This window comes from Moschus berezovskii, chromosome 3 (assembly GCF_049115385.1).
Source record: "Moschus berezovskii isolate FMDL1 chromosome 3, NW_MosBer_1.0, whole genome shotgun sequence".
NCBI classification, from domain to species: Eukaryota; Metazoa; Chordata; class Mammalia; order Artiodactyla; family Moschidae; genus Moschus; species Moschus berezovskii.
Genome location: NC_142462.1, coordinates 87,068,646 through 87,127,805, shown reverse-complemented (window position 1 = coordinate 87,127,805; position 59,160 = coordinate 87,068,646). Strand labels below are relative to the sequence as shown.

At 41.0% G+C, this 59,160-nt stretch overlaps 1 protein-coding gene across 2 annotated transcripts; it reads left to right on the top strand.

Annotated features, from left to right (window-relative positions):
• Positions 1 to 18,982: 18,982 nt before the first annotated feature.
• STK17A (serine/threonine kinase 17a) lies at positions 18,983 to 56,656 on the top strand. 2 transcript variants are annotated; one of them, XM_055421130.2, is made up of 7 exons: positions 18,983 to 19,331; positions 29,729 to 29,941; positions 41,461 to 41,605; positions 51,515 to 51,641; positions 55,246 to 55,294; positions 55,380 to 55,559; positions 55,992 to 56,656. In XM_055421130.2, the coding sequence occupies exons 1-7, from the start codon at positions 19,126 to 19,128 to the stop codon at positions 56,314 to 56,316; spliced, it is 1,245 nt and encodes a 414-aa protein (XP_055277105.2). In that variant the 5' UTR covers positions 18,983 to 19,125; the 3' UTR covers positions 56,317 to 56,656. The 2 variants fall into 2 exon arrangements, with proteins under 2 accessions (XP_055277105.2, XP_088690753.1); XM_088834627.1 differs by lacking the exon at positions 29,729 to 29,941.
• The last annotated feature ends 2,504 nt before the right edge of the window (positions 56,657 to 59,160 follow it).

Sequence of the window (59,160 nt, the reverse complement as noted above, 5' to 3'; positions counted from 1 at the left end):
CACCTGCTATATGAGTTTGCTGGGGCTATAACAAGGATTACAATCCAGTGGCTTAAACACGGTTAGAAGTCCAAGAGCAAGGTGATGGTGGGGCGGTTCCTTCTGAGGCTGAGAGATTTTGTCCCATCCCTCTCTTCCAGATTCCAGTGGTTTGCTGGCAATCTTTGTGTTCCTTGGCTTGGAGATCTCTGCCTTCATCCTTGGGTGATGTTCTCCCCTTCTGTGTGTTTCTGTGTGACTACGTTTTAATTTCCCTTTTATATAAGGACACCAGCCATATTGGCTTACAACCCACCCTGTGACCTCATTTTTTAAACTTGATTACGTTTATAAAGACCCTAACTCCAAAAAGGTCACATTCTGAGGTACCAGAAGTTAGGACCCCAGTCAGCTCCTTTGAAGGACACAATTCAATCCATATCATCCTCCTTCCTGCCACATTAATCGCTGTCATCAGTCCCAACCATAATAGTAATAATAAATAAAGTCTAGCATATTTAGAACCATGTAATTCACCATCAATTTACTAAAGGCTTTTCAATTGCAATGATAATCATGGAAGAAACAAAATTGTTACCTATAAATTACTACTATTTAAAATAGTTTAATATAACCAACTACATTTCAATTTAAAATTTTTTAATAAAAGTGAATGATTAAATTCTATTGGTCCCTTTCAGCTAAATATTTATTATTTTTGCTTTTCACAGAAGTAAACATTAAAACATTTTTATGGTCATTTTTGCAGTATTTAAATAGAAGCACCTTATCTATACAGAGAAGGCAGTGGCATCACACTCCAGTACTCTTGCTTGGAAAATCCCATGTACGGAGGAGCCTGGTAGGCTGCAGTCCATGGGGTCACTAAGAGTCGGACACGACTGAGCGACTTCACTTTCACTTTTCACTTTCATGCTTTGGAGAAGGAAATGGCAACCCACTCCAGTGTTCTTGTCTGGAGAATCCCAGGGACGGGGGAGCCTGGTGGGCTGCCGTCTATGGGGTCACACAGAGTCGGACACAACTGAAGCAACTTAGCAGCAGCACCTTATCTATAATATATAATAAAATAGCTTAATATAGTAAATCAATGATTAATATTACAGAAAATTTCCTGGTGGTCCAGTGGTTAGGACTCTGAACTTTCATTGCTGAGGGCCTGGATTCAATCCCTGGTTGGGGAACTAAGATCCTACAAGCTGCAAGATGTGGCCAGTAATTAAATAAACATCAAATATCCACTTTTAAAAATGAAAATTAATATCATATGGGATTGCAAAGAGTCGGACACGACTGAGCGACTGAACTGAACTGAACTGAATATCATAGTATTTGTTTAATCAATGGATTATGAAGATGACTGAGATCACAATAAATTTTTCACTACTTAAAAAAAAACCTAACTGGTACTTTTCATGTATTATCCTAGCTATAGTATAGGATCCTACACTAGTTCTATCTTTTCATATTATTATCCTAGTAAATGTATAGCCAATATTTGAACAAGGAGCCTAACTTCCAAGTCTAAGTACTCAACCACCAGTACCCATTGCCTTCATTTGTTTAAGCATTTTTTGAATACTTATTACACCCTGGGCCCTGTTCTCAGGAGTCTTTGCCCTCAGGGAGTCTATGGTCCAGCCTCTGACACTGCATTCTTCCCCTTTGTTTGCAATTTGGCCCCTGTTTTTAATATGTACAGACCCTCTCCCACTCACCACCCCAGCTCTTGTGTAAGATGTGATGTCATTGTAAAATAATAATAATAAATAAGCAAAATGCTATGGGGAAAGTGAACAAGAGCCATTGGCTGTTTTCTGCTGGAGAGAAAAGACAGACAACGATGTGTTTATAATTGAGACAAGATTTGAGCATGTATAAAACTGGGGAAAGTGACTTAAATTTATCACCAAGAGGGAAACATGTTGTTATCACTGAAACAGTAAACAGAGAAGGACCTGGAAGTGAGTAAATCAGCCATAAAACCTTCTCATCTTGAAGACCTGGGAGAACATAGCTACAAAGAAATTTTTTTAAGTGTCTAGAACCTCTGAGTGTCAAAACTTGTTTCATTAGGCATCTCCCAGGATGCCTCCCTAAGAACTTGCATTTCTTTTCATTTTATTCCAAGGAGTGTACATTACAGTTTTCTTTTTGCCATTATAGTTCTGTCATTTCTATTTTCTTTTTTGTATTGAAGTATAGTTGATTTACAATATTGTGCTACCTATTACTTTTTAAATGGAATAAAAGTTGAGTCATGACTTTTACCCAAACTTTTATATTTGTCCGTGAAAAAAGCTTCTCTTCTTTCAAGCTTATTTAGTACAATAGGGAGTATCTCTTTTCCAAGATTATAGTAGATATCATAAAATGGCCTCAATTCCTCACTTATAGCCACACCCTTTACTACACCTATAACTCTGCTATCACCTCCTGCAGGGAGCCAAGCATTCTAAATTCTCACCCACCTGTTTTGGCCAGCTTACTGCAAACAGAGGCTTATAAAGCACTTGCAGAATTGAGCTTGACCTCTCTTTTTCTCTATTGCTGCTCTCCTGTCCTGAGGAGTGTATGCCTGGTATAAGAGGAGGATAAGAGACACAGGGAGCACAGCTGAGACCAGGCTAGACAACCAACAGCTAGTCAATCCCCAGGTATTTGGGCAAACTCAGCCAAGATCATGAAAGCCACCCAGCCAGACTCCAGCTGAGACATGATTAGATGCCAGTGGTATTTTATGATTGTTGTACATCATTATGATGGCAACAGATAACTAATTCAAAGATCATTTGGCATCCTTTCTTTACTGGGATAACTTGAAACCAAGTACTGAAAGTTTAGTTTAACCTTTCGAGTGAGTCCACTATGCCTGGTGGCCATTGTTGGATTCAAATTAATAATGATGCTGAAGTGAGAAGAGAAATCAGCATATTTATATGAGCTCATCAACAAAAAAATATAAAAAATGAGAGGAACTCCACAGCCAGATAGAATAAACAAGGAGAACTTGAAATGATACTGCAATCTAAAAGGTGTTAAGTAATTACTTCTAAATGTTCAGACAGACTGAGAAAGTATAGAATATATAAATCAAGGACAGAAAATCATAAACTTTGAGAAGCCAGGTAAGAAAAGAATAATACTGTGCCTTTTTCTGTTGTTTTTTTTTTAATTCTTTAAACATTTAACTTGTAGGAAAATTTGTATCACCTCACAATATTTGACAGATATTGCTTCTAAACTGAGTGAATCTATATTTTTCATGTTTATAAAATGTAGTTTTGTCATAATTGTATAAAAGCAAATTTGATAAAAAAATTTGTATAAAAGCATATTTGATAAAAGCAAATATTGCTCAGTTGATGTTTTAAAAATATTTATTTATTTGGTTGTGCTGGGTCTTAGTTGCAGCACGTGGGATCTAGTTCTCTGATCAGGGGTCGAACCTGGGCCTCCTGCATTGGGAGTGAGGAGTCTTAGCCACTGGACCACCAGGGAAATTCCAGTTGATTTTTATTTTGTAGATTAAACTATTAGGTTGAGATAAGAACTCTGAACTTCTACCCTGAGAATGCTGAGTGCCAAAAAGTTGATGTGTAAGTGCTTATTCAATGTCATTCAAATCTGTTTTTGTTATAAGAAGTAGAGTTTGTTTCCTTGGTATAGAAACACACACACACACATAAATGTGATTTGATTAGTTAATTATTGTCATTTGTTTTGGTCCATTTTAGAAATAATTTATAAATCAAAATTCTTTGAATTTGTAATTCAGTAAGCTTCATTTATTTTGAGCCTGTGTATTATGCATATGTAAGTTAATGATGGTTGGGTCTCCTTGGTGGCTTATTTATTTTACAAATATGTAATGACCTTCTTACTCCCCAACAATATTTACCTGCAATTTTGTTCTCTTCATTTTGGCCTCCCTGTCCATCACCAACTCCCGGAGTTCACTCAAACTCATGTCCACAGAGTCGGTGATGCCATTCAACCATCTCATTCTCTGTCGCCCCCTTCTCCTCCCGCCCCCAACCTTTCCCAGCATCAGAGTCTTTTCCAGTGAGTCAACTGGTCGCATGAGGTGGCCAAAGTATTGCAGTTTCAGCTTTAGCATCAGTCCTTCCAATGAACACCCAGGATTGATCTCCATTAGAAGGGACTGGTTGGATCTCCTTGCAGTACAAGGGACTCTCAAGAGTCGGAGGCCTGGCGTGCTGTGATTCATGGGGTCGCGGAGAGTCAGACACGACTGAGCGACTGAACTGAACTGAACTGAAGGATTTTATGGATAATCCATATCCTACCTATTGTGTGGATACCCATAAAATCTTTTATCCAGAAAATATGCGTTCTTCCCAAGTACAAAAGACTATTCCTAAATAACTACAAACAACTCAATGACTACCAAAGAAGTCATACTCCTACATTCTTTGAATACAATACAATGCAATTAGAATACAATAGTTTTTAAAGTTATTTATTATAGGATAAAAAAAGACTGCTGCTGCTAAGTCACTTCAGTCATGTCCAACTCTGTGCGACCCCATAGACGGCAGCCCACCAGGCTCCCCTATCCCTGGGATTCTCCAGGCAAGAACACTGGGGTGGGTTGCCGTTTCCTTCTCCAATGCATGAAAGTGAAAAGTGAAAGTGAAGTAGCTCAGTCGTGTCCAACTCTCAGCGACCTCGTGAACTGCAGCCTACCAGGCTCCTCCAGCCATGGAATTTTCCAGGCAAGAGTACTAGATAGCCACAAATCATGGATATCACTAAAATATCTCTTACATTTTATATCCAACTGGTTCATGAATATCTCTATTCAGTGAGCTGGTAAACAGATCAAACTGTATCAGTTAAGGTTTTAATCAGGAAAGCAGTCACTCTGAGTGATACAGAATAAGGACTTTATTATAGGGATGGACCTTACACAGCTCTAGGAGCTGGTAAATCTATGGAAGATTTTACAGCCAATGGTTGGTCTGAATCAGGAAGAGAAGCCAGATCTGCAGCAGGAGGAGAAAAGGAAGCTCACAGGGATGAACTGAAACCTGAGAGAACAAACTGGAAGCCACATCAAGAATACTGGTCCTTGGCAAAACTATTAGCCCCTCTCGTGATGGAATTACACACATACCTGATCTAAGACTCAGAGAAACAGCAGAAAGATTCCTTCTCTCAAGCTCTTCATCTAATCCACTAGCAGTTCCAGCTGGACCTACCTGGAAAGAATTTCCATTTATTTTCACCAGTTCCATTGCCACCTCCCTTAGTCCAGCCCACAGTGATTTTCCATTTGTATTATTATCATAGTCTCCTTTCTGGATCCAGTTCAGCACCCTACAGTCTATTCTTCACACTGTAGCCAGAATAAGCCTTATAAAACTTGTGTGAAAAAACATCACTCTCCAGTTCAAGCCCTCCAATGGTTTCTCATCAGTATATAAATCCCTACATGATATGCCTCTGGCTACCTTGCTTACCTCTTACCTCTCTCTCCCAGCCACACACCCAAACACGTTTTCACCTGAGAGCCTTTGCAGTCATGATTTGCTCTGCTTGAAATGCTCTCCTTCATGTCTGCAAGGTTCTCTTTCTCTCTCCATTAGGTCTTTCCTCATCTATCATCTTCTCAGAGAGGCTTTCATACTCAACATTTCTGAAGCACAGTCCCCAACCCCTCCAAATCTCAGTTTCTTGTTTCACGTTTTTTCATACTTCTATCAACCTTATATCTCTATCTGTTTATTCTATCTCCTCCATAAGAATGGAAGCTCCAGGAAAACTTGTTTTGCTTACCCTTATAGCACCAAAGCCTGAAACAGTTCTAGCTAAATATCAATGTAATGAATTAATTTAGTTCATTAGTTAATTAATCACTGGATATTTTCTTGAATAAATGAATGAATTCATACAGGGTGTAAAAAATTAATAAGACTTTCAGTTTCCAGTTCCTCATGTAAGGAGCTTATAAGTCATCACTTCATCCTGATGACTCAGAAAAAGCAAAGACAGGTTGAAAATCCAACACTTCTTGGATCCATAAGACAGAGAAAGACTCGAAGCCAATTGTGGCCCCAAGATTGGAAAGACAGTTGGGCAAATATCGGGAGTAGTGACTGATCAGAGCAAAGACTCAGAAATTGCCACAGGAGCCAGTGATGGAGGAGGAAACTCAATGTGAACAAGTCTGAGAGTTAAAAACTCCAGGAGGATTTAGTCATAGGGAGGTCCCCACAGTCTTGTGAGACTTCCTTCCAGGAGTTTAACCAAGTTCCCACAGTAATTATCAGAGAAAAATACCCTCAAGCTTCTGGCGGGGGAGGGGAAAACGAACCATTTCGAAACATGCCAGAGCACTTTGCTCTTTTTAACAAGTTCAGCCTACAGGGGAAACTAGCCAAACAGACCCTAACCCGTTGGGGTATTACCAGAGCCTAACTGACTTCAATACTTTGGCTACCTCATGTGAAGAGTTGACTCACTGGAAGAGACTCTGATACTGGGAGGGATTGGGGGCAGGAGGAGAAGGGGACGACAGAGAATGAGATGCTAGATGGCATCACTGACTCGATGGACATGAGTTTGAGTGAACTCTGGGAGTTGGTGATGGACAGGGAGGCCTGGCGTGTTGTGATTCATGGGGTCACAAAGAGTCAGACACGACTGAGCGACTGAACTGAACTGACTTCAGAAAGTGAAATACCAAACTCCAGCACACTCTGGTAATACTCTCCCACTTAAGGAGGGAGAAAAAAAAACTGAGCAACACTTGTGAAGTTCACAGTCCAGAGGCAAAGGCTCAATAAAAGATTGAGACCCGATCATGGGCCTGTAGAATGCTTCCCCTCCCCCGACACCACTTCCTTCTACACAGCACTTCATTTCTTGTTATTAAGAAAAACATTACTAGGCATACCAAAAGGAAAACAACAGCAATACTATTTGAAGAGACAAAGCAAGCGTTAGAACCAGACATAGCAAGGGTGTTGAAATTACCAGAATGGGAATTTTTAAAAACTATGATTATTATACTAAGGGTCTAATGGATAAAGTAGACAACACACGAGAACAGATGGGCAATGTGAGAAGAGAGTAGAATTTCTCAGAATGAGAAAGAAATGCTGAGAAAGATAAAACACAATGTAACAGAGACGAGGAATGCCGTTTTTCATTTTGCATATTTTTTGATCTATTATATATCAGTCCAAACCACAGATCCAAGAGGTTCAGAGAACCAAAGCAGCAGAAATGCAAAAAAAAAAAAAAAAAAACACTTTGGCATATCATTTTGAAATATCAGAAAATCAAAGATAAAAGATCCTGAAAGTAGCCTAGGAGGGGTGGGAGGACACCTTATTTATAGAAGAACAAAGATAGTAATTATGTCCAACTTCTCAGAAATTAAGAGAGTGGGGTAAAATGTCTGAAATGTTGAGAGAAAAAAAATCCAGTAACCTAGAATTCTGTACATTGCAAATTATCCTTCAAAAGTGAGAGGGGGACTTCTCTGGTGGTCCAGTGGTTAAGACTCCACCTTCCAATGCAGGAGGTGTGGATTCAGTCCCTCGTTGGGGAACTAAGATCCCTCATGCCACAGGGTGAGGTCAAAGAAAAAGAAAAAAATGGAGGAAAAAAAATTCTCAGAGAAAACAGGGAATTAATCACTGGTAGACTGCCGTGACTGCTGCTGCTGCTGCTGCTAAGTCACTTCAGTCGTGTCCGACTCTGTGTGACCCCATAGACGGAAGCCCACCAGGCTCCCCCATCCCTGGGATTCTCCAGGCAAGAACACTGGAGTGGGTGAAAGAAATGTTAAATACTTTAGATGAAAGGAAAATAATATAGGTCAGGAAGTCAGAACTATATAAAGATAGGACACATAAATGAATGAAGGGTGAATAGTGAAAGTTAAAGCCAAGTCCACAGAGGAACAGGGCTGCTTCTGCTCCACAGCTGGGACCACAGTCACCAGCCTGCAGCGTGCACCAGCCTGCCTTCTCAGGGTTGTCGTCCTCAGTCTCGGGCTGTGCTGAGGTCTCACAGCCTCCTTCCTAGATCCTGGGAAATGTGGGCTGGGAATCTTCTACTCCACCATATTGCTAATAGCACCAATACCACACTATCTTGATTGTTGTCTCTTTATATTAACTGTTTAAGTCTTAAAATTGGGTAGAGTCAGTCCTCTGTTGCTTTCCTGCAATATTGTGTTAGCTATTCTCAGTCTTTTGCATCTCCATATGAACTTTAAATCTGTTAGTTTGTCGATATCCATAAGATAATTCATTGGGATTTTTATTGGGATTATGTTTTTATCTACAGATCGAGACGATGTATTTTGAGGTCTCAAGAAAGTACAGGTAAATTTTTTTAAACACTGCCTAGAATACCTTAGGGATTTAATCAACATTATTTCTGGCTAAACAACCTTATCTGCATGGGAAAACAGAATTTAGGAATGAAAGCATTCCTATGTCGGGCCAGTTCACAACAATTACTTCTGTGTTTCCAGAGTCTTTGCAGACCATAAAAGGCTGACCTTGACTTTCATTTCCCAAGAGGAGATCATCAGAAATTATTTTGTAAGCATTCTAATTAATCTAATTAATCTTGTTTTCTAATCTGTGTACTCAGACCTCAGAACTGTAAATCGTAGAAACTCATCCTAGAGTCCATATATGATTGTTTTTTTTTCCTTTTATTTTCAGAGCTCATGTGGTTATTACCTCTAGGCATCTTCTTCATGAGTGTTTAAAGGAGAAGTTAGGAGACAGGATCTAGGCTCCTATGCTGCTGATTCTTCATGAAATGTGGAGGCTCTTTTGATGATGCTGTTGCCTCTTGCTCAAAGCTTTCCATCAGTCTATTATGTATTTTGCAGAATAATAATAATTCAAAACTCCAAACATTACAGTCAGGAAAATACCAGTTATATTACATTTTCAACCAATCTGAGGTGGATCCACATCTTCTGTCTTGAGCTGACATGTTCCTTTTAGAGTTTATGCTATAAAACATAGAATTACAATTTCATTAAGTTCATGAATATATTTCTTTTGCTTTTCATTAGCTTATCTACACGTATTAAGATGTTTGATTTTCTTTCATTTTAATTGGTCAACGATTTTATTTTTCAGAGGTTTTATTTTACTTTATTGAAATATAGTTGATTTACAATGTGTTAATTTCTGCTATACAGCGAAATGATTCAGTTATACGTATACATATGTTCTTCTTCATATTCTAAAGTGTTTAATTTTCTTAATCAATGAACACCTCAGTAGTCATATAGAAAGTTTTCATTTGGGAATTGATTTGCCCTTTTACCATATTCAAAGCATGTTCAATTCAGTTCAGTTCAGTTCAATCACTCAGTCATGTCTGCCTCTTTGTGACACCATGGACTGCAGCACATCAGGCTTCCCTGTCCGTCAACAACTCCCAAAGCTTGCTCAAACTCAGGTCCATCAAGTCGGTGATGCCATCCAACCATCTCATCCTCTGTCTTCCCCTTCTCCTCCCGCCTTCAATCTTTCTCAGAGTCAGGGTCTTTTCCAGTGAATCAGTTCTTTTCATCAGGTGGCCAAAGTATTGGAGTTTCAGCTTCAGCATCAGTCCTTCCAATGAACATTCAGGACTGACTTCCTTTAGGATGGCATTCATAAAGACACCTCTTCAGTGCCTCTTGGCTTTCTGCCATAAGGTGGTGTCATCTGCATATCTGAGGTTATTGATATTTCTCCCAGCAATCTTGATTCCAACTTCTGCTTCTTTCAGCCTGGCATTTTGCATGATGTACTCTGCATATAAGTTAAATAAGCAGGGTGACAATATACAGCCTTGATGTACTCCTTTCCCAATTTGGTTATTCCATGTCCAGTTCTAACTGTTGCTTCCTGACCTGCATACAGATTTCTCAGGAGGCAGGTCAGGTGGCCTGGTATTCCCATCTCTTGAAGAATTTTCCACACTTTGTTGTGATCCACACAGTTAAAAGCTTTGTCATAGTCAATTAAGCAGAAGTAGATGTTTTTCTGGAACTCTTGCATTTTCTATGATCCAGCGGATGTTGGCAATTTGATCTCTGGTTCCTCTGCCTTTTCTAACTCCAGCTTGAACATCTGGAAGTTTTTGGTTCACGTATTGTTGAAGCCTTGCTTGGAGAATTTTGAGCATGACTTTGCTAGGGTGTGAGATGAGTGCAATTTGTGCAGTAGTTTGAACATTCTTTGGCATTGCCTTTCTTTGGGATTGGAATGAGAACTGACCTTTTCCTGTCCTGTGGACAAGAAAACTGCTGAGTTTTCCAGATTTGCTGGCATATTGCCTGCAGCACTTTAACGGCATCACCTTTTAGAACCTGAACTAGCTCAGCTGGAATTTTGCTAGCTGATGATTTCATTAGATTCCACAACACTGACCAAGCATCTGCTGAATGACATTGTGACATTGTGCCTCATTTCTGTTCTCGCAGATCCATGTGCTTTCAAATCTCTCAGATCCTCAAATGCGTGTGAGTTTATCTGCTCTCCAAAGTTATCTTATAATTTATTTAACTCTGGCGAAAAACTGTCATTCTCTCAAATGTCGACTTTATTTAGAAAGGCTAAATGGCCAAGGAAAAGAGAGAAGAGATGATCCTGTGAGGTGATTCTTCCTAAGCTAAATACTGAAAAATGGTCATACATCTGACCTAAATTCTATTTAATTTTGGCACCCACATGAGAAGTACAAGTCAATCTTTCTTTGATAAGAGGTGTCAAAGGTTACTTACTTGAAATGCTGATCTCAAAAGCATATGCATCCTCAAAGAGCTTAGATCTATATACCCTACATGTAATTTCCCAGACAGTGCTATGGTATTTTAAAAATAACCAAAGTTTAGACATACAACAAGCTTTAATTTGAAGTAGAAGAAAGAGAATGTGACTTAATCCCCCATCAGTAGATGGAAAGACAGGGAGCATCCGGGTACATATGAACTCTGTTTAAAATAACCATATTTCATGCCTGGATGGCTCAACTATGGAATATTTATTTTAAAAACAAAGTTTAAAATTTGTCACTAAAGTATAGAATCAATATATAACCAACCAAAGACATTTGGAAAATACAAAATATAAAAGAAAATTACTCAACGATAGATAACTCAAAAAGAATCACTATTTGAGTGTAATAACATCACCTGTTTTCAATGCACTTTAAAAATATATACTATACAATAGAAACAAATTTGAATCATTCTTTTTTTATAGCTGTCATTGCAAGATAGCTTTATCAATTTGCATTCTAAGTGTATAATTTTCTATTTTCCTAGAGAGGACAGAGACCATTTATTTCTGTATCTTCTTTTCACTTTCACACACTGGAGAAGGAAATGGCAACCCACTCCAGTGTTCTTGCCTGGAGAATCCCAGGGACGGGGGAGCCTGGTGGGCTGCCGTCTATGGGGTCGCACAGAGTCAGACACGACTGAAATGACTTAGCAGCAGCAGCAGTATGTGTAAAGTGGACCTCTATAAATATTGGTAAATAAATGTGGTTGAATTGAATATGCAACACTCTGAATGTCTCTCTGTAGGAAGTAATTAATGAATTGTCATTGCAAGGAGAAGGGGACGACAGAGGATGAGATGGCTGGATGGCATCATCAACTCAAAGAACCTGAGTTTGAGCAAACTCCAGGCGTTGGTGATGGACAGGGAAGCCTGATGTGCAGCAGTCCATAGGGTTGCAAAGAGAGTTGGACACTACTGAGTGACTGAACTGAACTGACTTGCAAGACAATAGTGCAGTATTATTCAGTTCAGTTCAGTCACTCAGCTGTGTCTATTTTTGACCACATGGACTGCAACACATCAGGCTTCCCTGTCCATCACCAACGCCCGGGGCTTGCTCAAACTCAGGTCCATCGAGTCAGTGATGCCATTAACCATCCTATCCTCTGTCTTCCTCTTCTCCTCCTGCCTTCAATCTTTCCCAGCATCAGAGTCTTTTCCAAGGAGTCAGTTCTTAGCATCAGATGGTCAAAGTATTGGAGTTTCAGTTTCAGCATCAGTCCTTCCAATGAATATTCAGGACTGATTTCCTTTAGGATGGACTGGTTGGATCTCCTTGCAGTCCAAGGGACTCTCTAGAGTCTTCTCTAATACCACAGTTCAAAAGCATGAATTCTTCAGGGCTCAGTTTTCTTTATAGTCCAACTCTCACATCTCTACATGACAACTGGAAAAAACTTACCTTTAACTAGATGGACCTTTGTTGGCAAAATAATGTCTCTGCTTTTTAATATACTGTCTAGGTTTGTCATAACTTTTCTTCCAAGGAGCAAGTATCTTTTAATTTCATGGCTGCAGTCACCATCTACAGTGATTTTGGAGCCCCCCAAAATTAAGTCTGTCACTGTTTCCACTGTTTCCCCACCTATTCACCATGAAGTGATGGGACCAGATGCCATGATCTTAGTTTTCTGAATGTTGAGCTTCAAGCCAACTTTTTCACTCTCCTCTTTCACTTTCATCAAGAGGCTCTTTATTTCTTCTTCACTTTCTGCCATAAGGGTGGTATCATCTGCATATCTGAAGTTATTGATATTTCTCCCTGCAGTCTTGATTCCAGCTTGTGCTTCATCCAGCCCAGCGTTTCTCAGGATGTACTCTGCATATAAGTTAAATAAGCAGGTGACAATATACTGCCTTGACGTACTTCTATCCCAGTTTGGAACCAGTCTGTTGTTCCATGTCCAGTTTATTAAATCTCTGTAAAAGTACTGCATAATGAACTATCAATAAATATATCACAGTTCATTAATTATTTCCTACGGAGAGATATTTAGAATGTTGCATATTCAATTCAACAAATTTTATTTATCAATATTTATGGAGTTTCACATTATACACACTGAGATACAGAAATAAATGGTCTCTGTCCTCTCTAGGAAAATAGAAAATTATACTCTTAGAATGTAATTTGATAAAGGTAAGCTCAGGTTGATATGAAAGCAGGTAGGCCAGACTCTATCTTATACCAGTATTAACACAATCAGGTTAGACACTCTGTAAAAAGTGGTACCCGAGTTCTTGGAAAGGTGCAGAAAAATACAGATTAGAACAAAAGAAAGAAATAAAAAACATTTATGTTTTTCTTCCTTCTGGCTTTCCATCCAATATAACTAATGATGAGCATTCAGTTCAGTTCAGTCTCTCAGTCGTGTCCGACTCTTTGCAACCCCATGAATCACAGCACGCCAGGCCTCCCTGTCCATCACCAACTCCCGGAGTTTACCCAAATTCAGGTCCATCGAGTCGGTGATGCCATCCAGCCATCTTGTCCTCTGTCTTCCCCTTCTCCTCCCGCCCCCAATCCCTCCCAGCATCAGAGTCTTTTCCAATGAGTCAACTCTTTGCATGAGGTGGCCAAAGTATTGGAGTTTCAGCTTTAGCATCAGTCCTTCCAATGAACACCCAGGACTGATCTTCATTAGGATGGACTGGTTGGAACTCCTTGCAGTCCAAGGGACTCTCAAGAGTCTTCTCCAGCACCACAGTTCAAAAGCATCAATTCTTCAGTGATCAGCCTTCTTCACAGTCCAACTCTCACATCCATACATGACCACTGGAAAAACCATAGACTTGACTAGACAGACCTTGGTTGGCAAAGTAATGTCTCTGCTTTTTAATATGCTGTCTAGGTTGGTCATAACTTTCCTTCCAAGGAGTAAGCGTCTTTTAATTTCATGGCTGCAATCAGCATCTGCAGTGATTTTGGAGCCCCAAAAAATAAAGTCTGACACTGTTTCCACTGTTTTTCCATCTATTTCCCATGAAGTGATGGGATGCTATTTCCCATGAAGTGATGTTTCTCCTACAGAAATCAGTTAATCGTTATATACAAATTATTTCCAGATTTTAATCCTTTTATATTTAAGTAATTTATTTTATAATCAATTTAATTAATGATTTAGAAGATTTTGGACCTGTTTCATTTTTGTATATAGAATAACTCAAAACTATGAATCTATTATACTGAGCTGTCTTATTTCATAATGTACTTTAGTGTCTATTAGAACAATTCTTTTCTTACAAATCTTCTTTTCCAAAAAAAAATTTGTAAATTCTTCATGATAAACTTTAGGATAATTTTAATAATTTCCAAAATAAATCATTGGTGATTTATTAGAATTTTGTTAAATATGTTGATTGATTAACCAAGAATTACAGAATCTAAACTCTTCATTGAAAAATATGCTATGTATTTCTATTTGTCTTCTTCTATGTGTCCTAGAATAATTATGTTCCATATAGCTGTAAAGTAAAATGTATGCTTTGTGCTTTTTTGTTAGGGTTGTTTCTGCATGTTTTATTTTTCCTTCTAGTGCAAGTAGAAAATTCCCTTTACCCTCTTTCCTTATATTGTTTTTTTGTGTATGAAAGCTGGTATTTGTTTTTATTATATTTAATCAACTTTTTCTAATTTTTAATTTTCCCGTTGATTCTTCTGGGTATTCTAGAAATGTCCTTGAACTGTCTATATTCAACAATGTTACCTTTTCTTTTCGGCCATTTTCACCCTTCCTTTCCAACAAGAACCAGTCTGGTCTTCCTGCAACATTAAGTAGGAGTCACAAGAGCAAGTGTCATCATTGTACCCCGACTTCAATTATAATGCTCCTGGAAGTTTTAAGACATGTCTTATTAAGTTTAGGATATTCCTTTTTATTTGAGGTTGCTAAATTTAAAAAAATATTAACCATGAATGGGTATTGAATATTATAAAATATTTTCCAGTATTTATTAAATTGATGGAATTTCTTTCCTCCACTAATCTGAACATGGAGTGAAACACCCTGAATTGTCCTGGGATAAAATCTACTCTGATATGATGTATATTTTTATACACTGCTTAAATTAATTTTGTTTAATATTTTTGAGGCCATGTTTTTCCACTGGTTTGAAATTTTCTGTAAAACAGGAGTTTTTATTAAAAATGAAGTGTAACTTAAATAATGCATATATCCATGCAAGCCAGAGTAAAACTAGGCTATTTCATCACCCCAGAAAATCTCGTTTTGCTCCTTTTGAATCTCCTCCACCCTGAAATCAACCCCTCTTCTGATTTCTAGCACCATGAATGAGGTTTCCAAGCATTTGTGATTTTATAGAGCTCTCAGTTGTGGTCTTAGTTGTATGTCAAACCAATGGGTAATGTTTGGTTTCTTGCTTAATTCCACTGTGATCACAGAACATTGTACTCTGTAGAACTTCAGTTCTTCGAAATTGTTGAAATGTGCTTTATGATCCAGTACATAATAAATGTTCTTGCACCAAAAGGATGTATAGCCTGCAGTGTTTTATTTACATCGATTATGTTGTTTGTTCATTGTGTTGTTCAAACTGCTAAAAATGTTTCTTTTTTTTTTTATGTGCTTGTCCTATCACATAGAGTGAGTGAGTGAGGTCGCTCAGTCGTATCCGACTCTGTGCGACACCATGGACTGTAGCCCACCAGGCTCCTCCGTCCTTGGAATTTCCGGTCAAGAATACTGGAGTGGGTTGCCATTTCCTTCTCCAGGGGATCTTCCCGACCTAGGGATTGAACCCAGGTCTCCCGCATTGGAGGCAGACGCTTTAACCTCTGAGCCACTAGGGAAGCCCATCACATAGAGGAGTGTGTTTAAAAATCTCAGATTCTGATTATATTTATTTCTCCTTTTACTTCTGTCATTTTGCTTTGTATATTTCAATGCTATATTTTTAAGACTATATAAATTTAGAATTTTTATAACTTACTGATGGATTGATCCTTTCGTCATTAAGAAATGTTGCCCTTTACCTCTAGTAATGCTTCTTGCCTTAAAAATCTACTTTGTCCAATATGTGCATAACTATACCATTTTCTATTAGCTACTATTTACATGGCATAAATCTTTCTATCCTTTTAATTTCAACCTTTCTGTAACTTTCTATTTAAGGTGTCTTATTGAAGCACAAACAACTATTATTTTTTAATCCTGTCTACAACTTTTGTGTTTTAATCTAGGGTATATCAAATTCCATTCAAGTTTGCAGTAACTGCCGTTTTAAAAAAACAAACAACTTCAGTTTGCTTAAACATATCATCTTACTATGTGTTTTCTATTTGTCTATTCTTACTTTATGATCCTTTGCTTTCTGTTCTTACTTCTTTTGAGTTTTTTTTATTATCCCATTCCCTCCCTGCCACGAATTTGTTATTCATTCTTTTTCTATTATTTTTGTTGCTAATCTAGAGATTATAATATTCATTCTTGATTTATTAAAGCCAGGTACTTTTATCAATTCCCACTCAATGCTAGAACTTTAGCCTACTTTTATTCCATCTCTTTTTTTGTGCTATTTACTCCCTCTCTTCTTTTGTGCTATTATTGTATATATTTTAATTCTGTACCTATAAATATTTAAATTCAGAAGACATCATTTTTATTGTTATATACAGTTCAAATTTATTTATATCTAGCTATGTATTAATCCCTTTATTCTTCTGCATCCCTTCAGACATTCTCACAATTTTATCTGGGATTATTTTTCCAGCTATGTAAAGAACTCCTTTTCAAATTTCCTTTAATGTAAGTCAGCTGATGATCTTAGTGTTTGTTATAAAAATGGCTGTATTTTACTTTCAATTTTGAAGAACATTTTTACTGGATAGTATATAATCTAGATTGGCAGCTAATTTCTTTTAGCATCTTGAAGATATCTGAAGCTATCTTCAGCTTGTTTGAGAATAAGCTCTTGATCTTACTGTTGCTCTTTTGCAAATTATATATATCTCCTTTCTCTATTTTTTTCAAGATTTTTGTCTTCAGTTCTTAGTAGTTGACTATGATCTGCTTAGGTATGATTTTCTTTTCTTGAAACCCTGCTTGATATTCATAAAGTTTCTTGATTCTATGAGTTGTTGTCTTTCATTAGGTTTGAAGAATTCCTGGCCGCTATATTTTAAAATATTGCTTCTTTTTTCTCTTCCCTCTCTTTCTGATACTTCAGTTATATGTATGTTAGAACATTTTAATACATAGTACCTTATGTGCTTTAGTCTCTTTTCTAAACATTGTTTCCTCTTATCTCTCACATTTCATTTTGCATATTTTTTGATCTATTAAGATCCCTAATCAGGTTCACTAACTCTTTCTTAAGCTTCATAGAATCTGTTATTAAACCCCTCTATTCAGTCATAGTTTTAGTTTGTGGGTTTTTCCCCCAGTTCTAAAAAGCCCCTTTTATTCTTTGGATTTCTCGGTTCTGTGCTGAAATTCTCTATCTTGTCATTTAATTTCTTGAAGATACTAAACACAGTTATTTAAAATATGTCTTAAAAATTCATTATCTGAATCTTCTTCCTGTTTATTATTTTTTCTATTTTCTTTTTCTCTTAGTTTCTAATTCCTCTTGTGTGCCCCCCTTTTAAATTAAGTGAGACATTGTATATGAAATATTGTACAGGTAATGTTGACCTTGGATGATGGTGTTTTCCTCCAGAGGGGATTTTCTATTGCGTTTTGAAGCTGTTCTTCAGTCCTTGTGAGAGTTTGTCTATTTCCCTTTACCAGTACTCCTAAGATGTAGCACTTTGGGGTGCCAACTACAAGTCTAGAGTGTCTACCAGCTCCTTCTTCTTAGCAGATCCCTAAACTCCAATTTTTTGTCTCTCCAGCCCGATGAGATGCCTAAAGCCCTGCTTATTTTCTCACCCTTTCAATCATTGCTTTGGAATTATCAAATGCTTCATGGGAAAGGGGTGCCATTCTGAGCTGCCCTTCTTGTCAGGATCTCAGTGGTTTAAGTTCTTGCTGCTTTTGAAACCCTCTGATGTTTTAAGTAGAGGACTATCTGATTTTAAAAAATTTCCCAACTTTCTCAGTGAGAGTATTGATCACACATAGACTAACTCATTGCCAGAAGCAAAACTCTGAGTAATGACCTAATGATCTAATTTAGATTTTTTAAAAGATTACTCTGGTTGCCTCAAAAATAAATGATGTGGAATTGAGGAGGAAGAGGGATGGTAGCAGACAGCCTAGTTAGGGAGCTATCACAATAATCCAGACAAGAGAGAACGGTAGTTGTGGTCATGTGGAAATGGAGAGTGATCAGATTCTAGATATGTTTCGAAGGTAAAACCAAGAGGATTTACTTACAAAATGGATGAGGGGTATGAGAGAAAGAGAGGAGTCAGTGTTGACCCCAAGGTTTTTGGCTGGAACCACTGGAAGGATGGAAATGCCATTTACTGGGGGTGGGGAAACTCGGTGGGACTGCATTTATGGATGATCAGGAGATGACTTCTGCTCCTTAAATTTGAGATGCTAATTTGGCATCCAACTGGTGATGCCAAGTGTATACTTCAATATATGAGTTTGAATTTCAGAGAATGGTTAGAAGCTGGAGATAAAAATTTTGTAGTCATGAGCATACGGATGTAATTAAAACCACAAGACCGGATGAGAGCACGTTGAAAGTTAAATATAGAGAGGACTGTAGGGCCGGTATGCGGGCTTAAAAATATTTATCCATCTCTTGCCTCCACATCCTCCTCTCAGTGTGGGAAGGTACCAGATGCCCCAGGCAACTTCCACGTGCTGTACAGCAGCCCTGATCTAAGTCTCCTCACCTCTCCTGACCCGCCCAAGGGAAGGGATCGTGAAGCTCTGGCTGGTAGCTCCTACGCATTTTCATTAATGCAGGGCTCAGATTTGCAACACTCAGATGCTCAGCAGGTGCGTAACTGGCTGACGCAGCGGGTCCTCCAGTCAGAAGGGTGGTGCTGTCGATCGCCTGCCGATCGCCGGGGCCAGCCGCCGGGCCGCCCGCCAGGCTGCACCTTCTCCCCCTCAGCTGCAGAGGGTGCGCGCGAGGCACGCGGCGCTCAGGAACCCACGGGAGCTCAGCGGGGGGCAGGGGAGAGGCGGCGCCGGACGTGGGGCGGGGCCGGGCGGCCTGAGGCAGCCGGCCGCAGTCGGTGCGCAGCTCCCGGCAGAGCGGGTGGCATCCTCGCGCCGGCTCGAGGCCGCTGGAGGCGGGGCCGTTACCCGCCGGGAGCCCCGAGCGAGCCGGGTGGCAGGCGAGAAAAGCACGCCCGAGCGCCATGATTCCTCTCGAGAAGCCGGGCAGCGGCGGCTCTTCCCCGGCCGCCGCCTCCGGCTCGGGTCGGGCTGGCCGGGGTGTGAGCACGCCGCGCCGGCCGCCGCCCCCGACCCAGGCCCGCGGGCTGCTGACGGAGATCCGCACCGCCGTGCGCGCCGAGCCCTTCCAGGACGCCTACACCCTGACCCCCGGCCGGGAGCTGGGCAGGTGAGGCCGGCGGCGCGCGCAGATAAGTGCGGGAGCTGGCCGGCGCGGGGGCGGATGGCGCGCCCGGACCCGGTCCAGACGCGGTGCGGGCGGCGACTGGGGCGGCGGGGCCCCGGCCACGAGTCCGCGCGCGGCGGCCCCCGGAGCCGTGGTCGCGGCCGTGAGAGAGGCCCCCCGGAACCTGGACCCCCGATCCCTCTGCTGCGGGCGTTTCGGCCTCTGTGGTCCCTGTGCGGTGACTTAACGAGGCGGCGTGGGAACCGCGCTGCGACCCTCTCCCCCGCGGCGGCGCGCCTGAAGTCAGCACAGGTGTGGCGTCGGCGTCGGTTTTGTCTGCGAACTTGTGGGTTCCTGCTTCTCCCTCTGTGGCTGCGAGAGAGGAGCGCGGAACCCCGGGCGTGACAGCTTCTTTCGCGCCAGCCCTGGGCCAGTTCCCGTCAGCCGCTTTCTGCTGACTTCAGTTGCGATTTCTTGGGTTTGTGCCGTTTGCGTTCTGAAATGTTTAGGTCCGTGTGCTTTTTTGAGTTCAGCTCGGTTTCACTTGTGGACTCTGGACCCTCCTCTGACTCTACGCCGTGATACGGCCCTTGCCTTTTCTTCCGCATCCCCTTGTTGTTTTGTTAGGGGTAGGGAGAGCTTAGAATTTGGTCTGTTTTTAAAATCGCAAAAGGTGAAGGCTGTTTGGATACTTTACGTCTCGTACGTTGAAGAGGGGTCACAGAGTGATAGGTTTTGTTGTTTAGTCGTAAGTCATGTCCGACTCTTGCCATCGCATGGACTGTAGCCCACCAGGCTCTTCTTGTCCATGAGATTTCCCAGGCGAGAAAACTGGAGTAGGGTATTGCCATTTCCTTCTGCAGGGGATCTTCCCAACCAGGGGTTGAACCAGCATCTCCGTGCAGGCGGATTTTTCTTTCATTTTTTTTTACTGCTGACCGACGGGGGAACAGTAGAGATTTGGGGACCGACTTTTTCTCTGAGAACAGTTTGAAGAAATTGTCAGAAGCACTGGCTTTGGGGTAGACCCGCGCTCAGATCCCCACTCTGCTTGCTCTGTGCGCCTTTGGACGGTGACTTAGTCTTCCCAGCCTCACGTTTCCCACCCATAAATCAGTATAATGACAGTACCTCCCTCATGGGGGTGTCGAGAAGGTGCAGGGGCTGTACAGGTCAAACCACTGGTCCTGGCACACAGCATTTGATAAGTGTTAGCAGCTGTTGCAGACATTTATCAGGGTTGCAAAATCTCACCATGTTGTAATGGGGAATGGGCCTGACAGTTACAGCAGCCTTCATTTGAGGGTCTTGGGAAAAGGTCTTATAACAGTGATTACAACGTTAAAAACAAGCCGCCTTACAAATATTAAAGTAACCTTTAGAAATCGTTTTTTGGCAAAGAAACTGACCTTAAAAGTGTCTTATTTATTCCACATGGGAAAAGGAAAAACGTCTTCCAAGGCCAAGCTTTACTTCACTCTGCTAGGCGCTAATTAACTGGATCTGTGTGCACTTCAGGACAAAAGAAGACAGCTACTGACTCATCTCAGTATTCTAATTGGTGAAAATTCCAGACATTCTGAAGTAACTGATTTCTCTAAGAAGGAAAACTAGGACTCCCCATTGTTTGGTTGTCTGGCTTCATTCCACAGAAGAGAAAACACGTTACACAACTGAAAAATGTCTTCAGGTGGCAAGCACTGTCTTGTAGACTCGTAATAGATGATTTAATTGGAAAACAGTTGACTTGCTCCCTACCGGGTGTTGTGACAGTCCCTCCAGGAACCAAAGGAGACGTTAAATCAACTTTCATTTTAACCTCTATTATAAAATTAGTTTGTCTATAGAGTTGTGTTCGTTTGCTTGAAGCTTTTACATATCTTTTACATATCTTTTATGTACATCTTTTACATACCTTCTATGAATTTCTTTACATAAGCAATAACTCCTGAAGCACGGAACAATACAATTAGAAAGGTACTTGATATAAGAGCCTAAAACTGAAAAAGAAAATGTATTTATTTCTTTTTGGTTCCCTTTTCTTCATGGAGAAGTGTAACGCAGTGGTTAAGAACATAGAGTTAGGAGTCAGTCTGTGATCGAGTCTTGGCTGTTTACTTACTGGTTTCCCCGGTGGCTCAGACGATAAAGCCTTTCCCCTCAATGAGGGAGAACTGGGTTCTATCCCTGTGTCGGGAAAATCCCCTGGAGAAGGAAATGACAACCCACTCCAATATTCTTGCCTAGAAAGTACCATGGATGGAGGATCCTGGTGGGCTGCAGTCCATGGGGTTGCGAAGAGTCGGACATGACTGAGCTACTTCACTTTATATGTACTTGAGTGAGTTACCTAATCTCTGATTACCTCACAGAGTTGTTGAAAGAATTAAATAAATTAACAGCACATCTGTAGCATAAAGGCTGTGCTTGACTTAGGGCATGCACTCAAAAACTGTAATGCGTTGGGTAGCTCAGTGAATGGTATTTTACATGTAACCAAAACGCAAAAGCAGGAAAACCTGCACAACCTCACAATGTGTTTCTATCTGTTGCAGAAGTAGAAAACCTCATTGCAAAAGACCAGGGAACTGTTTAGAAGTCTCAGGAAGTGAAAGTTCTGTTTTGTATTAGAAGCAGTTTCTGTTTAAGGTTTATCAATTTTGCCTGAATGTTGTAGTTTTGACAGAATGAAGTGTGTTTTTGTGTAATTCTTTCAGTAGTAAGAAAACTAGCCTCTTTTCCTAGGTGTTGGTTGACTCTGGTTGCATTTCTGATATAAGGAATTGACCTCATGCCGATACAGAACTTTAAAATTACTAATGTTATACTTTACTGATGTGGTATGAAAAACAAAGGTCTATTCATTTTGTTCTCTGGCCTTTCATTTAGTGAAAATGTTGAAGAGGTGTGAAGAGCTAACTGTTCAAAGAAATCAAGTTTTTGCAGGCATTCCCATTATTTTATAGAAATATAAAGCTTTCAGTGAAATGGTTGTTTGGAAAAGACATTTTAAATGATCAGTATTGATTCCCTACTAATGAGAGGATGTAATGTTGATTATTTTAAGAAATACCACATTCTTTCATGTCTCCAGCAAAGTCCATAGCAGCCTAAATGTGGGTAAATATATGATGTAAAATTTTCTTTTATTGCTTGAAACTTGACTTGTTATTCCTGAGGCTTGTTACCTTTCTTTTGAGTCAGGCCATGTGCCAGTGTAAACCACGGTAATGATTCGAGGTGCAGTAGACATGACCTTGGGTTCCAAGAATTTTTTTCAAAGAGTTGACTTCCATGGAGCTTTTATTGATAGTGTAGGAACAAAGAAATGTTTCTAGAAATTATAAATTTTACTAATTTTGCATCAAATGATTTGCCTAGTCTTCAACTTTAACATTTTTGTATATATTCATAAATTTTATCTTAAAAAAGATATCTGTAAAGCCAAAAGAATATCTTGTTTTTTATACTATAACATACTGATAGTTGAATTTCCCTGTGACCAGAAAAGGTGTAAATAAATTTGAGTTCTCTGTTGAAATGGGTACTTCATACATGGAGGCTTTACAGTTTTATAGGGGCTTTCACATGCATTATCTCATTTACTTCTTATGACAGGCAGATTTGGGAAGTCCTGTTTTTCAGATGAGAAAATCAAGATACCAGTAGATTGAGTCATATGAGAGACAGCTGAGCTGGGACTGCTTGCAATCACTTCCATTATGCCGCAGATGTTTCTCAAAAAAAAAAAAAGCTGTAGTCTATCTTGTGGCTAAAGCAATTTGCCATCGTTTTTGTAAGAGTACATGTTAATAGGTTCCAAATTGGAGCAAGCACTGCCAAGCTTCAGTGTCATGTGGTTCCCTCCCCAGTTGTGTTACCCACCTGGGTCCCTGGGCTCTTTAATCAATAGAAATTGATAAGAGGTCAGATGAGAATTCCGGGAGAGCCTTTTCTGGGACTTGGGCTGTAGCGCACGGGAGTGAAAACAAGAACCAGATGCCCTTGCTCATGCCCCCGGGGTGGGAGGGGAAGGGGGCAAGCTGGTCCCTTGGATGGGGTAAGGTTAGGGGCCGATGGGTGGGTTTGGCTGGAGGGGGGTTTCAGTGGTCCTCTCACTCCCTTGGTGTGCAGGCCCCTGCTTTTTCTCCCAGCACGTCAGAAATGGCTGTTGATTTGTGGCCTTTTTCTAGCGTACTGTTCATAATTGACCCCACCTATGCATGCATGAAGTTATTTTTAAGTCCCTTATAGTTCCTTTGTATTCTGTTGCTTGAGGAGGTGTTTGTACAGGTGTAGGCACTCAGGTGAAGGGTCCCAGATTCCAGCTTGTCTCAGCTGGGCCTCATAGTGGGTAGGGATATCCTATCTCATTCTCCTCAAAGTGATTAGGAGTAATGGGAACAAGGAAGGATTTTTATCAGAAAATAAGAGGATGTACAAGCTGGAGAGGATGCACTGGTGGAGGTGTTTTAGAAAGTGGATGTCCTTTACCTGGATTCGTGTCTGTAGGTAATGGCTTCAGGTTGAGGACCTTATAATTACTTGAGCGTGTGTCATAAATTGTAAGTCGTAATTTCTTTAGAAATAAAGACCCTTGTTAAATAATACTGTCGATGTAAAAATTGTGCCTTGTTTTAGGAAAACTATTAAGATTTCTTCGCAGTTTATCATCAGTTTGAAAGATATTTGCAGTTTCAGGTAATCTGGTATTTTTGGATGGGTAAAAGCAGCTAGCCACGTTTGTGGGTTCATCATCAGACATTGCTAGGAAGTGCGGCTCCTTCTTTAAGGCACGTGCTTCATTAGGTCAACTGTTTCAATTTTGAAAAGTTGGAGCTTATGTTAAAAGTAAAAACTTAATTTAAATATATAAACCTTCCATTATGAAAGTTTAAAAATATATAAACTTAAGGATTTAATGAATTTCCGCCACTTTACAAACCTAACAAAATTTTATAAAATCCGATTATTGAACCAAATGCATTAGAAAGTTAGGTAGCTATAATCATTGGTTCCCCTGTTCAGGAAAGGAAGGAGGAACTCAATTTATATAGGAAATATATGCATCAAGTAGAGAGTTCAAATTAAATTGCCTCCAAAACTCTTCAGTTCTGTATGATTTTTTTAATAAATTATCATAGATCTGAAATTAATGCCCCAGACAGTAAAAACTCTGCTTACTGTTGCAGACCATTTCCTGGATGCTGCACACTTTGGAAATGTCGTTTTCTTTTGTCTTCACTACTCTGCAGGGTTAGTGCCATCAACCTCATTTTATAGGTGAGAAATCTTAAGACTCAGAAGAGTTGAACAAATCACCCAAATTTCAAACCAAGTTTGGCTTTTGGCTCTACCTGTTCTTGTCACTCATGCTGACTGATCTGGTGGACTCGCTGATTTTTACACTTAGGGTCAGCAGATGGTTTGGTTTTTGTTCTTTCAGAGGGAAGGAAGACAGATCTGATCTAGGTCATTCTTGAACAGAACTTCTTTGCACCTCAGGCTGTACCCCAGTGCTATTAAGCAAATATTGGACTTGGCATGTTGAGCACACAAGGCTCTTTGGTAGGCTCTGGAAATTGTTCCCAAGTCTAACAAATCAGTCACTATTCCTTTTATGGGCAAAGTGACATGCCACATGGGAAAATCTTGTGGGGAAAACAACATTTGAGCTGAGCCTGAAAGAATGGATGGAATTTCAGTAGCAGTAGCAATGCAAGACACTCCAGCCACTGGCAATAAAACAAGCACAGGGCAGAAAAAGTCAGTGAAAAAGAGAACAGCAAGTGGCCCTATGTGGCTAAAATATTAAACCTTATGAGGCTGAGTTGCCATAGAACTTCTGTTTAGCAAAATAACAAGAACAGTGTGTGTATCTAGGTGTTATCTGATGTTGTGTTTGAGCTGCCGTATGCCAGGCACTACACATGGAGATGCAAAGATGAAGAGGCCAGGTCCCTGAAACTCACAGTAGGGCCAGGGAGACAGTCGTAGCCAAAAAATTGTAATGTGTCGGAAGAACTTAAATAATAGGATACACATGGAAACAAAACCCTTTACTGAAATCTAGAATCAAACCTAGAACCTTGGAACTCACTTGTATTTTGCTTCCTCTATATACACTCAGATCAGCACCTCCGATTTTTTTATCTTTGCCTGAGCCTTATGTATTCTAATGTGTGTTCACCTTTGTGTGGTAGCCCAACACTGGTTATATTTGGAATCCATCTATTAGTAAATAAAAATCTCTTTACAGAGAAAGGCACCTCAGACTTCTCCCATCGGAAGCCTAACACACATTCCCCTGCCTCCACCCCCTGCAAATCTGTTACCGTTCTTCTGGTTTTTCCTCCCAGTGGATGGTACCACATTACCCAGGACCCAGGATAAAGATCTCCAAGTCCTCTTCCGCCTTTCCCTTCTGCTCTCATCTCTGCCCGAAGCTCAGTCTGTCTTGACCTTGAATGCCTTCCAAGGCATTGACAGATACTTCCTCTCTTCCCAGCCTCTGCTGCTGCTACTTTCGTTCAGACCCCTTACTTTGAGCTATTTTCTTGGCTTCCCTAGTTTCTAGTTAACACTTGGCAGTACACTCAGAATTAACTTTTTAAAACATTTATTGTAGCTTTTTAAATCTTTCACTAAGGTAAAAGCCTCATAGGTGCCCATTCTTACCTTGAGAAATACAGCACCAGCTACTTAGCCTGTCATACCTACCTACCTACCTGTGTTCACTGAGCCTTCCTCAGCTTTTCCAGTTGCACGCTGGTAATACAGAGATCAGTGAAAACACAGTCCTTGTTCTGAGGAAGCTTAGACTGGTGGGTCTGACTCAAAGGTCTCTTACCGTTGTTATCTTTATTTATCCTTCCTGTCTTACTACCCTGGGTGTGTTATCATTGTTATTTTGAAACATACTCATTCCTAATATCTCCCCCCACCCCCGCCGCCAGATGATTAATGAAAATCAGAATTTTCAGTTTAGTGTGTAATAGGAGAAGGAAATGGCAACCCACTCCAGTGTTCTTGCCTGGAGAATCCCAGGGACGGGGCAGCCTGGTGGGCTGCCATCTATGGGGTCACACAGAGTCGGACACGACTGAAGTGAATTAGCAGCAGCAGCAGCAGTGAACTATAGATGTTTGTGAAATGGGTAAAGAGCTCCGGAAACTGAAACATCCTGATAATCTAGGAAGAATTTTGGCTGAGTCAGCTAAGGAAGTAAACGTGAAACAGACATCTTGTGTCCTTTGAACCTCATCAGCCTCAAGTCCTTGCATATAACTATGACCCCTAGAGTCAGAGAAACATCATTTATTCCATGCTTTGGAGAGGCCTCAGTAACTTAAAGGGCTGAGATACAATCACAGTTTTTACCATGAAGTTGTGGTAAAGCAGGCATACCAGAGCACTGCAGGATATGGAATCTAGGGAAACCGTGACTGTCTAATTCCTAGTGTGTTCACTCGACCCCCGCACCTTGAAGACTGAGTCTCACATGTCTGTTTGCCTTGTGCCTCTAGAGAAAGAATAGTTCCCGGAAACCTGGCTTCATCTGACTCCCTGGGTAGTTTTAAGCGTTCCCCTCCCATCACCCCAGTCATCCTGAGATGAAGGCCGTGCCTGTTTCCTGTGATCTGCTGTCCTGCCATCTGCTTCAGTGGCGTGCAGTATCAGAACGGTGGAAGAGTTTTCTTCAGCGTAGAATAGGGCACCAGTTGGTCACCCACTGCTGGCTGTCTGTTTTGATGAGGCTCACTAGCTATATAGAATGATCTGTACATTTTTAAGTGATTGAAAAGTCAAAAGAAGAGTCATATTTAATGACATGGAAACTATGCAAAATTCACATTTCAGTGCTGGTAAAGTTGTGTTTTGTTTTTTTTAAACCCTGCCTTCCCTATTCATTGACCTGTTGTCTGCAGCTGCTTTCACTGTACAGACTTGAATGGTAGTGATCAAATCAGCTGGCCAGCAAAACCGAAAGTATTTGCTATCTGGCCCTTTACAGAAAGGTTGGCTGACTCCCAGGATAGTGCATGATATGGGGGAGAGAAAGGGTAAACCTACAGCTGAATGCTTCCTCAAAAACAAGGGTGGTGTTAAGATTAGTGATTGGTGTGCGAAATACTGTGGTGACCCAAAGAAATGGATGCCTAGCGGGAGACCCAGGGTAAGTATAGGTCTCTCCTCTGGTTGCTTCTGGCCTCTGAATTAAGCAATGGCTCTTTTATAACAAGGGTTCCCAGAGTTTATAGGTTAGGGATCCATTCATCTGTTGCGTCTCTGGTCTTCGGAAATACAGCAATACATTCAGGACAGGTATGTAAGCAGCAGTATTTTACTATAATTTTACACAGGACTGTATTGCCTAGAGTGTTAGGTGTGGTAACAGTAAATACCTGTGTGTTTGCTGTGGGAGTTTTTTGAGGGCAGTTCAACCCAGACATTTCTAATTTAATAGCAACATGTTTGTTGTCAATTATATGTTGGTCAGATTTTTACAAATTAGACTTTCTCTTTTTCCTCTTTTGAAACTTCAGAAATACAGGTATAAAAAAAATCAAATGATTAATGATTTTTTTTTCTCTTCCTTAAAGAAATCCAAAGATCATTAGGAACCTTTTAAAACTCAGTGGAGATGTCATTAGCCTAATGATTTTGTGGGGCTAAATAAAAGGAGGCATTAGCCGGTGATGCATAGTTTAGTGTTGAATCTTTCATCGCACGTTCCTCTTGAGCACAGACAGCCTTGTTCTGAATTAGGGTGCTGCCAGGTAGATTGCCACCTAATTGATCAGCTGTAGGGCTGTGCCCAAGGATTTTTCATGTAACGTTTTTATTGCTGATGGTAACAAAAATTCAGAGGGGATGAACATCAAATTTGTTGTTAACAGTAGCAAAGAAGGAAGGATCAGTCCTCAAAATTACATTGGTAGTCTAGAATGCTGGGCCCAAACCTAGAAAGTAGAATTTAACAGCAAATTAAAGCCTCGCATTGAAATTTTTTAAAGTATATTTCTAAAACATAGTATCAAGACACTGGCTTGAAAGAATCCAAGAGGAAAAGGTTTTATTTATGAAATAAGAAAAACCTGTCAAGTTTTTTTTCAAAAGGCATATTACTTTGTATTGGGCCAACCTCAGCAAAATAATAATCAGGAAGCACTTTGAGCTTATACTTGGAGCAGTTGCTTCAGATTTGGTTGACGCATTTTACCAGCAAAGACCCTAAGGGGATGAGGAATGATTGAAAATTGGAAAAGGGAGTAGCAATTAACAGATCACGTCAGCTGTGTCCAATACCTGATAGATTGTCAGGTTGGTCCTTCTTTATCGCTCAGCAAAAGATATGGACAACAGCTCTTCTGAAGCCAGGTTTAGGCTTGTAATAAAAACCTTACTAAAATAATGTGTGCCCACAAGAGGAAAAGACTACCTCACAGTTTGAAGGAAATACATTGGCTTTGGCATTTGGCAGTAGATTAAAAAAAAAAAAAAAAAACTATTTGATTTCTAAGTTGCCTTCCAGCTTGAGTATTGGGTATTTATGGGTGATAATTATTACAGCTCAGTGATTTGTTTGCGTCATAATATTTTATTGAGTATGTGGCAAGTACCATGCTAAGCAGCTGACATGTATTCTTTAATTCTCACAACAGCCCTATGAAATAGATTCTGTTTGTGTTCTCCTTTATAGATTAAGAAAATGAGATTTTTTTTCTTAAGTTAGAGCTTAAATTGCCCAAGGTCATGCATCAAGTGAGTGGATGGAGCCGCTGTTTGGAATTCATGCCCAAATCTAATTCCAGACCTTATTCCATAATCAATATGCTGTGCTGATCCCCCTGTGTGACTTATTAGTGTAATAACATGGCAGCAGAGTGTATCAAAGAAGGCTTGTTATATCTGTCTTTATAGAAAAGCTGGACATTTCCAGCTGATGCTGCAGTTGAAATGATGTCATGCAAATGAGACCCCTACCTTTAAATAACTTTGGAAGGTGATTGGGTCTTTTTAGAGTCAATTAGTGACAGTGAAATCCATTATTTTAGGAATTTTGATAACCAGTTTCTCTTAAAAAGTCAGATGGCTTTTTTCAGATTCAAAGTATTTTATGTATAAATGTGTAAAAATTAAGTTATTTATATATACATAATGCTGCAAAGAAATATTGGCTTAAATATTTGGTTATCCTGTATTTAGAAGAATGAATCTTGCAGATTTGCCCATTACATTTTATTTATAGAGAGGCGTTTTCCAAGTTATATTGCTACTTGAGTGTTTGCGTATGACCTAAATTTAAATATCCACTGATGACTGTTTGGAAATTTCATTAAAATTTATCACCTCTGAAAAGTCAGCTTTAATAGTGAGTGTGTTTTGCTTAATTCTAGAGGGAAATTTGCAGTGGTGAGGAAATGCATAAAGAAAGATTCTGGGAAAGAATTTGCTGCCAAGTTCATGAGAAAAAGAAGAAAAGGCCAAGATTGTCGGATGGAAATAGTTCATGAAATCGCTGTACTCGAGCTAGCCCAGGACAATCCATGGGTCATTAATTTACACGAAGTCTACGAGACACCGTCGGAAATGATCTTAGTTCTGGAATAGTAAGTATTGTCCTCCTTACTGAGTTTGTTTGCTGTTCCACACTCCTTTATACATGCCACTCACTTGGCAAGCCCTGGTGCTCTGGAAATCTGAAGAGTTTCCAAAACTTTTTCGTGTATTTATCGACATATCCCAGATTTGCAAGGATACGTATATGTTGTGTTTTTCATCTTCATTCTTTAGTTAAATTCTTTTGAAAGTAAAGTTCTCTTACCTTCTTATTAGAGGCCTTCTTAAGAAGGTAACTGGTACAATATTAAAACAAAAGGCATTTGATATAATTTTTTATATGTTCATATGGTCAAAGTTAATAATCCTTCTTTCAGAAATAATTGTTGGGATTCATACCATGCTTTCAATTTGGGTAAGTAGCTAGGGACAGCAGAGAAAACAGCTTTGGAACATGAAGGACAGTTTTTTCTTCTTAAGAAATCCTGTCAGACATAGAGAACAAACAGATGGACTCCAAGGGGGAAAGAGTGGAGTGGGCTGAACTGGGAGATTGGGATTGACATAAGTAAAGTACTGTGTATAAAATAGGTATCTGTATCAGCCTAGAGGGGTGGGATGGGGAAGGAGATGGGAGGGAGCTTCAAAAGGGAAGGGATATATGTATACCTGTGGCTGATTCATGTTGAGGTTTGACAGAAAACAGCAAAATTGTGTAAAGCAATACTTCTTCCTCTATAAACTTTTAAACATAAATAAGTTGATAGAGGGAGAAGTCTGGATGGCTTCTAAAGAAGTCTAAAATAGTGTCTTCCTCTTGATAATATAATTCAAGAGCATTGTGTTTATATATTTCTTTAATTCAATAATTTCACTTGTAGGAATCCTTTCAAAGAAAAAAACATGTGAACAACAAAAAGCGTAAACATGTTTTCCACTGTGAATTTTTCATTGTAATAGAAATAGCCACAAATGGTTGAATGGTTAAGAAATGTAGTCTATGTGGATTATATCTCAATGAAGTTGTTTTTCATTTTCAAAAAAACCTTGGTTTAGAGGTTTCTGGTCTTCAGTTTGTTCTGGAAAGGGTTGGTTAGAATTGGAAATTGATCTGAAAGGGACTGTCTGAAATGTGATGCTCTGATCATCATCTTATCTCTCTCCCCATCTCATAGAACCTGCTATTAACCTTCCCTCCTGTCTCCCCTTGGTCCTCCATCATCTCTTGCCTTCACTTCCCTTACACTCCCTTCACTTCTGGGGTAGTTACTGAAGCTAATCCCTCACCAGTATCTCATATTATGCTTTCTTTTCTTCTTCTTGCTCTTCCTCTGCAATCCATTCTGCCAGTTTAAAACACAGGACCTAAGCTGTTGTCCCTCCTCCTGCCCATTCTTGGGAGGATTTGCATAGCCTTCCATCTGCTTATTACACGAGGAAGAATTCCATCCTCAGCTGGGCTCTTGGTGTAGTTTTGCAATTCTTTACCTAATCTCTCATCCCCTTCTTTTAACATCCCCAGCAGGAGGGCAGGAGCTTATGAAATCCTTGATCACATGTGCTGTCACCCACTTCCCACTTGTTAGGTACCAAGCCTTCTCTTCTTTACTGAAAAGATAAAGACCATCAGATCCACACTGCTCAGCATCACCCACTCTACACTCTCACCGCCTTTCCTCTGTTCCCAGGAAGCGGTTCCGTTCCTTAACTCCAAGGCGAAGACTTTGACTTCTGTTCTTTAATTCTCTTCCTGCCTCTTCTGGGACCTGTGTTGTGTGTTTTACTCACTTTTCTAACCTCTCTGAGAGTCCCTCCCACCTCAAGTGATTGTTTTCCATCCATCTTCCAATAATTCAGTCACTTCTCTCCTAAAATTCCTGGTCCTCAGCTTGGACTCTTTTGAACTATTGTCCTGCCCTTCTCTTCTGAATTTACAGCTTTCCTCACCTTCTAGTCAATTTTACTTCATTGAACCATCCATTTGTTTAGCTGCCAATACTCCATCACTTTTCAATATGATGCCATCTGCTCCTCTAAAACTTTCATGAGGTCATCAGCCCTGTTTGTGGGAATCGATCTCCTCGTTTTAGTGTTCATTCTGCTGCTTACGCTCTTGAAACACTCAATATTATACCATCTTCACTTGAAATTATGTTCTTCCTTAGCTCTCATGGCTCTCTCTTTTTTTTTAATCTTAGAGCCTTTCCCCCTTCTTCAACTACATAAGTGCTCCTCACAGTTCATTAGTATTACCCTTGTCATGCGTTTATGACCTGCGCATTTACCCTGGATGATAACTCTCTGGCTTCAGCTATTATTTACATGCTGGGTGTTTCCAAGTCTTTTTCTCCAACATTAGACCTTTCCCTAAGCTTCAGCTGCCTAGTGCATATCCCTTAATCCACCTGCACATTGTGACCAGTGCAGGATCAGTGTGTGTGCACCCCTTCATTGCTGTGCTTCTAATGCCTGTATTTTGTTCCCCGTTTCCACTGGTGTCCCTATTTATTTCATCACTTAAATATAAACCTTGGCTCTATCCTTGATTGCTTTATCTCCCTTAATGCTCTTCTATACTGAATTACCGAGTCTTCCACTTAACTCTCTCCCCTGCTGGTGCCTTTTCCTTTGTGCTTGCTGTTTTTCCCCTGTGTTGGGTCCACACTGCCTCTTCTGTGGACATTCCCTGTAGCTGCTTAGTGGATCCCCCTGACTTCAACCCTAGAGCGTCCCTCAGGCTCCCATTGGGTAGGTAACCAACGTATAGATGTAGTGATACTGTTCCCTTGCTTAGAAACTTTTGGTGGCTTCTGTTGCTTTCATGGTCATGATTCTAGAAGCACAAAACCATATGGTTTGGCCAAAATTTTTCGTGTTATGCATTTTGCTTGAAGAGGAAGTCTTAGAATTAGACTTCAGACACTGAGGTGGTGTTGTCATGGAAACAGACAGGATTATGGCTGCTGTGTTCCTCATTCTGCCTGCCATGCACACTGGATACTGATGGGCGCTGGTAAGAGGAAAGTGAAACAGCATAAGCCCTTCACTCCAAAAAATGTTTAGTGAAAGAGTTTTTAAAATTTTCTCCAGCTTTACAAGATATAATTGAGATAAAACATGTTGTAAGTTTGAGGTCTGCAATGTTTTGATATACTTATATCTTACAATATTAGAGCATTAGCTAACACCTGCATCACATAATTACTATTTCTTTTTTGTGGTGAAAACATTGAAGATCTATTCTCTTAGCAACTTTTAAGTATATAATGCAGTATTATTATCTATAATAATTATAGATACGTTAGATCCCCAGAACTTACCTTCTAACTAGAAGTTTATACTCTGACCAACAGCTCCCCTATTCCCCACCCCCTAGTCCCTGGTAACCACCGTTCTAATCGCTGTTTCTGTGAGTTTGACTTTTTTAGATTCCACATATAAGTGTTATACAGTATCTGTCCTTCTCTGTGTGACTTGTTTCACTTAGCGTAATGCCCCAAGTCCCATCCACATTGTTGCGAACGTAGAATGTCTTTCTTTCTCATGGCTGAATAATAGTCCATTGTATATACCCTGCTGCTTCTTTATCCATTCATGTTTTGACAGACACTTGAGGTTGTTTCTGTATCTTGGCTATTGTCAATAAGGCACAGGAGTGTAGATATCTCTTTGAGATCCTGTTTTCATTTCTTTAGGATGCATACCCAAAAGTGGAATTGCTGGATCATATGGCAGTCCTGCTTTTAATTTTTGGAGGAACCTTCATACTGTTTTCCAGAGTGGCTGCACCAATTTATGTTCCCATCAGCAGTGCACAGGAGCTCGCTTTCTTCCACATCCTTGCCAACACATGTTGTCTCTTTGTCTTTTTGATGATAGCCGTCTTAACAGGTGTGAGTTGATTGCTCACTGTGGTTTTGATTTGCATTTCCCTGACTGTTAGTGACGGAGAAGGCAATGGCAAGCCACTCCAGTACTCTTGCCTAGAAAATCCCATGGGCGGAGGAGCCTGGTGGGCTGCAGTCCATGGGGTCGCTACGAGTCGGACATGACTGAGTAACTTCATTTTCACTTTCACACATTGGAGAAGGAAATGGCAACCCACTCCAGTGCTCTTGCCTGGAGAATCCCAGGGACGGGGGAGCCTGGTGGGCTGCCGTCTATGGGGTCGCACAGAGTCGGACACGACTGAAGTGACTTAGCAGCAGCAGCAGCAGACTGTTAGTGATGTTGCGGACCTGTGCATGTGTCTGTTGGCCATTCGTACATCTTCTTTGTGAGCATGTCTACTGTTCCTCTGCCCATTTTTTAAAAATTTGAGTATTTGGTATTCAGCTGTAGGAGATCTTTATATATTTTTGATACTAACCCCTTATCAGATATATGATTTGCAAATATTTTCTCCCACTTCATAGTTGCCTTTTCATTTTGTGATGATTTTCTAAGCTCTGCAGAAGCTTTCTAATTTGATGTAGTCCCAGTTGTTTATTTTTGCTTTTGTCGTCAAACCAAAAATATCATTGCCAAGACTGATTTTAAGGAATGGTATCCCCAATGTTTAGGAGTTTTATGGTTTCAGGTCTTACATTCAAGTCTTTGATCCTTTTGAGTTGACTTTTGTGTGTGCGTAAGAGTCATTCATTTGCATATGAATATTGAGTTTTCCAAACACCATTCATTGAAGAGACTATTTTTTCCCTGTTTTGTACTCTTGGCTCCTTCATCATAAATAAAGTGATGATAATGTGCATGTTTTTATTTCTTAGCACTCTGTTCTGTTCCCTTGATCTGTATATCTATTTCTATGCCAATACCATACTGTTTTGATTACTGTAGTTTTATAGTATATTTTGAAACTGGGAAGATGCCTCCAGGTTTGTTTTTTCTCAAGATTGTTTTGGCTTTTTGGAGTCTTTTGTAGTTCCATACAAATTTGGGGATTGTTTTTCTGTTTGAAAAATGCCATTGAAATTTTGATAGGAATTGCATTGAATCTGCAGATCATTTTGGGTCGCATGGATATTTAATGATACTAATTCTTCCAGATCATGAGCAGACTATCCTTCCATTTATTTGTGTCTTCTTTAGTTTTTTTCACCGGCGTCTTAGTTTTCCATGCACAGATGTTTGATTTCTTGGTTAAAAATAGTCCTAAGAATTATTCTTTTTGATGTTACTGAAAATGGGATTGTTTTGTTGATTTCTCTTTCTGATAGTTCATTGTTACTATATAAAAGGAGCACATTGACTTCAGTATACTGAGTTTGAATGCTGCAACTGAATTTATTTACAAATTTTAGAACAAGATTTTATATGTGAGAAAAATATCAGAATAATAACTGAAACTCCAATACTTTGGCCACCTCATGCAACAAGTTGACTCCCTGGAAAAGACTCTGATGCTGGGAAGGATTGGGGGCGGGAGGAGAAGGGGACGACAGAGAATGAGATGGCTGGATGACATCACCGACTCGATGGACATGAGTTTGATTGAACTCCGGGCGTTGGTGCTGGACAGGGAGGCCTGGCGTGCTGTGATTCATGGGGTTGCAAAGAGTTGGACACAACTGAGCGACTGAACTGAACTGAACTGAAGATCACACGACAAGTAGTAGAGCCAAGATGTAGCACAAGAGTATATGAGTCCAAAGCCTTTAGCTATGAGCTGTGCACTTTTACTCCAAGGGGGAGTCTCACGAGTGCCCTTGGAGGAGACATTTAGCATTATATACCAACCATCATTGCCTTACTCAGGACTTTTCAGGTTGTTTGGACCATATCCCATGCTTTTTTGTCTGACTTCTGTCTCATCTACTGCTAGCACTTCTCCAACCTCACCTTCCATCCTGGGCACACTTTTTTCTCAGTTCTTTAAGATGTCATTGTACTGTCACCTGCTTTACATTGCTTATGATGAAGTCTGCATTGATTCTTAATTCCCTTGTACATGTGCCTTTTTAAAGATTTTTCTCTTTCACACTGGTTTTCAGTAATTTGTGCAAAATGTGCCTTGATTTTCTTTGTTATCTTGCTTGGGGTTTATTGAGCTATGTGGATCTTTAGGTTTTAACAGATTTGGGGATTTTTCAGCCATTATTTTTAAGAGAGTTTTTTTGCCCCCACTTATCTTGTTCCTTCAATTACGGTGTGTTAAACTGTTCGATCCTTGGGTTGAGAAGATCCCCTGGAGGAGGTCATGGCAGCCCACTCCAGTATTCTTGCCTGGAGAAGCTTCATGGACAGAGGTACCTGGCAGGCTACAGTCAGACACGACTAAGTGACTAAGCACAAACTGTTCCATATTGTCACTCAAATCCCTTTGTTGTTGATTTCCTTTAGGATTGACTGGTTTGATCTCCTTGCAGTGCAAGGGACTCTTAAGAGTCTTCTCCAGCACCACAGTTTGAAAGCGTCAGTTCTTTGCTGCTCAGCATTCTTTGTGGTCCAACTCTCACATCTGTACATGACTACTGGAAAAACCATAGCTTTGACTATACAGACCTTTGTCTGCAAAGTAATGCTCTTTAATATTCTGTCTAGGTTTCTCATAACTCAGGTCCCTAGGTCTTGTTTATTATTTTCTCCACCTCACCACCCATACTTTAGACGGATGGCTTCCATTTCTGTCTCCAGATTTGCTGGTTCTTCTGTAGGGTCTGATCTGCTCTAAAGTCCAGTGAAATCTGCACTATAAATGTTTTTGTTTTTTTTTTATCTCTAGCAGTTCCATTTGGTTCTTTTCATACTTTCTATCTCCATGTTATGTTCATATTTTACTTTAAATCCCTGGGTGTATTTATAATACCTGTTTTAAAGTCCTTACCTAGCAATTCCATCATCTCTGGATCTGTTTTTATTTTCCTGTTAGTTGTAAGTTGTGGCATTTTCAGATGTCTAGTAATTTTTGGAAGGATGCCAGATGTTTAGAATGACATAGTGCTTGGGTGGATTTTATGATCTTCCACTAAAAGAATGGTGGTGTTTATTTTGGCAGGCAGTTAAATTACTTGTGGATCAGCCTTATTAGTGCAGGTCTAGGAGTACTTTAGCCTTTAATAATACTATAATATGGCATCCTGGGGGGTCTTCTGAATGCCCCAGGTGCTTGGCATGGTTTTTCTACTCAAAATGGGCAACATTCAAATATCTTCTGTCCTCTGTGAATGTTAAGAATTGTTCAGCTTATGATTTTCCTGGCAGTTTTTTGCCTGACCTCACAGTTTTACCCAGTGAATGTGCATATAAGTATCTTGTGTAAGATTCTGGGATATGACTGAACAGATGTCTACAGATCTCTCTCTGTGTAGAACCCTCCTCCCTGGTACTCTGCTTACGAGATCTAGCTGCCTTAGCCTTGCCCATCTCCCTACCTTCTCAGTTTAGCAAGGCTGCCTGCCATATTCTGCTTGGGTTCCTCCCCTGCCCTGTACCCCATTCCATAAATTACCTCCAAGTAGGAAGTGAAATGAAAGTCTCTCAGTCGTGTCTAACTCTTTGTGACCCCATGGACTATACAGTCCTTGGAATTCTCTAGGCCAGAATACTGGAGTGGGTAGCCTATCCCTTCTCCAGGTGATCTTCCCAACCCAGGTCTCCCACATTGCAGGTGGATTCTTTACCAGCTGAGCATAGAGCTCAGCTTGTTTGTGCCCCCACCTCAGGGATAATGGTCTTTAACTGCCTGTTGTTCTTCTGTCTGAAAATAGTTGATTCATGTACTTGGCTCATTGTTTATGGCTAGAGGGCAAGTTCCATAGCATTTGGCTGCAAGGGGAAGTAGCTACTTATCCTTCTGGAGTGTATCCTTTATTTTCACACCACCCTCATACATGTCCACACTTCCTAGTATGGACTCTTTGAGGTGTTTTGTTTTTGTTTTTGAGTCTTTATTGAGTTTGTTGCAGTATTGCTTCTGTTTTAAGTTTTGAGTTTTTGGCCTTGAGACATGTGGGATCTTAGCTCCCCAACCAGGGATCCAACCCACATCCCCTGCATTGGAAAGGGAGGTCTCAACCACTGGATCACCAGGAAAGTCCCCTCTCTCTTGGCCATTTCATCTAGTAGATTCCTGTTCATTCTTAAAGACTGAGAATAAGTATCATCTTTCTAATATTTTTTCCTTCCAATTAATTGCTCACTTGCTAAATTATCAATAACTTGATGTGTAATTTCATATCTATATATAATTATGCATTTGTTGTTGTTTAGTCAATAAGTTGTGTCCAACTCTTTGCAACCCCATGGACTGTAGCCCACCAGGCTCCTCTGTTCATGGGACTTCCCAGGCAAGAATACTGGAGTGGGTTGTCATTTCCTCCTCCAGGGGATCTTCCATATTCTTAAAAATATCTTTCATTTTTTTCTTCCCCACTAGTACAAGAAATCTCATACATGCTTATTCATAATTTATCTCTTTATCCCTAGCACATAGCACAGGGCCTCTAATATATTTGAATGATATTTGTTAAATTTGAATAGTGAGGGAGTAAAGATCCATACTGGGCCTCTAAGCAGGATAGAAATGGAAATGCTAGTTTAGATAGCAAAAGAAGTATTTGGTGTGAGGTTGGGAGCTATAAGCTCGCTAAGGTGCAGGCCGCCAGGGGAACTCGGTTACTCTTACCTTCTAAACATCATTTATATGACTCTGAATAATGTAAACAAAGAGATACTTATAATTTTCTGAGGACCGCTAGAAAGTTGAAACTCATAGTTCTTAAAATTTTCCATAAAAATAGTTTCAGTAAAATTTTTTGAAAAGTCCTTCAGTTAATCATTCTGTAAAAAAAATATTTGGATAAAAAGTTATATGAATTAAACTTAGTTTCTGAATAATTTAAAGTCATGGAAAATAAGCACCACTAGAGTACTACAATAAAACTGAAAATTTTGCTGTAGTGAAAGATGGGCCCAGCAAAATTCTTCCTGCTGTCCGAGCTTCTGTGTGAGTGAAGGTGCTTCAGTTGTTAATATTCTTGTATTTTCTGTTGCCATACTCGACAGATGCTTTTCCCATCTCAGGTTGTTTCATAGTAGAACTTCAACTTGGTTCCATTAGTTAAAATGACATTTGGTTAACGGGTCAGGCTTAAATGCAAGCAGGGTAAAATGACTTGGTGATAGTACATTGTACCTGGAGGGTACGTAAGCCTTACCGATCACTGAAGGCTGGCTTATATAGCTTCTTTACAGTAGTCTCTGTTTGAAGTGTTGGATTGGCCAAAAAGTTCTTCCAAGTCTTTCCCCCCCCACCCCCCCGCCATAAGATCTTGTGGTAAAACCCATTGGCCAACCCAATATAGCCTTCAGAATTTTTAGAAAACTAATTTTGCCCTTCATATCTTGTGTTTTGGAAAACAGAGGAAACCCTTTTATTAAAGCAAGAATGAGTGAATAGCTAGTGGAAAAGACTAATAACAAATTGTTCTTAATCTTAGGTAGAGAGATCCTTGAATTTATGTAAATTGAGCTCTATTCCGTTTTATTGTGGATGGTAGTGTTGAGCTGAGGGGCCCAGAGGACAGAAAATTGAGATTGAGAAACTTTTTTGCAACCAAAAGATAGTTCTCTGTCTCAGCTGAGGAGCACAGGCCATCCTGCGTGTACTCAGCAGGTTGTAGCCTGAATGTGCAGACTCTGTGTCCTGACTGTGCATCGCGCCCTGGTGCATCTGTAGCTGCCGGGGACCAAGTGAACTCAGCTCATCTTATCTCCCTGTTCACAGCAGACAGCACTGTCAGGCTATCATGAATTTACTATTTTTTTTTTGCTGTAAGTGCTCACTGTTTCCTTTCTTTCGAATTAAATAGTACTTTTAACTTTGCCTGAATATGTCATGGTCATTTTACAGTTAATTGCATAAAAATTGTTTTGATGCTTTCACATATGGTTTTCTCATACTGTAATTAAAATATAACAAGAGAGTCAGTTGTATAGGTTTAACCAAAATGAAAATCTAAACCAGCCAATGAATTATTTTCTTTTCACTTTTATCACCTGCAGTTCTTTAACTAAACTTAAATAGGTTCTTATATGATTTTTGTGAAAATTTTTGTTTCCTTATCTAGACACAATTTGGAGAATAGGTTGCCCTAACAAAAAAGAAAAAGAACTAAGTTACCTTATGAAAAGGAAATGAATGAGTAGCTTTTGTTTGACAGAAGTATGGCTGCCTGATGTTATATGTTTCAAATTAATTCTGTAGCAACTTCATGGAAGCAACCTAGTCTTTTTTTTTTTAACACAGAAAGGAAAATTTGAAGTCTAACATGAGTTGTCATTTATGGTAAGGAAAAATTGTTTAAATATGGAACTTCTGCTGAATGGAAAGGAAAAATTATAAATGATTTCTTTTTTTATTAGCAAAATTATTCAGAGGGAAAAAACAGAAGCTGAGTTGCTTTGGCCAGAGGGTGGAAGAAACTAGAAGTCCATACTGCTCTTTTGTGAGCCTAAGTCATAGCTTCCAAAGTTTCAAAAGCACAGTCCCTTCACTCCAGCACTTTTCTCCCAGTATCTAAGTTGAAGACTGCGGGCACAGGAGCAGACCAGAACATTCATGCACCTTCTCATCACGATGTTGTCTATAATCATGAATAATTAGACAAAAAAAAAAAAAAACCCTAAATGTCCTTCAAAGCTAAGTAAATTATGAGGTTTTTAAAATTATTTTATTGAGGCATACTTTACATGGTCTATAATTCACAGGCTTCAAGTGTGTAATTCAGTGGGATTTAGTAAGTTTACCAAGATGTACACCCATCACAATAAACCTGTTTTAAAACATTTGTATGCTTCCAGTAACATCCTTATGCACATTACACCCCCCTGCCCCAGGCAGCTACTTCTGTGCTCTCTTTCTCTATAAAATTTGCCTTTTGGGACGTTTCATATATAAACTATGGTTTATCTATTCACAGGGTTTCAGGAATGAAAAATCATGAGGTAGATAGATAAAAAAACCATCATGGAAAAAACACATAAGCCACGTTTAATTAAAAAAAGTAATAGTACAGGATCAGTAGAATGTGTCCTGTGTTACCATTTATGTGTTCTTTAAAAATCCACGAAACTAATATTTTTTTATGCATTTTAAGTGTTTTTTAAAAACAAAACTGGAAGCATGGAGTATGCCCAAGTTCTAAGAGTTTACCTCTAAGTGTGGCTCTTAGATTGGGGAATGGGTAATCAGTGGGGCGGGTATTTGCTTTATTTTCATTATTTGCATTTTTTGCGAAAATAGTGTTTTTATGTGTTCTGTAACCAAAAATTCTTGAAATTTTTTTTACTTGAAACGTTGTTAATATATTTTACCACTTAGGTTTAGTTCTTAAAGTTCTTAAGCTGTTTTTATTTAGCTTTGGAAATGCTAAAATGAGCTCATATTAAAGATTTTACTTTTTATTTTAAAAAGTGGATTTCAGCATGTAAATAGACAAAAGTTTACACACATTCAAATTAATAGTCTATCTAAATAAGAATTCCTAATGTGTATAAATATTAGAAACAAAAAGACAACTATTTTTAATGAGTCCTTTTCCTCTTAAATTGTGCTTCTTCTCTTTTCTAGTGCGGCTGGAGGTGAAATCTTTGACCAGTGTGTTGCAGACAGAGATGAAGCCTTCACGGAAAAAGATGTTCAGAGACTCATGAGACAGATTTTAGAAGGTGTTTGCTTCCTGCATGCTCATGATGTCGTTCATCTTGATTTGAAGGTAAGAAAACTGAATCACTTTCCAGTTTTAAGGTTGCTGGAGAATCACACCCCAGATGTGAAATGTTTCACAATGATTTATTCAAACATTTGTCAGGTCTGTGTGTGTCATTGAGTTACAAGGAAGTAAGAGTTGAATCTTTATTCTTATCCTCTAGCCAGTTTTATCAGGGAGAGAATGCACACGTGTGTCCCTGGAAAGATAAATAATGACCCTTTTCCCTAGAAATGGAGCTTCAGCAATATTTCTGGGTGGGTGCAGGCTTCCTGGAGGAGACAGGGCTTGAAATGCTGCTGGTGGTGGAGGTTTAGTTGCTGAGTCGTGTCCGACTCTTCGTGGACTTCCTGGTGATGCCAGTCCTGGGGATCCAGGCGCCACCCAGAGCTGCTGCTGGATGGCACGCTCTGACACCGTACACACACCATGCTGTACACACGCCATACTGCATCCATACTGCTCTGTATAAGCAGCAGTGTTCAGTCTGTATTGCATGAAGGAGCACTCTCAAGGAGAAGTGTGCAGTGTGTAACCTGGAGGTTGACTCCTCAAGGAAATTTGGTCCAATTTCATTTGAAATAAGATGGAAGGGGAATAGATACTCCTTTGAATACCAGTTTCCTACAGGAAGATACAGGGGAAAGGAAACAATTTGGAAATTTTCTTGTTCTCTTCTGAAAGATATCAAGTAAATTCATTCTGTAAACAGTTCTTTTTCTCCAGGTTACTGATTTCTTAGTGGAGTGTCAAAAGTGGGCGGTTACACCACAGTAGACCATGGGAGTGCTTGTGGGACGTTTTTTGCAGGCAGGTGTGGACACATGTGCACTCACGTTTAGTCCCAGGAGGCTGATGCTACAGTGGCCTTAGCACCTGGTGAAATCCTAAGAGCATGCGCCAGACACCTGGAGCTCTTGTTTTTTCTCTTGAATGTATCGTGTGCATTAGAAATTAAAAAATCCTTGCTGCAAGACATAGCCACCCATGCTTCCCGAGGGAACACTTGCCAGGAAGGGATGGTCTTTGCAATTTAGGCTTCAGTGAACTCAGACTTTTAAGAAGCCTCAGTATCACACGTGCAAAAAAAATTCCCCAAAGTCGTGTTTGTGCTGAGCCTTCTCTCATGTTTGGTTTTACACACTCAACTTTATAAAATCATACATTTAATTTTGTGACATTTTGCTAGTTTTATGATGTAGAAAAGACCTCCACGAACAGAACCCCGATTTAAATAATATCACACCTTTAGGAAATGAGCTCTCAATTTATGACAGCTCCACCTGTGACATTATCCAGACTAGGAACTAATTAAGTAGCGAGTCAGACAGGTTGCCGACACCGTGTGTCATGCATCTTTGATGTTACTTGAAAGCAGTCAAGGGTGAATATTAAGTTCTTGACTACCAGGTTCAACTGTGTATTTACACAAGGAAATTATATCCCTTTCTCTCCAATACACTCAGTATAAACGGGATTCCTTTCTCCCCAGTATACTTGGTGTAGAATACTTTCCAGATTTAATAGAGGCTTTGATGATGGGCCTTTGATGTTGAAAACAGGACTCTTCCATGTTTCCCAGACCCAGAGGAGCTTGAAGACAAAGTGGCCCGGAGGGTTCTCAGCCTCTCTCCTGCCCTCTAGCTCTTCACACACATAGTCCAGCTCGGCTCTTGGTGAACTGTGGAGGGAAAGGTCAGAGGTGGGGTTGGAAAGGCAGCCATGTAGACGGGACTGATTTCTACCAAAAGGTCATTCCCAAGTTGGCTTCCATGACCCTGTGAGTCTGGACAAAGAGTGTCTACTGTCCTTTTAACAGCCATCTGCTCAGTGACAGTGTGTTTATAACGTTGACTCTCAGTCTTGATAAGAGCTTGAAAGACTAAGCTACAGAGGTAAATGTATATTTGGTGTGTGCTCAGTTACTTGAGTCATGTCAGACTCTTTGTAACCCCATAGACTGTAGCCCGTCAGGCTTCTCTGTCCATGGGATTCTCCAGGCAAGAATACTGGAGTGGGTTGACATTTCCTTTTCAGGGTATCTTCCTGACACAGGGATCAAACCCTCATCTCTTATGTCTCCTGCATTGGCAGGTGGGTTCTTTACCACTTGCACCACCTGGGAAGCCCTGTAAAAAATGATAACCCCAATATATATGGTAACTTTGAGTCAATAGACCATTTTTATTCCCCATGATGATGAAAATGGGCAATTCTTGTCCCAGAGACAGAAGTTAGTTGGTTAGGCAACTATTAGAGTTGCCCCTATGAAAAGAGATAATTGCAAGAATGGGAAATACACTCTTCAGTAAGTAAGAACCCGGGCAGTCAGTTTGCCCAAAGACTGATTTACTGAAGACCCTCAGCCAGATGCAGGCAGGCCTCGGAGAAGTTGCAGGTTTGCTTCCAGACACCACAGTAAAGTGAACATCTCAATAAAGAAAGTTTCACTATCTTTCCCAGTGCCAAGGTTGTTGATCACAGATCAGCATGACAAATATAATGGAAGTGTTTGAGGTATTTCAAAGATTACCAAAATGTTCAGAGTCAGGACAAAGCTCAAGTCTCAAAATCATCTCAGTAATGTGAGCTGGTCCTGGGCGTAGTGACCTGCTTTTACATCAGCCAGGAGGAGGACTGACCAAAACGGGCACAAATATCCAGTCTTAAAACCCAAGGCTGGAGCTTCCCTGGTGGTCCAGTGGTTTAGGCTCTGCACTTCCAATACAGGGGACACAGGCTCGAGGCTCAATCCTTGGTTGGGGCACTAAGATCCCACGTTTCCAAAAAATAAAAGTCAAAAAATAACCAAGGCTGTTTGTGTTCCAGTGGTCTTATATTGGTCAGATCTTTCACTGTTCTGTACTAGGTGTTCAGTCATTAAACCTGCCCCCACTGCTATGTATATGATGGGAAGGAGAGGAGTAGCCTCAGCATTAGAAGCTGGAACTTTTCTATATGAGATTTAAATTGATCACTGAAAGTTTAGGCATCAGCGTTTTACTTGAAAGATTGGTATCATGTAACATTTCTAAACAGTTCCTCCAATTTATTTAGGGAGGATTATTAACCTATTTCTGTAATTTGACCTGGGTTTTAGTGCATAAAAAGTCAATTTAACTTAAACTTTCATTGCCTGATAAAATGTTGCTCAAAATTTTGTCCATGGTACCTTAAGCTTTATTGAGCAGATTAGCCTCAACTTTACAGTGGTCTTATCCAGTGATGACTCTCAGTAAATGGTAAACAGACAATGTGCAGAGGTGACCATACCCAGGTAGAGAAAAGGATTCCCCCTTGAAGCTGAGAAATAAGATTTTGGGAAGATGTCTCTATTCCCGTTGTCTGAGGATGGTTTCTATGTTTCCTGTGTATTCCACCCCCATTACCCCTCAGTGGACCTTCTTCCTTTCTTTCTTTCTACTCGGGATGCGTGCATCTTAAATTAGAATTAAGTATTGTGAGCCACAGCCTTGATCATGAACTGGATTCTACAAAAAGGAGGACTGACTGAGCTGTGAATTTTAAGGTTCTTATCTTTGTTTTTAGCACTTATTTTCACTTATGGAAGTGGATTTATTTCTCCATCAGAGACTGATAGAGACTATAGTCTTTTATTTAGAGGAGTAAGTTCTACTTTAAAAATGTACTGATGGTCAAACCGGGGCACAGTTGGTCGAGAGGACACAAAAACATAACTGTGAAACTCCATGAAATGGCTGTGATTTTATTATGAGACGTGTGTTTTCTCTAGTAATCTCTTTCAAGGGTTTAAGGTCTCTCACTTTGGCAGATCATGGACACTTGTGACAGAGCCTCGATTTCAACTACTACAGTACCATTGTAATAATTTGGTCACACAAATACAGAGTTTATTGCATTACCACTCGACCAGCAAGCTTTTGAATAACAACTAAAGAAAGCATTTCCCAGGGAATATAAAGGGTAAACCAAATGTAAGGGAAAAACATTTAAGGAAATAAATGGCATTTACAGACATCCCCAGAATGAGCATGTCTTATTAATCACAAATGACCCCTCAGATCCAGTGATTAGCAGTACTTCTCTTGGTGTTTTTGGTGTACTGGGAAGGGCAAAGCATGCGCAGTGATGAACGTATATTCAGAGCCAAACGCCTCTCATCTAATTTGCCTGAAAAATGACATTTGATTGTAAGTAGTGTTCTTGCCTGGAGAATCCCAGGGATGGGGGAGCCTGGTGGGCTTCCGTCTATGGGGTCACACAGAGTCGGACACGACTGACGTGACTTAGCAGCAGCAGCAGCAGTATTTCTTTATTGTAATAAAATTACAGTTGCTTTGAGAAGTCGGGGACTTACTATCACAGTGCTGTGTAGGATGTTTTCCCCTGAAAAGTTAGCTAGAAGCTAAGTAACAAAGAGAACGTGGCTTTATAAGGAGGTTTATGTTACCAAAACCTCATTGAAAGAGAAATGGATTCTAACACTCATCAGTTAAGCTTCTCAATCTTTGGGGGCAGGAGAGTGCTTTATCTGGTTTGGGTATTTATAACCATTGAGCACACCTCTGCAACGTCTGTAGAGACAGAAATTTGTTGTTTTAGTTTTTTATTCAGTTTCAGGTGTTTACTGTAGCCAAACTTTTTGTAATTTAAAAAAACAGGTTTTTATACAAAATTAGAGATAATACTGGCCACGGTATGGTTTTTTCACTATAGGCAGAAAAGCCTTAGTTATTCTATGAATTTGTTTTCAGAATAAACTCTCATTCCATTAATTGCATAGTGGTAATAATTAGCACATTGAGTAAGAGACGCTCAGAATTCTCTGACCATTTCTTGGGATGTCATTTGGATCTTCTTCCCCTTCTTAAGGAGTTTATGGCTGTAACATCAACCCAGTGCCACTGGCTGCGTGGTCCTGAACTGAAATGGGCTCTAAGTATGAAGTCCACACCAGAGCTCCGAGACTTGGTGTGAAAAAAAAAAAAGCAAAATATTTCAATAATTTTGTGTAATAGTTACCTGTTTGAAGGTATGAACTTTTAGATAAATTGAGTTAAATGAATATATTTAATTTCACCCATTTCATTTTACTTTTTGTAATATGGGTGCTAGGTAATTTTAAGCTGCGTTCTGTGACTCACATGACCTTTCTGTAACAGGACAGCACTGGTTTCAAGGGGATCGGGAGATGTTTAAGCCAGAGCGACCAGTACTGGATCTCTTAGCCTCTCCATTCATTTCTCCGCCTACTGTAAGCTAGTTTTTCTCCCACAACTTTACCGGAAGTTACTTTCTCCGAGTCCCTTCCTGGTCCTCGTTCTTCCTCGTGTCCTGTTTGGTGGCTCCCCTCCGCCGATGTTACACCTGGGTTCTCACTCTCAGACCCGCTTCTCCTCCTTCCAGATTCTCGGATTCTCATTGTGTCCCCTAAAGGTAGTTGTCGGCAAGCCTTCATCCTGGCCCCCTGCTGCTCTGCCGCAGACACGCTTCCTCTGTTTGTGTCACGCTTAATCTTTCCTCTGTGCTCTTGCCCCTCGGCCTCGCTCGCTCTCCAGATTGAATTTCCAGCTGTCCTGGGTGGTCCTGAGAAAACTGAAGTGACAGTCCTGTCTGTGGACCTGACGGGTCAGTCAGCGAGTGACGCGGGCTCCCTCTTTCTGTTCCTGCGTCATCAGTCACAGTGGCCTGTGTATTTTGCCTCTAACATGTGAGATTTCTTCTCTTTTCCTTCATTCCGTGCTTCATCACACCTGCCTCAGTCTCTCTCCCTCTGGAGGCTTTTAACAACAGGCTAAAGGCACGTGTTTTAGAAGGCTGTTTGCAGCCACAGACTTGTGCCTGACAGCCCCTTGTGCACGCCGCGCTGTGGGATGGCTCCCTGTGGTCATATTCCCCCGGGATGTGCGCTTGTCCCTCCCTCACTCTGCCTCCTGCCAGGTGCCCCTGGATGGCCCACCGAGCCCTGCAGGTCCTGCCCCAGCCCCCTTTCCTTCCAGCCTCACACTTGCCTCGCACCTCTGTGTTTGTCTGCAGCTTGCAGTGCTTCCTTTTGTCTCCCCCAACCCCGAGATGCTCCACCATGACTGGCTCCTTCTTAACATTTGTCTCCCTTCAAATACTGCTTCCTCCAGGAAGCCTTTCCTGACTGTCCTAGAAATAGCAGCCATACACATACATACTCGCTAGGCAAGCTGTCACCCTGTACTCACTCTGGGTTCTCTGTAGAGCTAAAACTTAGCTGGAGTTGTACTATCTGTTGGTGCTTATTTGACCCTGTTGGAACGGGGGACACATCTTGTTTTCTGCCATTTCCCCTGGTCACAGCTCACTAGGCAGTCCATGAAACTCGGCTGAATAAATGGTGAAGTCCTTTTTCCCCTTCAGGGTCTGCTCCCTGGCCTCTGGAACTCTCCAAGGTAGAATCCCTTCCTCTTGTTCATTTAGTGCCCAAACGCTTTGTGGACTGCAGTACTTAACGATCACAGCAGAGTCAGCTGAGCCTGACAGGCCCGTCTGTTTCTCTTCTGATTATGAACTCAGGACACTATGGGCTTATTGTTCATAATCACGTTACCACCTGTCCTGACACGAAGTAGAGACCCTCTCAGGGCTTTTTTGTGGAGTTCCCTTGCTTCTTTTCGTTCACTCAGTGTATACCAGTGCCTGTCTGCCGAGGGCGGGGCCCTGAGCCTGGTGATGCCTTAGTGACCAGGGCTGTGGCTCTGGTTCCCCCCAGGCTGTAGACTGTGCCCACTCACCGCTTCTGAATCCGAACTGTGATACACCTGAAGCACTTTCATAGTAGGGTAGGCAGGATGGTTGGGTCAACAGTAAGACACCTTTTCCTTAATTTTTTTTTTGTTGTTTGTTTTTAAATGCCTTTTAAGACTTTATTTTTTGGCCATGGGGCACCTGGAATCTTAGTTCCCTGACCAGGGATCAAACCCACACCGCCTGCATTGGAAACACGGAGTCTTAACCACTGGCCCACCAGGGAAGCCCTACGACCCGTTTTAAAGAGAGGGTCCAACTGTACCTCAGTTTCCTGTGTCGTAGCACAGCCGTTCACGACACTGCTTCCCTCCCGTGCCAGGTCCTCTCACCAAGTTGACGGGAGGCAAAGCAGAACAGAGAAGAGTGTTCTAGGTGGAGGACGGGCGGTGTACAGAGACGCTGTTGTGAGAGAGAGCAGCGCAGGTGTGAGTGGCTGGCAGTGTCCCAGAGCCTGACTTTCCCTGAGCGCGGGAAGCAGGTGTGTGAGGAGTCTGGGGAGCCGGGCCGGAGCTCGCCCTGCCGGGGGCTTCTGGACCCCAGTGAGCAGTGGGGAGGTTATTGTAGGAGCTGGAGACAGCTGCTGAAAGGGTGTAGGCATGGCACACAGGAGAAAAGACCCTGCTGGCTGCAGTTCGGGCAGTTTTCTGTTGCAACTAAGCAAACAGTGATGGTAGCTGGAGTTAGCAACCTGTGGTGGGAGAGAAGACAAAATCTGGAAATGCCTAGGAAATGCATCTAGGATTTAAAGTCAGTAGGATATGGTGACAGAATAGCCAAATGGCAGAGCAGGGGGAGGGAGGAAAGACGGAGATGCTTCTCAGTGTTGTGTCCTGGCGGCTGCGAAGAGCATCAACTGAGATGCCCACAGAGGGGTAGGAGAGTCTGACTTGGGAGGAAAACAGGAGTGAGTCTGATTGGAGCTTGTAGAATTTGAGGCGCCTCTGAGACATCAGAGGGGAGAGATTAGATAGAAGTTGGTTGAAGAGATCTGAGCCAGAGATGAGGATGGTGACATCTGAGGTGCGGGTGACAGTTCCGCCTGTGATGCGGTGGGTGCTGTGTGGTGGGAGTGGGGTGACGAGATGAAGGAGCCTCCGGGTCAGGCTGTGGGGACCCAGCGATTAGCGGGCGGGTAATGGGAGACCGATGACAGAGGAGATAGCAGCAGCCAAGAGTTAGGAGGAGAGCTAGGAGTGTCTTTTTCTGGAAGCCAAGAGAAAAGGAGTTCATAAACAGGGAAGGAGCAGCAGTGTCAGGTGCCACTGAGATGGTGCTCAGAAGAGAGCCCCAGACGTGCCGTTGACCTCTGGTGACCTGGGCCACAGATGAGAAGATGGAAGTAGGATGGAGCAGCTGGGTGTGAGTGGAAGGGAAAGCGGGTGACCATCAGTACCACCCTCGAGAGCCCAGGTGTGACAGGAAAATAGGAAATTACTGTTAGAGCAGTTTGTCTTGTATAAGCCTTTGCAGAGGAGACCCACCCACCATGCCTGGAGTGAGAGGCAAGGATAAATCTGTCAGGCAGTGCAGAAGGGGGCTTCCCACTCAGAGGCAAGGCCGGAGGTGTGCACCATGTGTGTTGTTTAGGGACTACAGCCCCATCGATTGGGAACAGATTCCCCACAGAATCCCCTGGAGAGGGGCGTGGCAACTCATTCCAGTATTCTTGCCTGGAGAATCCCGTGGACAGAGGAGCCTGGTGGGTACAGTCCATGGGCTCGCCAAGAGTCAGACATGACTAAGTAGGCACGCTTCTCAGTCTATCTTTGGAAGTATTCTTAATAATGACAGACAGTAAATGCAGACCCTTTATGAAGCAAATATAAACTCTTTCACATCTCATACTTTATTTTAAAAATTTCTAATGAATCTTACGTTCTACTCCATAATATATCTCCTTGACTTTTAAGTGTCTTGTTCAAATGAATGACAGTGGCTCCGGGACTCTGAAGCTCACTGACCCTGCGGATGTGGGTAGTGCTTACCATCACCACGTGCATCTACCCTGCCCCCACTCCACTGGAGTGCTGTGTGTTGCTGAAGAATGGCAGCTGGACAGCACAGGGAGAATGTCGTGATCAGACTTCCATTATGGGAAGATTATTGTATGAGAAGGATGGGCTGAAGGTAGGGAAAACTAGAGACGCAGGATCGTGTCCAAGGAGGAATTAATGAAATCCCAAACTTTAAGCGGAGGAGATGCTGAGGTCTAGGAACTAGAACGAGCATGACTGGTGACTTCATTTGATCTGACAGTGGTAGAAAATGGAGACAGAATTATATGATGATTCCCAGTCTTTGACTTGGGCATTGAGATGAGAAGACTTGGGCATTGAGACGGGAATCTGTACCCGAGGTGTTTACTGCATTGAAGGCTTTGCCCAGAGGCGGAAGCCAAAGGTGTGGCACATTTTAGCCAGATGAAAAGATCTGATTTTAATTGGTGCTGTGAGTCTGGAGAGGACTGAAACTTTGCTGGTAGATAAAATTGCTCAGAAATAGAATACAGAATGTCAGGAAAAGGTCAATCAGCAAGAGATCTTGAGCAACACCAGTACTTAAAAGGAGGACAAAGAAATCCCAAGAAAAGGATCTATAGAGAGGGATCTGTAGAGGGAGGGATATATCCAAGAGGGAGTGTAAGGATGTCCACAAGTTCCTGATTGTCCAGCGGTCAGTGCCTGCAAAATAGGGCCTGCAGGACACCTGAACTTGGTGGCCCTTCGACTATTAAAGATAATGTGACCTTAGTGAAAGCAGACTGAGCCGAGGGGGCAAATCCTGATTCAACTGGATTGAGAAGCAGTTAAGGTCTAGTGACCTTGCTTTCAACAGCTGAGCTTTGAGGGAGGGAGTGGATTGGGTAGAAAGAGATTCAGGGTCATAGGGGAGGGTTTTCTTTTAATAAGTGATTTGGTTTTTAAGATAGGAATAGATGCATATTTATGTACTGAAGAGGAGATAAGATGCTACGAAGCCTCCTGCCTTACACATAGGAAGTGTGCAGTAAGCAGAGCGGTTTAATGAATGACTGTTCACTGGTAAATTTCTCACTCTCAGTTCCACAGGTAAAATTTGTATGTTTTACAGGCTGCCTGTTTTTTTTTTGGTCTTCATACACAATCATGATTTATTAATTTGGGGGTGTCATTTTAGCCTCAGAATATTCTGCTGACAAGTGAATCTCCATTGGGTGACATTAAGATAGTGGATTTTGGTCTTTCAAGAATAATGAAGAAGAGCGAAGAACTCCGAGAGATCATGGGCACTCCTGAATATGTGGGTGAGTATGTGTCAGGGCTGGGTGTATCTTCTGTTTAGGGACAGGCGTCGCCTTCACTGGGGAGCTCACACGTGGTATGATTAGTGGCGGGGCCAGCCATCCACTGTGTTGAAATTCTGCTGTCAGAGAGCCCTTCCTTTGAGTTAAAAAATGGAAAACTTTAAAGAGTAAGGTACAAAATTGGTGCTTCATTCTAAATGGAGTCGGCTTCCCTTGTGGCTCAGCTGGTAAAGAATCTGCCTGCAATGAAGGAGACCTGGGTTCAATCCCTGGGCTGGGACGATCCCCTGGAGAAGGGAACAGCAATCCACCCCAGTATTCTGGCCTGAAGAATTCCGTGGAATGTATAGTCCATGGGGTTGAAGAGAGTCAGACACGACTGAGCAACTTTCACTTCACTTAGCAACGTGTAGGATATCAGGTTATCTGAGTGTGGAAGAATATTGAACAAGTAAAGGACCTGTTAAGAACTTCAAGTTGGTAACAAACATCATTAAAGTCATTGCAAGGCCTGTGATTGCACATGTGTGGGAAATACCGCATATTCTGCTAGGTTGATACAGAACTGAAAGCTCCTGGCAGAAAGAAAAAGGAGAGAGCTGTTCAGGTCATGAACTGTGGCTTCTAAGTTGGTAGATAAAGTAAACTATGGCTTTTTTTTGATAGACAAGAAGGTGGAGCACAGAAGGATTAGTGGTTTGAATGAGGTTAAAAAAAGAGATTTCTATAGAAGAGCAACGCAGTGAAATAATTTAAAGGTTGTGACCGGGGATTACAGTTTTATTTAAAATCTGAGTAGAAACGGCTCTTTGTGATGACAAGACCTTGGATATAGCTCTGGAAGTTCAGCTTCTTTAGACCAGGGGTCGGGTCCCGCAGGTCAGTGTGGAAGCTGCCTGGGATGATGGCAGCCCTGCTAGGAGGAGGATGACTTTTGTGGCCGCAGGTGAGAGCTGAAGATGAGAGAGGACTGTGGCGCTGTCTGGGGGGAAAGGTTTGCCTGCAGGCAGAGGTGTGAAGAGGACAGGCAATCTCCTCCTAGAAGGCCTGGAGGCTTGGCAAAAATTAGAATGAGAAAGGAGAGTGGTATGTAGAAAGGAAAAAAGGATTCCAGGGCATACAGAAAGCCCCAGGGCGCACAGTTAGGGTTGAGGAAAAACAACGCTATAGGGCTTTTTTTTTTATATAGATAGCACAAAAAATAATTTGAAATTTTAAATTGTTTTCTAAAGTCCTGCGATTTGAAACAGCAGACCCTTTATTAGGTAATAAAAGATATCACAGGCAGAAAAACACCCTACAAATATTGGTTTTTGGATTTTTTTGGTGGACTAGAACACTTAATTTCCTGTATGCTGACTGATAACGCCTCATGACCACAGTGTAAGGGTTAGGAATGAGGCTTAATGTGCTGCTTCGGGGCACGGAGCCTGACGTGTTAGCCTGCGATTAGTGGGTGGCCTTGTAAACTAGAAGAAACAGACTAAACTGCAGACTACTGGGCTGTGGACTAAGGCGCCAGCAGGAACTACTGCCCTGAGTGAGTCTGGGGCTTTGCTTGTTTTCCAGTGTTTTCTGCTCTATGGTAAATTCTCAGTTTTCTATAGAGAGCTGTTTTCCCTCCAAAAAACAAAACTTTATTATTATAAAAGAAATAGTATAAGCCCAATTGGGAAAAACTGAAAATAATTCAGGATATAATACAGAAAAACGTGAGGGCTTTCCTGTCTGCCTTCCCCTGGCCTGCCTTTTAAAGGGGAGCTGAACCCTCCGCTGCCCCAACCGCCTTTGGTCTGGTGTGTTCTGCTCCACACAGGTGAGCTGTGTGACCTCAGTCCCCAAGCCTCTTTGTGCCACAAGTCTCTCTGTCCATGAAACAAGGCTGTGAAAGTCCTGCCTCACTGGATCTGCTCAGTGATGTTCTTCTGTCCCTGTTGAGCGCATCATAAACACTCAGAAAAGTAACTGATGTTCCCTCTTCCCCTCCACCCACCATCTGCTGCTCTCTTGGCTGTTTTACTTTTTCCCGTCCAGTAATTTGGATTTTATGCATTTGATTTGAAACTTCCTAGTAGTTTCTTTTGAAACTTTTAAGTAATATTCATAATCTGTTTCTCCGCTTGGCGTCTTCAGATAGGAGTTGAGGAAATCAGCCCTCACCACTTCTCCCCCTCATATCCTCCCCTCCCCCACTTCCTCCCCTCATATTCGGGGGCAGGTTTGACCCCAACTGCTAATGCATGTGCAACTTTGAGTGTTTTGGTTTTCCCTGAAACATTTTCATTCCCTTTTTTATTGTAATTACCAGTTTTTAGTCTTCGATCTGTTTTTAAATGGATTCAGTACTTAACTGTCTGTCTTTGCATAGCCTGGCCTTCCTATCTGTATACTCGTGGAAGAGAAGTCATCTTTGGGTTGACTGACTTGTATCAGTGCGTGGTTTCCAAGGAGGATTTTCCTGAATTTCCCGTGGCCTCACACACTTGGGACTGCCCTTCTGTTGCCTTGTGTAGGTGGCAGCGGTCTAGTTCTAGATAGTAGCAAAGCAGACTGCTTTTCTCAACCCCGTGGAGTTGTCCTTGTTTTCTGTGCACGATGCATGTCATCTGAAGATGCCCAGGCTGTTTTCTAACCTTGTTGACTGACTTTGAGTTAACGGGCATTTTAAAAGCTCACTCCAGCCACGGCCTAGAATAGATCAGAAAGTGAAAGTGAAGTCGCCCAGTCGTGTCCAACTCTTAGCGACCCCATGGACTGCAGCCCACCAGGCTCCTCCATCCATGGGATTTTCCAGGCAAGAGTACTGGAGTGGAATGCCATTTCCTTCTCCAGGGGATCTTCCGGACCCAGGGATCGAACCTGCGACTCCCACATTGTAGGCAGCCACCAAGGAAATCTCTAGAGTAGGTCAGAGGCGGGTCCAAAAGGGGTCTGGGGGAAGTACTACAGACTCAAGGCAAGATTTAAAAGCAGGAACCTGTTAGAGCTGATGCTTGATTAGATAGCGGGTGTTGGAACAGGGCCAAAAAAGTAAAAGTTATCACTTTATATGATAGTATTTATGTATTCAAATATTTCTTTAAAAAATTGCTAGGATCTAGCTTTGGAGGTTAGAAGTACAAAAAGGAATTAAGCTAGTTAATTACAAATGTCTAGTTAGACTTTCGGAGAAGGCAATGGCAAGCCACTCCAGTACTCTTGCCTAGAAAATCCCATGGATGGAGGAGCCTGGGTCGTGGGGTCACTAAGGGTCAACACAACTGAGCGACTTCACTTTCACTTTTCACTTTAACACACTGGAGAAGGAAATGGCAACCCACTCCAGTGTTCTTGCCTGGAGAATCCCAGGGACAGGGAAGCCTGGTGGGCTTCCGTCTATGGGGTCACACAGAGTCGGACACGACTGAAGTGACTTAGCAGCAGCAGCAGCAGCAGTTAGACTTTACACTAATTCATAGTAATTTGATTTATAATGTGAACTTACTTCATTTTAGCCCAAACCTTGATAATGTCATATAGTTTTGAGTATTTAAAATTTTATCTCTAACAGCAAATTTGACATTTTTCCACAAAACTAAGTATTTTCTTTTGTTTCTGATACTAGCTCCTGAAGTTCTTAGTTATGATCCTATCAGCATGGCAACAGATATGTGGTAAGAATCATTGATGAAAAATTGATCAAATCAGTTTTAAGAAATGAATCTGATACTGATTTTTCTTACCTTTTCATTGATTTAGGAGCATTGGAGTGTTAGCATATGTCATGCTGACAGGAATATCGCCTTTCCTGGGCGATGATAAACAGGAAACTTTCCTCAACATCTCACAGATGAATTTAAGTTATTCTGAGGAAGAATTTGATGTTGTGTCTGAGTCAGCTGTTGACTTCATCAAGACACTTTTAGTTAAGAAACCTGAGTAAGTATTAGTTAATACTGATCTTTATCCATTTTGAGCCATCTGCTCTTAACAACTGAAACCCCAAAATGAAGACATGAAAATGTAGACATAAAACTCAATTAAAATCTTTGGCGTTTTACATCTGTTGAAAGAAAAAGTGGCAGAAATGAAAATGTTTTCAGAAAATGAATTGCACCTCAATGTAACAGATATTTTCCATCCCTTCTTGGTCTTTCAAGGGGGCTTTTCAGAGATAACTTGCTTAAAATACTATTTTTCAACATTGTGGGGAATGGTTCTGGCAAGCAAATGCTAAAAACTTAATTCAGGAACTACAGTAAGATTTTTACCAGCTCTTCATATGTACCAAAATATAGTCCCTTAGGCTCTGACTTATGATTGAAGGTTTCAGCCATCTTGTCTAAGTGTAAACTGTGTATCCCTATCCAGAGATCGCGCCACTGCAGAGGAGTGTCTGAAACACCCATGGCTGACTCAGAGCGGTGTCCAGGAGCCTGCTTTCAAGGTCAAGGGGGCCTTTGAAGAAGCACATGTTCTCCAGGAAGCAGATTCTGTGTCTGAAAATAATTCAGATACTCAGAAGCCAGAAACCGAGGAATCCATCGTAACAGAAGAGCTAATTGTAGTTACTTCATATACTTTAGGACAATGCAGACAATCTGAAAAAGAGAAAATGGAGCAAAAGGCCATTTCTAAACGATTTAAATTTGAGGAACCTTTGCTACAAGACATTCCAGGAGATTTTATCTACTGAGCAGTATTTCCCCTTAGAACTTTAAGATTTCTACATTGGAAACATTATTTATGGACTTCCGGCCAAATGGTACATGGACTGAAAGTGGATGACCAGGTATCAGTGATAGAAACTTAAAATAACTTTGTTAAACTTGTGGAGTGAGAGAAATCAAGCCAGATTTATCAAGTGGCCAACCAGGAGGCTTAACGGGTGAAATTACCTTTTTCAATGTTCTTTTTAAGAAGGGAGATGTTTGAACCTTTTATTTCTGCATCCTGCTTCTCCAGAATGAGAATTTGTATGCAAAGACATCTGTATTCACTTTCAGTAAAAATCCAAGTAAAAGTGCCAAAATTAACACCTGTGTAAATCTGTTTTGCATTATTCATATGTATATCTGCATATATATATGTTGATACCTTTACTAAAATTGATACTTTTTTCACTTTGGGTTTTTTTAGAGGGAGTAAGATTTTAAGTATTTTCCAAATTTTTGAGACCTAGAATAAATCCACTAGTTTAAAAATGTCTTATATTTTATTACTGCTTTATATTGACTTAACTTGGCTTCTGTTGTCTGTTTTTTTCTCTAATGCTTGTCCACCCCATCAGTGAAAATCCCTGGCAAATTTGTTTTTCTTCAACATCACTAGTAAGAATGGTGTGATTTTTCACCTCTGAAATGGTTCTGGTTTTCAAGGCCCAAGTTAAATCATCCTGTGATATTCCACCAGTGTCAGCCTGCGTCTCCTTCATCACACCTTCCTTCATAGGCCGCATCCCTGCGCAGGTGTGTCACTTTGGTCTCTTAGGAGAGTCACCTCTTACATGATTGGATCAACACAATGGTGCTTTGGTCAGTGAGAAGATGCTATAATGCTGTTTTTGTTAATAAAATCCCTAGGTGTCGGGAGAAGAAATAACAAAGCATATTCATGCTGACCATCGAGCCTCTACTTCTTCCGAGTTATATTAGCCCCCAAACTATATTGGGAAAATTTACAAAAAGCCAGAATATTTATAAACCTTTACTTTGTTCATAAGCAATTTGACTCTCGAGACTTTGTCATTAGGGAGGAACCCTTCCTTGTCCCCACAAGACTTAGAATATACTCCGTAGCATTTATTTAGGGTTGAATACTTAAGCTGTATCTGGGCCCCACAGTGAACAGTAAATTCCTATTTTTAAAAATGCAAATGTAAAAGTGGATGATGTATAACTTAAAGCAACTAAATATCCTTCTTCCATGGAACAGTCTGAGAGTCTATCTTTTATTAGGTCCTAGTATCAGGTTAATACAACCTGTCTGTGACCCGTATGCCGTGTGCACACGTGTGGTCTGTTTGCTGTGAACTCCTCAGGCCAGTCCCTACACAGTCTGCTAGGGAATCATACAATGCTCTCTTCCCAGCCTGGTTGCTCAGCTGTCAGCATCAGGATGAAGGGGGCACCAAGCCATCTGTTTTTAGGTCTGTGCAGAGTACCAGGCTGGACTTGGACATGCATGGTCTGCATGGGCTCCCAGTCCTGCCATGTGAACATCGCAGCCTCTATTGTTCCAGTACCATCAGATGAAACTGATTAGGTAGTTCGAACCCTTGGGTTGCACTGTTTTCTCACTAAATTGGCATATTGATTTGTACAGTTTCCTAGAAATGAGCATTTCTAAACAAGCTCTAGAAAGAGGAAATTCTGCTGCAGTGGCAGTTTTTAGTGAAAATGCACGGCCACAATGCTAAGTCTCAGGTAAGTCTTGAAAAGAGGTAAAATATAATTTTAGTCAAATTTTTATAAATATCTCCAACAAAAATAGGGAGGTAAGAAAAAACCCACTATTTGAACAACACAGTTTTATACTTGATGGATTTGTTCAGTTTTAAAATCAGAATCATGCGGACCACAGTTTACAGACTTTCCAGTTTTAAAATTGTATTCATAATGAATACATTTAATTACTGTATTTGTAAAAGAGAAAAGATGTATTTTCTTTTAGCTGGCCATTTTGCCACTTGTAGTACACTACTATCCTTAGCTGCTTTTGTGCTTTATTTTTTAATTCTCATATTTTTACTTTAGCATATAGAGTAAGTTTCTTTGATCTTTCTGATAGGTCTGATGCATTTAAAAGGTCAGGTTTATACAATGCTTTATTATTTTTAAAGCCCAGTACCAATTATTTTATTGGGTCACAGAAACCTGAACGGCTCTGAATGTATGTCAAGCTTCATTCAGTTCAACAAGAACATCCTCAACCCCCTGCAGCTGCCTAGATCATGTCTGCCTGTGATGGAAGCAATAGTGTCAAGTCACCTGTTTGAATTTGTAGGGCATTTTGCTAATATTTTTCTTAAATATTTGTTTTTGTGTCTCAAAGTGAGAAATTGTACAGCTTCTTTAGAAGCACACTGGTAAAAGGATACATCGACACCTTTTGGTTTCTGTAGTAGAGCTTTCAGAGTCTTCACGATTTTGGACCAAACCTTCTCATTACTTTCTTTACCAACTAGCTCTGCACTTATCTAAAGCTGTTCATGTTAACTTTTTCTTTTCACTAGTTTACAAAGGACTAAACTATACTATGGAGAAGGCAATGGCAAGCCACTCCAGTACTCTTGCCTAGAAAATCCCATGGACGGAGGAGCCTGGTAGGCTGCAGTCCGTGGGGTCACTAAGGGTCGGACACGACTGAGCGGATTCACTTTCACACATTGGAGAAGGAAATGGCAACCCACTCCAGTGTTCTTGCCTGGAGAATCCCAGGGACAGGGGAGCCTGGTGGGCTTCCATCTATGGGGTCACACAGAGTCGGACACGACTGAAGTGACTTAAGCAGCAGCAAACTATACTATTGAGTTATCCAT

What these genes read in the sequence shown, in the direction of transcription:
- STK17A (XM_055421130.2), top strand. Translation starts at nt 19,126, where the DNA reads ATGATTCCTCTCGAGAAGCCGGGCAGCGGCGGCTCTTCCCCGGCCGCC. An exon ending in ATGATCTTAGTTCTGGAATA is followed by an intron (nt 29,942 to 41,460) that starts GTAAGTATTGTC and finishes TCTCTTTTCTAG; the next exon opens with TGCGGCTGGAGGTGAAATCT. An exon ending in GGGCACTCCTGAATATGTGG is followed by an intron (nt 51,642 to 55,245) that starts GTGAGTATGTGT and finishes TTCTGATACTAG; the next exon opens with CTCCTGAAGTTCTTAGTTAT.